The 72,089-nt window shown below is 40.7% G+C and overlaps 3 protein-coding genes across 3 annotated transcripts; 1 reads left to right on the top strand and 2 right to left on the bottom strand.

The window, feature by feature from the left end:
- Window positions 1–21,750: 21,750 nt before the first annotated feature.
- Window positions 21,751–38,772, bottom strand: LOC134744797 (DCN1-like protein 4). The gene is made up of 7 exons (XM_063678708.1): window positions 38,487–38,772; window positions 36,779–36,897; window positions 36,581–36,681; window positions 31,760–31,888; window positions 30,951–31,075; window positions 28,064–28,277; window positions 21,751–22,095 (listed from the first exon to the last, which is right to left on the bottom strand). Exons 2-7 carry the CDS (start codon window positions 36,883–36,885, stop codon window positions 22,025–22,027), a joined length of 747 nt encoding a protein of 248 aa, XP_063534778.1. The 5' UTR covers window positions 36,886–36,897; window positions 38,487–38,772; the 3' UTR covers window positions 21,751–22,024.
- A 2,369-nt stretch (window positions 38,773–41,141) lies between these two features.
- Window positions 41,142–43,425, bottom strand: LOC134744796 (protein FRG1 homolog). The gene is made up of 4 exons (XM_063678707.1): window positions 43,279–43,425; window positions 42,831–43,204; window positions 42,060–42,255; window positions 41,142–41,317 (listed from the first exon to the last, which is right to left on the bottom strand). Exons 1-4 carry the CDS (start codon window positions 43,338–43,340, stop codon window positions 41,170–41,172), a joined length of 780 nt encoding a protein of 259 aa, XP_063534777.1. The 5' UTR covers window positions 43,341–43,425; the 3' UTR covers window positions 41,142–41,169.
- Window positions 43,426–43,874: 449 nt separating this feature from the next.
- On the top strand, window positions 43,875–71,668 carry LOC134744960 (SR-related and CTD-associated factor 4). The gene is made up of 26 exons (XM_063678907.1): window positions 43,875–44,043; window positions 44,116–44,406; window positions 45,120–45,261; window positions 45,919–46,022; window positions 46,765–46,964; window positions 47,774–47,864; window positions 49,032–49,085; window positions 49,282–49,394; window positions 50,004–50,129; window positions 50,307–50,428; window positions 52,466–52,674; window positions 54,102–54,451; window positions 54,581–54,723; window positions 54,773–55,083; window positions 57,780–57,979; window positions 58,928–59,010; window positions 59,394–59,495; window positions 60,486–60,589; window positions 61,112–61,219; window positions 61,903–62,138; window positions 62,348–62,467; window positions 63,658–63,788; window positions 64,712–64,777; window positions 65,534–65,596; window positions 67,051–67,086; window positions 67,317–71,668. The coding sequence occupies exons 1-26, from the start codon at window positions 44,008–44,010 to the stop codon at window positions 68,735–68,737; spliced, it is 4,962 nt and encodes a 1,653-aa protein (XP_063534977.1). The 5' UTR covers window positions 43,875–44,007; the 3' UTR covers window positions 68,738–71,668.
- The last annotated feature ends 421 nt before the right edge of the window (window positions 71,669–72,089 follow it).

Raw genomic sequence — 72,089 nt, 5'->3', positions numbered from 1 at the left:
AGAACCATCGCAGCTGGTGTTATTAGATAGTCTAAGCTCCACTTGCACTATCCCACTAACCCGGGGTTAACCGGTTAAACCGGTAACCCAGTGTCAAATTGTACTGATACATATGGTAACTCTAGGTTTAACCGGTAAACCCCGGGTTAGTGGAATGGTGAGAGTGGCGCTAAATAAACAAGTGGAAAGATATTATTTTTACTATCGGCCCCACGTTGGGCGCCAATGTGAAAACTCTGTCAATGAAATCATACAATAATCCAGTAATTTTGTCGCCTTATGTCTTAGAGGCGTGTAAATATATTTTTGGAACGTTGGCATGTTTGCGAACTCGACTGTGCAGCACAAGTTGAGCAAATAGTAAATTTTTCGCTAGGACCAACTGACGCGAAAAATTGAACAAACGCCGTCGCCAGGCCGGACGCGAGTTTACTAAGTTTGTTTAAGTTTATTTGTTTTGGTTTGTGACTAAAATTCACAATGAACCTAGTGTTCTATTTTGCCTAAATAACCTTTATCCTCTAGCTGCCCAGAGGCCTATAAAAAGGTCTTCGATTCCATTGTATTTTGGATCTTAATTTTGACATGGAAGTGGCTGACTTGAACCGGGCGAAAATTGTACGCGCTCACAGGCTTCGGTCCGGTCACATTCCATTGAATATGTTTGCTCATCTGATGAGGAAAGCAGAGTCGCCCAACTGCGATATTTGCGACTCTGTCGAGGATGTACAGCACTTCCTAATGGAATGTGTTCGGACTCGAGACAAGAGGGCGCAACTATTTGAAGCTAGGGGTTATGCAGTAACTGACATTGGGGTTTTTCACACGATATTGGCGGAACCCCTGTCTAAAACTGCGAAATTCGTGTACAGTTTTTTTGATGTATACTAACACTTATTGAAACTGTAATGTAGAGGCCCAACGGAGCCGACATGTCTCACTGATAAAGGCTCCTTTTAAATATGTAGATTAAAAAAAAAAAAAAAAAAATTTTTGACATATCAAAAGTGCATTTCTCTTGGAAAGTTTTAATTGGTGGGAGGCTAGAGGGTAGGGTATGCGAGGCGTGTTCAAAGAATGTATTTGAAGTAGGAATTAAACGCTTTGATGATATTTTTGAAGTATGATATTTTTGAAGATGCGATACGCAGTGTTGCATCTCATTTAATGCAACACTGTAGTATAAAACAAAAATGGTTTTTTTTCGAGATGCAGAGAGAGATGCAGATAAGAAAAAGGTCCGCATAACTTTAGAGTTGAGGCACATAAAAAGGAAAAATCAATTACACCTATTTATGACCTTCCCACAGAATTTTCTATTTCCAATTTAGTTGTCTTGTCAAATTAGCCTTTTCTGACACGAAAGAAGCACGACTTACCTGTACCGTGAAATCACAGCCGAAATCACCTTAAATATCTTCATAACTTAGCTTGAAACCGTCACTCATAACGATGTAAAACAATCAATCAACACAAATTAAACGCGCCTTTCAATCCGAGCCACCATTTTGTTGTGGCCTTCACAAAATGGCCGACTCATTACGCGCCAAAGCGTTGATGAAATGACATTTATTATTGCCTCCATTCTCGCATAGTGTAAACAGGGGCGTCATTAATTTTTCTGAAGAAAACGCCATTATTGCGAATTTCCTCGTATTTTTCATTATTAATGAAAGCAGAACACCTGAATTGGAGACAGAATTCTCATTGTGCCGTTTCGATGGTATTCTAGATTTATATTTCGTTTATTTTTCTCCTTTGTTTGTTTTCTAAATAAGGAAATCCTCGTTTGAAGATGCCAGGCACGTTGGATAAATAATACTTTACGTTGTAACTACTTGTGACAGCTAAGGAGTAAACACAAAGACTTATGCGTAAGTACATATGTTAAAGGACCACGCCGGAACTAACTCGTATGCTTGCTTATATTGACGAACGTCAAATAATTTCGGGGCAGTTTCTATTAGGGGTTATCCATTAATTACATCACACGTTTAGGGGGGGTTTAGGGGGGGGGGTCAAGAAAATGTGACATGTTGTGAATGCGTATCGGTCCGGAAATACCGTGGGCGACATTTTCATTTCACAGTTTAGCGTGGTTTAGCTGATGTGCGAGGCAGTAAGTTTCTGGCGAAATCAACATTCATAGATTTACAATTAAAACACAACTATAAAACAACATTTAATCAGCAAATCATACTACGTATAGCATTCAATAATTCTTAATTGAGAAAAAGATTATTCAGTTGTAAACTTATTCGCTATAATTATTGTGAAAATGTTATTATTAAGATTTCAGTGGTTGAAATTTAAGAGAGACTTCTGCAATGTACTTAGTCGGTAATATAATCGACAGAACTCCCCAGTTTCTACAACTGCAATGTAAAGTGAACTTGACTTGCGAATTCGAGCAGCGAATGTGTTAAATAGTTACCTACAGTCAACAAATTCACCATAACATTTAAAACTTTCGCGTTTCGCGAATTTATTTTGTTACCTTTATTTCGCGATAGATCCGATTGTAAATGTGATTTAAAACACATTCAATATTCAGAAGGTAGGTACGTTTGACCGGATGTTTAGGTAGCTGAGCCCCCAGGCAATTCGATACCCACTGCCACTTACTTTCTCCACCCTTGTTTATTTAGCACAGAAACCTAAATAAGGTGAAGAGTATTTCTAGACTAATGAGGTGTCTGAAACTTAGGTAAGTACTTTATTAATAGAACTTGCCTATTTTGAACAAGTTATTTTAGGTATCCTATACAGGACCTAAAGTAGGTCAAGCATGTCAAATTGTCACAACATGTATTATACATAAGTTCTATAGTTAGACTTAAATAACAAGATTGATCTTATTTATTTATTTTTATTTTATTGGTATTAAGGATAACAACAGCCGTAAATATAACTAAGACATAACTATGTTTACATAAAACAAGTCCAATAACAGTCATCCATTGAGTTACATTATGTAACGATTAAAAAATAACAAAACACGAGAATGTACATTGTACATTACATAAACACAAATGCTCGCTGCCCTAGAAGTACTACATATTGGTTGTAAAATATTTAAGTAATATAGTTTTCCCCTCACTAGCTCGGAAAGTTGTCTTTTATCCTTTAAAACAAGCGGGGAAAAACGCATTTTATCCACTAGTGGGGAAAGTAATTTGACCTTGGATGGAGCGTGTTTAAGTAGCTTGACAGATAACAAAACGTAAAACGCTCATAATAATGATTCGTTTGATATTAATTATCATTAAACAAATGGTTTAAGAATCTAATAAAAAATACCAAATTTAGCTTTATTTAATGATTTTATGTCATAATTTCATAAACCTTAAAGTTCCATAAGAAACGTTTGTTTTTTAATAATGATGTTAAATATAATTCTGAACGCACAAGTTGAGTCGATGCAATTTCAAAACGCATCATTGACATTTCATACGTCAGAAATGTCAACATTGTCAACAAAATTTTTACTTAAAAACTTCTCACGTAAAAATACAGAATTTCCAGAGTTTTTTGTTATAATATCGTAAAAAATGAGTGATTTCAGTGATGAAGATGATATAACGCCTGTGGATGTTGCACTTTCCTCGCTATAGTGAGGTGAAAAGTTTTGTGTTACACACGGGTGCAAATGTATTTTACTTCTCGTGTGTTTAAACACTTGCTACGCTCAGGATTCTATTTTAGGGGAAAGTAATTTGACCTTGGATGGAGCGTGTTTAAGTAGCTTGACAGATAACAAAACGTAAAACGCTCATAATAATGATTCGTTTGATATTAATTATCATTAAACAAATGGTTTAAGAATCTAATAAAAAATACCAAATTTAGCTTTATTTAATGATTTTATGTCATAATTTCTTAAACCTTAAAGTTCCATAAGAAACGTTTGTTTTTTAATAATGATGTTAAATATAATTCTGAACGCACAAGTTGAGTCGGTGCAATTTCAAAACGCATCATTGACATTTCATACGTCAGAAATGTCAACATTGTCAACAAAATTTTTACTTAAAAACTTCTCACGTAAAAATACAGAATTTCCAGAGTTTTTTGTTATAATATCGTAAAAAATGAGTGATTTCAGTGATGAAGATGATATAACGCCTGTGGATGTTGCACTTTCCTCGCTATAGTGAGGTGAAAAGTTTTGTGTTACACACGGGTGCAAATGTATTTTACTTCTCGTGTGTTGAAACACTTGCCACGCTCAGGATTCTATTTTAGAACCACTCGCTTCGCTCGTGGTTCAACTATAGAATCCTTTCGCTTGCTCGTGTTTCAATTCCACACTCGCGGGTAAAATACAACTTTGCACCCTTGTATAACAAATAACTATTAATTAGTTAGTATTCTTGTTATAATATTGTTTCGAGCAGGTGATAGGAGTAGTACAGTGAAACACCTTAAGTGTGATTGTATAAGAACGTATATTCTCTAAATGCCTGCCTATATATGTACATGTTAGGTTGCGCTGATACAAGCAATATGCGTTTATGTCGCAGTAAACTAAATCGTTACTGCTAAACACGGAAAGTGGACATTTGTGTTAGGTTACCACCGGGTTGATGATGAAAACTAATACTTGTACCAATATTTTAACTTTATTCGTTCGTTACCAACATAATAACGACCAATTTACAATAAATATTCCAAGACGTCTACACTGTAACTCGTCTGTACACGAACTGCCCCTTGTCACAGTGTACCCGCCTTTTAATAACAATTCAAGATGGCGGGAACCAGTGACAAGTAAGGGTCAACTGATACTCTTTTTTAAGCTAATCGTAAAAGTAAAAATGATCAAAATATAAGCTATTAATAAATAATGATCCTTATAAACAGTGTTGCTCACATTTGCCACATTACAAGACTAAGAAAAGTGCAGAGATTTTGACAGCACACGCAGTGCCAGTGCACGTCATAATTTCATAAAAGTTTGACGTTTAAAATAAAAATAACAGCTGCACTGCGTGTGCTGTCAGAATCTGCAAACTTTTCTTGGTCTAACTCTAACACAGTATTTTAAATGAAGCTAGGACTTTTTTCCAACAGTTCTGAAAAGTTTAGTTTGGCCATTGGCTTTAGAAATTTCTTTATTTAATTTCTTTCGTTTTCTATACAAAACTTATTTGCCGAACAAGTGTAAATCAAATATTTGTGACCGTAATACTTCAAGTTCAAACGTGGCCGTTAAAACGTACGTCGCACACACAGAGTACAGTCCCCTGCAATAATATGTTTCACGAAGGCCGCAAAAATGTGACGTTCTCAATTAAAAGGAACGAAATTTGCTCGTATCTTAATACAAATAAACTGACAGCCCGTCCTTAATGGCAAGCGACAATGTGGTACCTTTTGCTTGAGAACGTCACAAATATCTGACACGGTCTTATTTGTAGAGCCATGAGCGTACATAACCATAACTAAAAACGTAGTATTAAATCACATTTACAATCGGGTCTATCCTCTAGCCGCCTAGAGGCCTATAAAAAGGTCTCCCGTTCCATTGTATTTTGAATCTTTAATTTGACAAATCAAAACTGCATTTGTCTTGGCAAGTTTTGATTCGTGGGCGGTTAGAGGCTATCGCGAATTTATTTTGTTACCTACCTTTATTTACCGACGTTTCGACACAGGTTTCACTGGTCGTGAATTCGCAAAAGACCCGATTGTAAATGTGATTTAATATGTGTTCAAAACGCGAAAGTTTTAATGTTATAAAACGTAGTAACGGTATACGGGTATTTTATATTTGTGTCGTTCACAAGGACGCTCTGACCCTAAAATTTCACCCTTATGGTAAGCGACAATGTGGTACCTGTTACTTGAGATCGACACATTTAAACTTTATATTTATAGGTACAATTTATAGTGTGGAAGAATTAAATTTATTCGCTCCTCCAGAGAAACTAACTTACATCGTTGAAATATGAATGGAGCTCAATTTGCTATAAGGAAACCTCACTTTAATTTTCCTACGAAAATTAACTGCATTTACAGATTTTCGACAAAAAAATACTTCATTACATCCATACTATATGCATGGCATTTTTTATTTGTGGCATCCCTTGCACCAGAAACTTGGTCTCTAAGATATATTTTTGATAATCTTCCTCGCGTTGTCCCGGCATTTTGCCACAGCTCATGGGAGCCTGGGGTCGGCTTGGCTACTAATCCTAAGAATGGGCGTAGGCACTAGTTTTTACGAAAGCGACTGCCATCTAAAGTTCCAACCCAGAGGGTACAAACTAATAGGCCTTATTAGTCCGGTTTCCTCAAAGTGTTTTCCTTCACCGAAAAGCGACTGGTAAATATCAAATGATATTTCGTACATGTTCCAAAAAGCGATGGATGGATTGTGTAAAAGAGGATATGAGAAAGAAAGGAGTGAGTGCTGAGGTGACGAAAGATAGAGGAGAATGGAAGAGAAAAACATGTTGTGCCGACCCCACATGACGTCGGATAAGGGTAGGAAGAAGAAGATTTCGTACATGTTCCAAAAACCTCATTGGTATACGAGCCGGGGTTTGAAGTTTGAACCCGCTATTTCCGGATTGCAAGTCACACGCTCTTACCGCTAGGCCACCAGTGCTTCCCCATCCCATCCAGAAATATGATGAAATAATTTTCGAAATTATTACCATACTATGTATGTATGTATGTATATACTTTATTGTACATAAAAATAACAACACGAAAACCACAGTCACAGAGTAAATACTCTTCCTTACCTACACATGAAACAATAGTATGAATAGTATCAGCATCATTAACCGCCTTCTTTTAAATTTAGAATGCCTTTTTACATGTAACAGCAATTCGCTATTCTCTTTTCAAATTGCGAATCCTATGTGCATATGCGTAACCAATCGGTCACAGTCTGGCAGCGCCATTATCTGCGGTCACGTTGCGTGAAGCCGAAAACCGAAATATCGTTACTGCGTCTCTATCTCATATGCAAGTGCGATAGAGAAGGATTGAGGGATTAAGCGAAATACCATATTTTGTCTGCGGCGATGTTGCGTGGAGGACCCTATATTAACGCCATCTATATTCTCGGCGCGGAACGTCATTTACTTTGCCCAAAAAATAAGACTTGGGGCGTATGTGCCTAACAGGGTCCTAGGGGTGACAATGTTTAGTGGAATATGGCCGAAAGTTGATAAGAATTACTTAAAGCTAAAAGAAGTTTTTCCCTAGTATTTATGATATTTTAAAAAGTTTAAAACATAATAAGTCTAAATAAAGCATTTGATAAGGATAAGGACTCTATAAGTACGATTTGACATCTGTAATTAGAGTTTTGAATGATTCAGGGTTAGTTTCACTAGACTTATATTGACCAGGATATAGACCGTGATTTCTTACCTTTTGTTGTTCTTTTTTTGACATCTGTAACTGACAAAACGAATTGTGTGAATCATAGCCAGGTTTTGTATGTAGGTACTTTTGCACATTGTAGTTTTTCCTCAGTCACCCGTTGACCACGAACGCTGTAAAGGGTTCGAAACGTCGGGATGTATTATAAATTATGTAATAATTGTAATATACGCGAATAATCAGATTTCAAATAACTATCGCGGGAACCGAAGACAATATTAAAACAGAAAGATTTTCTAAATTATCTTATATTTCTTTACTAGTCTGAAAATTCTGAAATGCTATCTGCTGGTTGTTAAGTTCATACCTATATTATGAATTTATTCAAGTTCAGTTCATAATAATAATAATATACCTAATAAATCATTTATTTCGAGTAACTTTTACAGACTCATAGCTTGTGTTAGTAAGTACTGCTTACATCTATCACTATATATACAGAATAATTATTATCACAAAATTAACATTACAATAAATAATAAAAAATAAAAATAAACAATATTGAAATGAACTTAGTTATGTTTCTAGAAGTACATACCCAAGTAGCTTATACATAATAAGTATTTCTAGAAACATGCATGTCCTCACAGTGCCTCATATTAGTACAGGTAAAATAAGACTAAATATGGCCATTTGGCGGCAAAATATGCACATCCATGAAACCTTGCTTCTTATCCCCATCCTGGAACCAGAAAGTTCAGTACTAATACTAAGTAATAACAAAAAACTGTTAATCCGGTTCGAAGGACCAAGTTGAAAGACATAGATACACTACACGTACACTTTTCTCGATACACATTTTTATCTATAAAAACTTATATGTATGTAGGTAGGTACCTTGCCTATAATATGACCTTATCAAGCAATTAATAGTACAATATAGGTACGTTTAATTTAAAACCTTTCGTTATCTTAACAGGGTGAGTTTGAGGTGAAGTTTAACGTCATATGCATTTATCACATATAGATAAAATTGTATACTGGGTTGTTAGTGTGTTATCAAGACGAAAAAATTACGTAGAACACACGAAATCATCAACACGTACACAAAAACAATGTGCTCAAAAAGGCATATACTTTACTTAGACTACCCATTACCCAATGTTCATTATTAATTAACTAATAAGAAGCCCATGCACTGACTCCCACTCTGACTCACGCAAAACCATGTGAATAGATCAATATATCGCACAATTTCACGGCCACCGGCATCGCAATGCCGGTGCAGTACCTAAATTAAAAAAAAAACTATTGCTCCTAAGAACAACGAATATATTTTAAACAATCAATAATTTTTTAGCACTTTAAACTATAATCTATCGCAATGCAGTAAAAACTTACGTAAGTTGACCAAATGCGGACGTCCAAAACTTAACACGAAAACAAATCCAATTACTATAAAACACGAAACACTGGCAACCAAGAAACAGAAACACTCACACAGAAAAAAAAAACCTTTGAAATTCGAACGTTTCAAAATATTGCACTTTCGGAAAAGATCGCGAGCGTTGCTTGGAACGGAGCGTACGGGCGTTCCGAGCGGGGGTGATTGCGAACTGAATGGATGTGCGAACCCCGTCAACCCCGCTAGGGTGCTGGGGTTAGCGGGGGTGTCTTGACACTCGAAAGCTCGAAAGGCTTGTTTCGCAATGTTTTACTAATTTCATTACACGTGAAATTGTTTTTTTGAATACGCCGGCTACATTTCTACTTTTAGCGGCTAAATAGGACAGAACTTTAGTCAGGAGTTGAATTAAAAGTGGTTACAAGCATGTTGCAAGTTAGTGGCGAACAAATTGGACTTTGGGTTACTTGCTGGGCGAGTCGTTTTAAACTTTAAACCTATCCGATAGTAAGGGACTTAGGTAATTTCTGGATGAGGTGACAATAGTTTTGTTTTATTAATAATGTAATAAATCTATAACGTAATAGGTCGGTGGTTTTATTATTATACGAGTAGGTACCTATAGGTACTTTGTTTATCTTTGAATATTTTAGGAGTCATGATGAAATTATTGTTGTATGTATGTGCGGAAATGTTTAAAATGTTTATTCTCATGTATAGGGTGACAGTTCAGTATAGTATGAAAAAATTAGTTCCAGTGAAATTCCGCAACATGGCGCGTGATCATAATATTACTGGTCAGGCTTTACTGTGTGTACCTGCCTCTTCTTTGTCGTTGTACTCTTTGCAGTGTAGTGGTCAACTGCTGACATCAGGCACGGATGTTGCTTGCCGTACGATTTCTCGCCATTTCCGCAGTTCGAGGTCATTCTGGCAAATGCGTTCAGGGGCCCTTCCGTGGCAGATTTGATTTGGTCAGTCCATCGCATAGGTGGCCTTTTACGCGCAGTGGCGTAACTAGGGGGGGCAAGTGCCCCGAGCGCCATCCAAGCATCTTAGCAAGCGCGTGCATGCGTCCGTTCCATAGCGGTGTGCGGCAATTACTATGGCAAAACCTCAAAATTGAGGCGGCCGCAGGTACTTGTAGCGACGCGACTCCGCGATTTCGTCGCGTGATGTGCGTCTGACAGTGACAGTATCTACACATCGATTCAGTTGTTTTATGCACCTACTTACTTATACGTCTGGCTATCGCCAAAAAAGATTTTAAATCCCTTTTCAGAAGCTTTGAGGTGTTAAGATTTAATTTCAAAGGTCTTTTCAAAGATATTTGTTAAGACGGATTGAAAGCGATTGAGTAGGTGCTTAATTTATTTAATTTGATTTACACTTTTATGCGGTATTTTTTTCTAAAATGAAATTAAACACAATAAACATCCAGTTCACTTATGAAATATTACTTTACTGGCTTGGAAAATTTGATATTTAATTTTTTTCAATAATATATCTCCAACCATGAGGTTTTAAATGCAGAGCTCGATTCTACTCGCTAAATCGAGCTACTTTTACTATGGGACCAATCCCGAATTTTTTTTTGGATTTTCCATAAAAAACAATAACATCTAACAGTAGCCTAATGCCATATCGTTAACGCTCCGTAGCGAACGAAAATGAGGGCTAACGTTTTTTTGCTCACCAGTTGGCGCCTCTGTTGATGGTGGTCCAAAAGACTAAAGAACAGCTGTCAGTCATTGAAGTGACAAGTGACATCTGAAAACATGGAGACTGTATAAAGGAGCCAAATCTCTATGTATGAAAAGTGTCCATCAAAAAACAGTAATTAGGCGGCGCCACCATACACCGAAATACTACCAAAAACAACCTACGTAATTTGGTCGGGTTATTTGTTGCCTTATAAGGTTCATGTTATATTTATTTATTTATTTATTTAAACTTTATTGCACAAGCAAGGAAAAATGTACAAATGGCGGACTTAATGCCAAAAGGCATTCTCTACCAGTCAACCATTAGGTCAAACAGAGACATAAATGTTGGTGCAGGATAGATTCATAAATTATAACGAGAAATAGAACCAAAAAAAAAATCAAATATTATGTATATATATATAAACATAATAACGTAAACTAACAAAATTATGATTAAATACTAATACTTATATGATATACTAAAGATAAACTAATACATATTAGTAAATACATAGAAAGGATCGCAATCTCTTATGGCAGAATTGATGTAAAAGTGACCGCGTTAAGCTTTAAATAATAGTTCCTAATCTCTCCGGTGGCGCTAGTTAGGCTCTGGGACATGAGTATAACATGAACCATATAATGAGGTCTCTGAGGCAGGACATGAAGACCATTGTACATTAGAATAACATCCCTGTAACTCATGACCAACAATAAATATTTTGATTGATTGATTGATTGATAAGGCAACAAATAACCCGACCAAATTACGTAGGTTTTTGGTAGTATTTCGGTGTATGGTGGCGCCGCCTAATTACTGTTTTTTGATGGACACTTTTCATACATAGAGATTTGGCTCCTTTATACAGTCTCCATGGTGATAGTGACAAAGCGTTTCGTTATCGTAGCGCAAACGATTCTCAATTTCTGACCTTGCACCCTGATCGTGATCATCCAAACTATAAGAAAAGCCAATATTTTTTTTCTCGATTTAGAGGTTGGTTCCATAATAAAAGTAGCTCAGTGTAGCTAGAAGAATCAAGCCCTATGATGGGAGAGACCCCGTATTAACTGTAATAGCCTCCTAAGCAGTGTTGGCCGTAACGTTAATGCAATTAACCATTAACCAGTACAAATTGAACCGTAAACTATAACCGTCCGTTACGTAATTGCAATTAACGTTCGGCCAACACTACTCCTAAGGCCCAGCCATACATATAAAAAATCGAAAATTTGCCACTGAAATTTGAAGCTATAGTGCAGGTAATAGAGTTGATTTTGCGTTGTTGGAAAATTGAATAGGCTTTAAATTTCATCGAACTGAAGAGGTACTATAGGTAGGACCTTGGCCTTAGGAGGATAAAGAGGTACTATAGATCGGACCTTGGCCTTAGGAGGATAAATCTAGCTTCTGCATTTCAAGGAATTCTTTCGATTATTATTAATTCTTTTTTACCTGTATTACATGAGGCTCGTGTGTCACCTGGCGCTCCGTTGGTCCGTTGAAGAATAGTCGCCCCCGGAACATTGGGTGTTTTTAAAAGATAACAAAATAAGGCACCACCAATTATTGAATTGCTTATTTATTTCTCCCTTTAACATTTGGTACAGTCGCCTAAACATTGTGAGTAATTTAGATACACCGTTGTTACAGAGAATCCGTTACATCGTAGAGAATTTGAATAACTAACTACATGTCTTATACAAAACCATATCTATATCTACATTGCGCGCGCCCGCCGCGCGTGAGTTTAACATACACAATATCATAAATATCATAATAAAGAAAATTTGAAAAAACCTTATAGATTAGGAATTTACAACCTCCCAAAGAAAGTCATTGTAATTTATCGTGCTGTCAATATAACCTTCATGCTTTTAAATAAGGTCTCGCTTAGAACCATGATTTTGGCGTGTGAGATATTTTTTGACAAAAAAATAATGTTACTGTTATATAGGTTACATGGGCAAAAAGGGAGTAAATACTGTAATTTGGTACTAAATAAAATAGAATTTTTTCAAGTTTTCTTTACACCGAATCCTATACATACAATACAAAATGGACCAAAATATATCTTTAATTAAAAACTACGTCCATTTAAAAAAATCATTATTGTACAAAATAATAATTCTCCTAAAACTTACTAATAACGCGACCATGCAAAACGGTTTATTTTATAGGAATACAATGGTTGCGTGTTTACCATATAACCAAATTTGATAAAAAAATTGTCTTTCCATAACATCATTAGTTAGAAAGAGACGAATACAATATAATCTTTATCACACGGCCATAATACATCTATCGTCTGACCATTTAGAGTCTGCCTAAGCTAATTCTGCACAGATTTTGCAGGACAAAGTGTGGGGGTGCCAGTAGCAATATCATATTTTTATAGAAGTGGCACATCCACACCTGTTTATAGTATGAATTTTCTCAGATGATTATTTCGGGCTCGGGCCCTAATCTGTTAAACAAAAGCCTTTGCTTTTTTTAGAGCGGTCTTCAGCACGTGCCAAAGCAGCCATGTCGTTTAAAAAGCAACTATTGTGATAGTATTAAGGTTCAAAATTTATGTGACAGCTCATTCAGAGAACAATCAGGGTGGGCTTTTCTTTGGAGATAACAAAACGTCTTATCTCCGAATATTTAACCATATAAATAGGATGGTAAATTTGATTTTTAAACGGACTTGTTCCCGTTACTTATGTCGGGGTTATTAGCAGTAAGCAGTGTAACCACTGGATAAAGGAAACAATACCTTTTGTTTAACAGATTAGGGCCCGCGTTCGAAAAAATCATCTGAGATGATTCATACTATACCAAGTCGATTCATTCAGTTACATTTTTTTCCATTCATTTCCTTCCAAGGTACAAACAGCAACACTCAACTGTACATCGGTCAACCTTATTACCAAAGGTTAAAGGACCACCAATGTACAGCTAACAGTGTGGGCGATGGTACATAATATGTACCATATACATCTTACATTTGATATAAAACTTCACAACCTTTAATACCTTTTGCCAACAATCTTAGACAATACCACAGGGCGGACACGCTAATACATCAAAAATCACTTGCGTTTCTATGTGAGAACGGCACGTCTGTACACGCGTCATGCGTCATAGTGTGAGTAAGTTGCTTAAAAATAGTACTGAGCGGCCGGCAAACGGCCGTCAATCTGCTGTCGCGGGGCGAGGTAATTCGAGTCGGGGCGGGGCGGTGCGTGGCCGTTCTGAATGATAATACTATCACTTATTCTGTGACAATACATTCTAGCTTATTAGACCATAAGCACATAAGGGTCCCCCATACCTATCGACGCGAAATCGGCAAATAACGGGCATTTCTATTGAAAGTTGTACCCAAAACTTTTGTGCTATAATTAGGTTTTTTTTATATTATGTCTAATTAGAATCACGTGCCCTTTCTATTTATGCCGAATAAAAAAACCGGACAAGTGCGAGTCGGACTCGAGGGTTCCGTACAATTTTTTTTTTTATTTGTTGTTATAGCGGCATTCAATACATCTGTGAAAATTTCAACTGTCTAGCTATCGCGGTTCATCAGATACAGCCTGGTTACTGACAGTCCCGTTTTTACCCTTTGGGTACGGAACCCTAAAAATGTCTTAATTTTTTTTGATCCATTTGGTTAAGTTTTCAATACAACCTTCTATGACCGTAACCAAAAGGAGAACCAAAAAAATATATGAAATTTTCGGGACACTTGTTTCCTCTGATTAGGATCGAAAGAGCTCGTGATTCTGAGTGGAAATAATATAAAAATTCAAAAATATAAAATGTACGTTGGGGGTACATTCAAGGGCATAAATATATATACATTCCTAAAGTTTCAAAAATATGTGTACGCTCTTACACCGTAGGCAATAAAGTCGTGTTCACATATTTTTGAACCATTTGTCTGGATCGATATTCGCCTTCGACTGTACAAATTTAAATAGAAATGCCCAAAAGCCGATAGAAAAAAACCGGTCAAGTGCGAGTCGGACTCACACACGAAGGGTTCCGTACCATTAACTATAAAAACGGTCACCCATCCAAGTACTGACCCCGCCCGACGTTGCTTAACTTCGGTCAAAAATCACGTTTGCTGTATGGGAGCCCCACTTAAATCTCTATTTTATTCTGTTTTTAGTATTTGTTATTATAGCGGCAACCGAAATAAATCATCTGTGAAAATTTCAGCTGTCTAGCTATCACAGATCACGAGATACAGCCTGGTGACAGACGGACAGCGGAGTCTTAGTAATAGGTTCTCGTTTTTACCCTTTGGGTACGGAACCCTAAAGTTATTTTACTTATCTTTTCGATCTTATTGCGTAGACATAAATCTTTTTTCTATCGCCTATTGCCGATTCCGCGTCAATAAGTGTTTGGAGACCCTTAATAACCTTTATTTCAAAGACTTAATTACCAATGGTCAAATGTGCCATTTTCAATCAGAAGGGTACTTATTGTCGGTTATCAATAAGGCGCTATTTCCATACAGCTTTAATTTGAAATCAACCTTACTGACAAGCGACAATGTGGTACCTTTTGGTTGAAAATGTCACAAATTATGTCAACACATTTACCAAGTTCTCTCACCGGCGGGCGCTTGACTAGGCACAGCTAGTCTATGGAACATTGGGATCCAGTCTGGTTATAGCTTGTATACTTACCGATTACATTATAAATAACAATCCATATTAACACAAGTTACTGTCAAAAATATGCACATTTACAGAAACCTATACCAAAAGTTCTCGAGGCCTGTTTAATGGGTCAATCAACTTTAAGAACACTTAAATTCTTGTCCCTATAGACTCCCTCGTAAAGAAAAATCGATTTTTCGATAACAATTTTGATTTTTTTGTTTACACGGGCATCATTAGATCCATAAGTAATTATTTAACACATTAAAATTAACAACTTGATCAGGTAATAGTTACACAAAAAAGTTTTCTCCCATACAAAAATCAGGGACACTACCATTTTTGTATTTTTCTGCTGCGTTACCGTACAAAATATAACTTTTATCTGATCAAGTTGTTAATTTTAATGTGTTAATTAAATACTTATGTATCTAATAATGCTCGTGTAAACAAAAATAAAAACCGGCCAATTGCGAATCGGACTCGCCCACTGAGGGTTCCGTACTTTTTAGTATTTGTTGTTTTAGCGGCAACAGAAATACATCATCTGTGAAAATTTCAAGTGTCTAGCTATCACGGTTCATGAGATACAGCCTGGTGACAGACGGACAGATGGACAGCGGAGTCTTAGTAATAGGGTCCCGTTTTTACCCTTTGGGTACGGAACCCTAAAAGTAAAAAAAAACAACATGGTTTTTGAAAAATCGTTTTTGCCAGGAAGTCTAAAACACGAAATCAGTGCTCTAAAAGTTTATTCACCCTAATGAGCCTAAACTCAGTGTTTGTGTTTTTAACCCCCGGCGCTAAAAGATGGGTGTTATATGTTTGACGCCAATGTCTGTCTGTATGTGGCAATGTAGCTCTCCAACGGATGGACCGATTTCGAAGCGGTTTGGTTTTACGCGAAAGAGAGTTTCCTTACGGTGGTTCTTGGCTAGATTTGATAGAATGGTCGGGTTATGGCAGCATAGGTAGGAGGCGATGGCGAAATACCGAAATTTATAAGAGTGAAAGAGAAAAAGGATTATGCTGCCATACATTAACCTGTCAATACATGAATATGTCTTTCTCTTACCCCTGCTCGCTCGGTTTCATGTATATAACTACTATACTATGTCTATGGTATAGTTAACGCTATCTCTACTGAGCTCGTTCACTTACCTGTACTAACAATGGCATTCTGTTAAACAAAAGCCATTATTTCTTCTGTGTGAGCGCGTGGCCTTTGTGCCTGAGCGCGTGGCCATTGTGTGTAAGCCTCAGGCACAAAGGCCACGCGCTCACACAAAAGAAATAATGGCTTTTGTTTAACAGAATGCCATTGTTAGTACAGGTAAGTGAACGAGCTCAGTAGATAGCGTTAACTATAATGCCCTATTGCAACTGTGACAACGTAACTAGCGACCTCTGCACTTTAAGGTAAACAACCTGCGGGCTTAGCACGGTAGCATTTTTATCGCCTGTCACCATGCCTGTCACGTTCTAATAAGTTAGTAAGTGCGAAAGTGACAGGCATAGTGACAGGTGATAAAAATGCTACCGTGCTAAGCCCGCTGGACCAGCCCTGAGGTAATTGTGATTGACATTTGTATATACAATTTATAGATTGTAATGTGATACGTCCCACAATAAAAAAGGAAAATATTAACATTTTATTGATTGTAGAGATGAAATTCTGAGAACAAATGTGCCATTTTCAACCAAAAGGGTACTTATTGTCGCTCAGTAAGGCGCTATTTCCATATAGCTTCAATTAGAAATTAACCTTATCGACAAGCGACAATGTGGTACCTTTTGATTTAAAACGTCACAAATCATGCCCCATATTTGACAGCTTAAGTAGATTGAGCTATTCTTTGGTGGTAACAGAGTTGGTAACAAAATGTTAACTTATGATAAGTTACCGCATAATGTACGGAGCAGTACAGCGCCACCTACATTAGCTGTCAAATTCGAAGCACGCATTTGTCTTAGACTATTCATATTGAATGAATCTTTGGTTATTTGGGTCAAAATTCTTTTCGTTGTCTTGTATTTTGTCCCCAAAAAATGTGAATGAGTGGTGCTTTTTGTATGAGGTGAAATTTAGTTTTTAATTTTTCTCAAGAGAATTATAATCTACAGCTAGAAAGACGTGCAATAGCACCCAACTTGTTTTATATATTTAAACTTGTTTTATTTAATAGAAACGTGACAGAGTGGTCAGAAACAGGACAACAATAGTTATTTGTGCAACAAGAGAGGAAAGTTGGTTTTTCTTGCGAGTGTTTATTTCGAGTCCCGAGAAAGCGAAAGATTCTAAGGTAGAATCGTGAGCGTAGCGAGGGACTCAAAAACACGAGATGTAAAATATTTTTGCTCTCGTGTTGCACACATAATTTTTCACCTCAGTAGTGAGAACATATTAAAGGTTAAAAAGTATTTCGAATTACACAGAATAAACAGAAAAAAAAGTATTATAATATGTACGATACGATAAGATACGATACGAGACCGGACCGGACCGGACCAGACCGAGTGAGGAAAGTCGCACTTTCCTCACTCCAGGGAGTGACGAAAGTAGGCTTGTTCGAGCTGCTGAGGTGAAAAAAGAATTTTGACCCATTTAATTTGAGAGATAAGTTTGAATTTATAGTATGAATCTTCTCAAATGATTCATACGCCTAAGACACCAATCTGTTAAACAAAAGCCATTGCTGCCATTTCTTTCCACTCGCTCAGACACAATGGCACACAATGGCCGACCGCTCGCAAAAGAAAGAAAAAAAAACAATGGCTTTTGTTTAACAAATTAGGTTCTTAGGTGTAAAAATCATTTGAGAAAATTCATACTATACCTATGTAATTTGATATTTTGAGATTCCGGTACCTATTTTAGCTGTTACACATATTTCGAGACAAAAGAAAGCGTACGTATTTTATTTTGAGCTGTGAGTGTGTTATAGGCAAAATGGTCTTTGACACTACATAGCAGTGTTAGAAAATTAATTCGACAAGAAAGCACGGGCAGAGAGAAAATATCTTTAAATACCTTAGGCCCACTTGCACCATCTTACCCAGGGTTAACCGGTTAAACCTGGAGTTACCATGGTTACCAGTACAATTTGACACTGGGTTAACGGTTTAACCGCTTAACCCCGGATTAGTAGGCCTTAGCATGACTTTCAAGTGGCATACGTCATTTTTGAGTTGAAGGAATTTCGACTTTATTTTAATTAACAAGTTTGGGAACAAATCAAATTATTTTATTAAATATTTTGATTTGCGTTTTTTAAGTAGTCACACTACTATATATAAATTAAAAACTGTAATAGATGTCATATATTAAAGAAAAAGTGACGAAGCCCTCCAGTGGTGAAGGCCGGATATATGACATCTATTACAGTTTTTAATTTATTTTAATTATTAATCAAAAATTCAAATTTAAATGACTTTAATTGTCCTGCCACTTCAAGGGGTATATCGCTCCAATTTCTTTGTCCAATGTGTATTCGCGTCTCACATTTGGACAGTTGGAATATCAACCTAATAACCACCGCTAGAAAATCTGTTTTCATATTTAAAAAAAAACGCATCCAAATCAGTTACCGTGCCACAGACAGACACATACACATAGCGGCAAGCCTTTCTTTCGGGTAAAAAACCAGGATTGGGTAGAGAATTGGCCAATCAAACAGTAATTTTAGTGTCTAGGATAAAAAAAACAGAGCTTAAGCATCTTCAAGATCCAGGGCAGTGTTACTTTTGTAAATATACATTGGCGCCCAAAAGGCAAGGAACATTCTAACAGTGTTTATCTATTGATGGCCAGAGCACACCGGCTGCGTGTCCGTAGCGTGCACGTGCACTAAAATGTTGGAGCCGTGCACGCGCACGACACGCAAGCGGTGTGCCGTCTCTCATAAGGGTCTGTAATTACAACGGGCACGTCTCACACGCATCCGGTGTGTGTGTTTACTAATTCGGTTGGCAACTGTCAAAGGTTTTATTTATAGATGGCGCCAGTATATGTTAGGTTTCCCCAGTTTCTAGTTTTGTTATATCCTCCTAAGGCCCAAGGTCCTACCTATAGTACTTAATCAGTTCGTTGAAATTTAAACCATATTCAATTTTAATAGTTGCAATGTTCAATTTTCAAACAAAATAATATCAACTCTATTCCCTGCATTATAGGTTCAAATTTCAGTGGCAAATTTTGGATCTTTCATTTGGATGGTTTGGCCTTAGGAGGATATGGGATTTGGCTTAAAGGGCTTCTACTTCTATCCAGATAATAAATAAAAAAAAACAGTATTGGTAGGATTGATAGGGAAACCTGCACTGGCGCCATTTGCAAAAAAAAATCGACCGGCTAACCCCGTAGGGAGTATTACTGCAATGTTCTGCCGCCAGAGTGCAGCACTAGCACAAAAGCGTAAATCATAGAGTAACTTATACTATGCCTTAAACAGTTTTTTGACAAGTTTTCACAGATTTATTTGTTACGAATAAATATATTTGATGAAGCAAGGCGGTTTGTTTACTGTTTGTGCTTGTGGCGCCCCCTACGCCAAGTTTTACGGAATATTCCCTATTGTCAGCTAACAGTTTGATGTGCAAACAGAAGATACAAACAAACAAACGGCTAAATTATAAATTCACTTTAATTAATTACAATCGATGGTCTCAGTAACGCGAAAAGGATCTACACCACTTTTATATTTTATAATTTTTATTTCAAAAGTAGAGAGGAGAGTTATAATGGAGTGTTTAAGAAAATATTCTGTCGTGAAAAGTTTTGCAAGGTGGCGTAATTAATATTACATTACGATACAAGAGCGAAAAATAGTAAATTCGCAACGAGTGGCGATAAATTAAAACACGACCGAAGGATGTTTTAAATCGACACGAATTACCTATTCGCACGTGTATCGTACAAGTTTTACAATACATATGGCCCTTTAAACTTTCGACATAGTTACATAATGTGCTAATTATCACACTAGTGCGGTAAAGTAGCACCATATGTACTGTAAAAATTATGATTATTGTTCTTTCTCGTTAAGAATGCTTACTAACATCATCTTTGTCTAATCAAATCGTTCCTAATTAGAAAGTCAAGTTCACAGACTACCCGTCCTTGTTTAATTAATACAGTTAGAAAAAGACGGGTAGCCTATCTCGCGGGCGGGATACTGTCGCGCCCCTCCTGTGCTAGGCCTACAGATGAAGACATGTTTTCTAATTAGGGTTCATTCATTAATTAAGACACGAATTTCTTGGTTTTTTGACCCCTCCCCCCTCCTTGTCACACTTGGTCACATTTGGCAAACCCCTGGTGTGACGTCACATTTTTTTAAACGAAAGAGAATATAGGTATTATTAATATTTTATCAAAATATTTTTGTCAGAAGGTATATCAGTAGTTTTATAACCCAAAACTGATTAGGAAAGAAAATTAGACGAATAAAAACCATTATAATTCTAAAAACTTGTAATTAAACTGTACAGCGAATCGAATAAGTTAAAGTGACTTCCCCCCTACCCTTGTCACATGTCACAACCCCCCCCCCCCCCCCTAAACGTGTGATGTAATTAATTTAATTACAAGCATCTTTAGGCCGGTGGACAATGATTTTACTGCATTCTTAACGCGAACGAACGTTAGTATGAGATTAAGAAAGTTATTGTAAAAAAAATGTACATTATTGTCGAGTATTAATTTTAAACGGCCGACCTTGAGACTCTTGAGAGATCTATCTACCCCATGATTGGCTTTTTCATGTCCCACCAATTTTTTAGCAGTCACTATACCGGGTGTTTCCTGTAACAGGAGCATTAAATTAAACTGGAGGCTATACACCTCAAACTAACCAACATTTGTTCAGCAACTTTTAAAAATAACTTGTGTTTTGATTTTTATTACACTTTAAAGATTATTTTAAGACGCAATGTATTGCAAAATTTGTTATGTTTAAAGGGTGACAAGCAACGTCAAACACACAGATGGCAGCGTACATTGAAAATAATATTTAATTAGTATGAAAAAGGTATAATCTAAAATTTTCATAATATTAAAAAGTCGCTGAACAAATGTTGGTCAGTTTGAAGAGTACAGCCTCCAGTTTAATTTAATGCTCCTGTTACAGGAAACACCCGGTATATTGTTGTTTTAAAATATCGTTGGGGGGCCAATTATTGAAGAGGGGCCGTATTAGTGGTACCCTATATTTGTAGTGTTTTTAACCAAAAGGGTACTTATTGTTATATAGGGTTGTATAGGGTTGTCAATAAGGCGCTTATGACATTAAACTTATCGACAACTGACAATGTGGTACCTTATAGTTGAAAATGTCACATTTGGTTAAATGCTATACCGGCTGTACACACTCGTCTAGAGACCCCGAGACAGGACGAGAAGAGAATGAGTGTGTTTAGTTTGCATCTTCTCAAATGATTTTTACGTCTAAGACCCTAATCTGTTAAACAAAAGCCATTGTTTCTTTTTTGTAAGCGGTCGGCCATTATGTGCCATTGTTAGACATAATGGCACGCGCCGTGGCACGCGCTCAGAGACAATGGCACACAATGGCCGACCGCTCGCAGAAAAGAAACAATGGCTTTTGTTTAACACATTGGGGTCTTAAGACGTAAAAATCATTTGAGAAGGTTTATACTACACATACTGCCCTTCTTGTCTCGTCCAGCCCTTCTCCGATAGGCTTTCGACGTGTGTGTACAGCCGGTATTATATAATAATACAAACATTCGTTTAGAGTTTAGTTACTTTATATTACTAAAAACATACACCTTAATTTTTTTCGACACAATATTCTCTCTAAATACTCAATTACAAGTATTACATCGCTCTCATCAGTAAACTTACAGTGCATGTGATCATTTTCACGAGTGCAGCAACGCTCGTGTGCGCTCAGCTGCCGCCAGCCCGCTCTGCCCGCTCTGCACGTAGCCACTCCACAAATTCGTCCAACATTACTGGCCCTGTAACAAAATTAAATACATAAGACATAATGTACTAAGATTGGGAAATAGGCAGTTGCCTGCTCACGCTGAGTGATATAGACGGACGAGATAGCGAAGCCGTTTAGATACACGAGGCTGGCAATACCATTTATTTAGAGTTAAGAGAAAAAGAGGAAAAATCTGCCTGGGACTGAATTAACTACATGATATTTATGCTTGTTTTATTTCTCGTGCTGACATTTTATTTCCTTGTAATTTTGACATTGATTTTCTAATAATTTATAAATTGTTACCAATTTATTTCTTGTTTAAAATTCAATGAATGTTTATAATATTGTCTTCGGTTACCGCGATAGTTACTCATGTAATAAAACTATGAAAACGGATTATATCGCGTATATTGAATTTTCTTTCCCGCCCGATCGATCGTATCGAACCCTTTACAGCGTTCGTGGTTAACGCCGTAAAGGGTTCGAAACGAGAAGATTTATACTATATTAAACTAATTAAATTAAATTAAATAATCATTTATTGCAGATCATAACAATCCATAGATTTTGTTAGTTTGTATATATAGACTGTTGATAAGGTCACGGTTGTCCTTTCAAAGAGCGATATAACGAAGTAAAGAAGGTAAAATGGTTTGTTGACATTATTAGCAAGTTGTATTGTCGACGACTACTCACATGCGCCGTCGGCGTCGTAGTGCTGCAGCTGGTTGTCGACGGTGCGGCTGAACTCGAGTATGTTGCACCACTGGTCGCGGTTGACGACGCGGTAGCGGCGCGCGCCCTCGCGCTGCAGGAAGTCGTTGAGCGCGGGCCGCAGCGCCCAGCGCGGGAGCAGCACGCCGAGCAGCGCGCGCGCCGTCGCCGTGTTAGAGACCCCGACTACTCACATGCACCGTCGGCGTCGTAGTGCTGCAGCTGGTTGTCGACGGTGCGGCTGAACTCGAGTATGTTGCACCACTGGTCGCGGTTGACGACGCGGTAGCGGCGCGCGCCCTCGCGCTGCAGGAAGTCGTTGAGCGCGGGCCGCAGCGCCCAGCGCGGGAGCAGCACGCCGAGCAGCGCGCGCGCCGTCGCCGTGTTAGAGACCCCGACTACTCACATGCACCGTCGGCGTCGTAGTGCTGCAGCTGGTTGTCGACGGTGCGGCTGAACTCGAGTATGTTGCACCACTGGTCGCGGTTGACGACGCGGTAGCGGCGCGCGCCCTCGCGCTGCAGGAAGTCGTTGAGCGCGGGCCGCAGCGCCCAGCGCGGGAGCAGCACGCCGAGCAGCGCGCGCGCCGTCGCCGTGTTAGAGACCCCGACTACTCACATGCACCGTCGGCGTCGTAGTGCTGCAGCTGGTTGTCGACGGTGCGGCTGAACTCGAGTATGTTGCACCACTGGTCGCGGTTGACGACGCGGTAGCGGCGCGCGCCCTCGCGCTGCAGGAAGTCGTTGAGCGCGGGCCGCAGCGCCCAGCGCGGGAGCAGCACGCCGAGCAGCGCGCGCGCCGTCGCCGTGTTAGAGACCCCGACTACTCACATGCACCGTCGGCGTCGTAGTGCTGCAGCTGGTTGTCGACGGTGCGGCTGAACTCGAGTATGTTGCACCACTGGTCGCGGTTGACGACGCGGTAGCGGCGCGCGCCCTCGCGCTGCAGGAAGTCGTTGAGCGCGGGCCGCAGCGCCCAGCGCGGGAGCAGCACGCCGAGCAGCGCGCGCGCCGTCGCCGTGTTAGAGACCCCGACTACTCACATGCACCGTCGGCGTCGTAGTGCTGCAGCTGGTTGTCGACGGTGCGGCTGAACTCGAGTATGTTGCACCACTGGTCGCGGTTGACGACGCGGTAGCGGCGCGCGCCCTCGCGCTGCAGGAAGTCGTTGAGCGCGGGCCGCAGCGCCCAGCGCGGGAGCAGCACGCCGAGCAGCGCGCGCGCCGTCGCCGTGTTAGAGACCCCGACTACTCACATGCACCGTCGGCGTCGTAGTGCTGCAGCTGGTTGTCGACGGTGCGGCTGAACTCGAGTATGTTGCACCACTGGTCGCGGTTGACGACGCGGTAGCGGCGCGCGCCCTCGCGCTGCAGGAAGTCGTTGAGCGCGGGCCGCAGCGCCCAGCGCGGGAGCAGCACGCCGAGCAGCGCGCGCGCCGTCGCCGTGTTAGAGACCCCGACTACTCACATGCACCGTCGGCGTCGTAGTGCTGCAGCTGGTTGTCGACGGTGCGGCTGAACTCGAGTATGTTGCACCACTGGTCGCGGTTGACGACGCGGTAGCGGCGCGCGCCCTCGCGCTGCAGGAAGTCGTTGAGCGCGGGCCGCAGCGCCCAGCGCGGGAGCAGCACGCCGAGCAGCGCGCGCGCCGTCGCCGTGTTAGAGACCCCGACTACTCACATGCACCGTCGGCGTCGTAGTGCTGCAGCTGGTTGTCGACGGTGCGGCTGAACTCGAGTATGTTGCACCACTGGTCGCGGTTGACGACGCGGTAGCGGCGCGCGCCCTCGCGCTGCAGGAAGTCGTTGAGCGCGGGCCGCAGCGCCCAGCGCGGGAGCAGCACGCCGAGCAGCGCGCGCGCCGTCGCCGTGTTAGAGACCCCGACTACTCACATGCACCGTCGGCGTCGTAGTGCTGCAGCTGGTTGTCGACGGTGCGGCTGAACTCGAGTATGTTGCACCACTGGTCGCGGTTGACGACGCGGTAGCGGCGCGCGCCCTCGCGCTGCAGGAAGTCGTTGAGCGCGGGCCGCAGCGCCCAGCGCGGGAGCAGCACGCCGAGCAGCGCGCGCGCCGTCGCCGTGTTAGAGACTCCGACTACTCACATGCACCGTCGGCGTCGTAGTGCTGCAGCTGGTTGTCGACGGTGCGGCTGAACTCGAGTATGTTGCACCACTGGTCGCGGTTGACGACGCGGTAGCGGCGCGCGCCCTCGCGCTGCAGGAAGTCGTTGATCGCGGGCCGCAGCGCCCAGCGCGGGAGCAGCACGCCGAGCAGCGCGCGCGCCGTCGCCGTGTTAGAGACCCCGACTACTCACATGCACCGTCGGCGTCGTAGTGCTGCAGCTGGTTGTCGACGGTGCGGCTGAACTCGAGTATGTTGCACCACTGGTCGCGGTTGACGACGCGGTAGCGGCGCGCGCCCTCGCGCTGCAGGAAGTCGTTGAGCGCGGGCCGCAGCGCCCAGCGCGGGAGCAGCACGCCGAGCAGCGCGCGCGCCGTCGCCGTGTTAGAGACCCCGACTACTCACATGCACCGTCGGCGTCGTAGTGCTGCAGCTGGTTGTCGACGGTGCGGCTGAACTCGAGTATGTTGCACCACTGGTCGCGGTTGACGACGCGGTAGCGGCGCGCGCCCTCGCGCTGCAGGAAGTCGTTGAGCGCGGGCCGCAGCGCCCAGCGCGGGAGCAGCACGCCGAGCAGCGCGCGCGCCGTCGCCGTGTTAGAGACCCCGACTACTCACATGCACCGTCGGCGTCGTAGTGCTGCAGCTGGTTGTCGACGGTGCGGCTGAACTCGAGTATGTTGCACCACTGGTCGCGGTTGACGACGCGGTAGCGGCGCGCGCCCTCGCGCTGCAGGAAGTCGTTGAGCGCGGGCCGCAGCGCCCAGCGCGGGAGCAGCACGCCGAGCAGCGCGCGCGCCGTCGCCGTGTTAGAGACCCCGACTACTCACATGCACCGTCGGCGTCGTAGTGCTGCAGCTGGTTGTCGACGGTGCGGCTGAACTCGAGTATGTTGCACCACTGGTCGCGGTTGACGACGCGGTAGCGGCGCGCGCCCTCGCGCTGCAGGAAGTCGTTGAGCGCGGGCCGCAGCGCCCAGCGCGGGAGCAGCACGCCGAGCAGCGCGCGCGCCGTCGCCGTGTTAGAGACCCCGACTACTCACATGCACCGTCGGCGTCGTAGTGCTGCAGCTGGTTGTCGACGGTGCGGCTGAACTCGAGTATGTTGCACCACTGGTCGCGGTTGACGACGCGGTAGCGGCGCGCGCCCTCGCGCTGCAGGAAGTCGTTGAGCGCGGGCCGCAGCGCCCAGCGCGGGAGCAGCACGCCGAGCAGCGCGCGCGCCGTCGCCGTGTTAGAGACCCCGACTACTCACATGCACCGTCGGCGTCGTAGTGCTGCAGCTGGTTGTCGACGGTGCGGCTGAACTCGAGTATGTTGCACCACTGGTCGCGGTTGACGACGCGGTAGCGGCGCGCGCCCTCGCGCTGCAGGAAGTCGTTGAGCGCGGGCCGCAGCGCCCAGCGCGGGAGCAGCACGCCGAGCAGCGCGCGCGCCGTCGCCGTGTTAGAGACCCCGACTACTCACATGCACCGTCGGCGTCGTAGTGCTGCAGCTGGTTGTCGACGGTGCGGCTGAACTCGAGTATGTTGCACCACTGGTCGCGGTTGACGACGCGGTAGCGGCGCGCGCCCTCTCGCTGCAGGAAGTCGTTGAGCGCGGGCCGCAGCGCCCAGCGCGGGAGCAGCACGCCGAGCAGCGCGCGCGCCGTCGCCGTGTTAGAGACCCCGACTACTCACATGCACCGTCGGCGTCGTAGTGCTGCAGCTGGTTGTCGACGGTGCGGCTGAACTCGAGTATGTTGCACCACTGGTCGCGGTTGACGACGCGGTAGCGGCGCGCGCCCTCGCGCTGCAGGAAGTCGTTGAGCGCGGGCCGCAGCGCCCAGCGCGGGAGCAGCACGCCGAGCAGCGCGCGCGCCGTCGCCGTGTTAGAGACCCCGACTACTCACATGCACCGTCGGCGTCGTAGTGCTGCAGCTGGTTGTCGACGGTGCGGCTGAACTCGAGTATGTTGCACCACTGGTCGCGGTTGACGACGCGGTAGCGGCGCGCGCCCTCGCGCTGCAGGAAGTCGTTGAGCGCGGGCCGCAGCGCCCAGCGCGGGAGCAGCACGCCGAGCAGCGCGCGCGCCGTCGCCGTGTTAGAGACCCCGACTACTCACATGCACCGTCGGCGTCGTAGTGCTGCAGCTGGTTGTCGACGGTGCGGCTGAACTCGAGTATGTTGCACCACTGGTCGCGGTTGACGACGCGGTAGCGGCGCGCGCCCTCGCGCTGCAGGAAGTCGTTGAGCGCGGGCCGCAGCGCCCAGCGCGGGAGCAGCACGCCGAGCAGCGCGCGCGCCGTCGCCGTGTTAGAGACCCCGACTACTCACATGCACCGTCGGCGTCGTAGTGCTGCAGCTGGTTGTCGACGGTGCGGCTGAACTCGAGTATGTTGCACCACTGGTCGCGGTTGACGACGCGGTAGCGGCGCGCGCCCTCGCGCTGCAGGAAGTCGTTGAGCGCGGGCCGCAGCGCCCAGCGCGGGAGCAGCACGCCGAGCAGCGCGCGCGCCGTCGCCGTGTTAGAGACCCCGACTACTCACATGCACCGTCGGCGTCGTAGTGCTGCAGCTGGTTGTCGACGGTGCGGCTGAACTCGAGTATGTTGCACCACTGGTCGCGGTTGACGACGCGGTAGCGGCGCGCGCCCTCGCGCTGCAGGAAGTCGTTGAGCGCGGGCCGCAGCGCCCAGCGCGGGAGCAGCACGCCGAGCAGCGCGCGCGCCGTCGCCGTGTTAGAGACCCCGACTACTCACATGCACCGCCGGCGTCGTAGTGCTGCAGCTGGTTGTCGACGGTGCGGCTGAACTCGAGTATGTTGCACCACTGGTCGCGGTTGACGACGCGGTAGCGGCGCGCGCCCTCGCGCTGCAGGAAGTCGTTGAGCGCGGGCCGCAGCGCCCAGCGCGGGAGCAGCACGCCGAGCAGCGCGCGCGCCGTCGCCGTGTTAGAGACCCCGACTACTCACATGCACCGTCGGCGTCGTAGTGCTGCAGCTGGTTGTCGACGGTGCGGCTGAACTCGAGTATGTTGCACCACTGGTCGCGGTTGACGACGCGGTAGCGGCGCGCGCCCTCGCGCTGCAGGAAGTCGTTGAGCGCGGGCCGCAGCGCCCAGCGCGGGAGCAGCACGCCGAGCAGCGCGCGCGCCGTCGCCGTGTTAGAGACCCCGACTACTCACATGCACCGTCGGCGTCGTAGTGCTGCAGCTGGTTGTCGACGGTGCGGCTGAACTCGAGTATGTTGCACCACTGGTCGCGGTTGACGACGCGGTAGCGGCGCGCGCCCTCGCGCTGCAGGAAGTCGTTGAGCGCGGGCCGCAGCGCCCAGCGCGGGAGCAGCACGCCGAGCAGCGCGCGCGCCGTCGCCGTGTCCAGTGAACGCTGCTCTTTATCCTTCAGGGAGAGTACGACCCGTTAGCGAAGTGTATTAATAGGCTTTAATTAGAAAATTTACTTTAATTCCACTTTTGTTTTGTTTACAATTTATCCATTTTAGTTTTATCCATTTTTGTTTTATTTTCCATTCTTGTTTTATTTTTGTTAAAATGAAAGAGTATTGTTGTAACATTGTTTTGACAACTTGGAATTTCTATTTCTAGTCTAATTTAGTATTTATATAAGTCACATGGTTTTCATACTATTTTTTAGGAAACTGTAGGTCTATAAGTCTATTACCCTATATTGTAACAACTTATTAATATAAGAGACTGTTTGTTTCTAAATAAATAAAATAAAATAAAATAAGTTAGCATTTTTTTCTACTAACCGGGTTCACACATAGCGAGCATACGCGCGAGGCAATTTCCTCGCGCACAAAACGGCCAGTGTAGACGTGCCTAGGCCGAGGCGGCGCGCGCGAGGCACGTCTACACTGGCCGTTTAGTGCGCGAGGGAATTGCCTCGCGCGTATGCTCGCTATGTGTGGACCCGGCTCGCATTTTTATTTGTCATATAAAGGGTCGTGTACACATTTTTAACACCCTACAGATTTACATATTTTTTTATTTTTTTTACAAATTATAGTTTTCAGATTTTTCCCTGTACTTGTAGTGTAAGACGATATTGCTTGCCAAATTTCACAGGTCAACGGGAAGTAGCCTATGAATTTTGATTCCCTTGAGTGTCGAAATATTCGTTTTTTGCGGCATAAGCGGCCGTCAGCTTCAAGGGACTGTAGAAGGCACAATAACGTACGGTATATTTAGTCCTGTAATCTATATATATAAACGTAAAAGTCCTGACTAACTAACTGACTGACTCACTTAAATCAACGCCCAGCCCAAACCGTTGGACCTAGAGAGCTGAATTTTTCACAATAGATAGCTTTTATGACGTTAGTATCCACTAAGAAGGGGTTTTTCAAAATTCATCCCCTAAGGTGGTGAAAAATGGGTTGAAAGTTTGTATGGAGACCATAAATTTTTTTGAGTGCGGGACTTAAAAGTTTGTATAAAGGCATATTATTAAAATACTAGAAAAGTAATTTCAGCGTTTTTGAAAATTCATCCCTTAAGGTGGTGAAAAAGGGGTAGAAAGTTTGTATGGAGGTCAAACATTTTTTTAAGTGCGCGACTTGAATCTTTGCATAAAGGCATGTTATTAGAATACAAGAAAAGTGATTTCAGCGTGTTTAAAAATTCATCCCCTAAAGTGGTTAAAAAGGGGTTGAAATTTTGTCGTGGTCCTAATTTTATTTTAAGCTAGGTACTTGAAACTTCATAGAAATATATATAATTAAAAGAGAAAAAAACTTATTTCAACATTATTAAAAAATTCATCCCCCAAGGTGGTAAAAATGGGGTTGAAAGTTTGTATGGAGATAAAATATTTTTTTGAGTGCGGGAATTGAATCTTTGTATAAAGGCATATATTATTAGAATACAAGAAAAGTAATTTAAGCGTTTTTAAATATTCATCCCCTAAAAGGGTTAAAAAGGGGTTCAAAGTGAATCTATTACAAATGATTTGAAACTTCTTAGAAAGGCATTGTATAAGATTCCAAAAAAGTTATTTCAACGTTCTTAAAAATTTAACCCCTAAAGGGGTTAAAAAGGGGATGTAAGTTTATATGTGGTACAAATTTTCTTTTAAGCTAGAAACTTGAAACTTGGTAAAAAGGGCATTATATTAAAATAGACGAAAATTGATTACTTACACCGTTTTTGAAAAGTTTGTATTAATAGTTTCGGGAGCGAATTTTTGTTTAAATAGTGGACTTGTAAATCTTCTTTCAGTTAGGGTCTTGAAACTTCGTAGTTTGTAAAAGACAAATTTCATGCGTTGTATAATTATTAACAAATGATTAACCGTCCCTACTGATATCTTTTGCTGCATAATGTTCTATATTATGCTCATGTGGAATATATGTATAACCACCAACATACAAATCCACGCGTACGAAGTCGCGGGCAACAGCTAGTTACTTTATATTGCTCCAGTTTATAAAACAAATGATATAGAGCAAAAACAAGTTTTGTATGAACTAACTACAGGCATAGATGTACCTTATCCTATTGTAAGTACAAAGAGCAATCTAGGGGGTCATCCATTAATTACATCACACGTTTAGAGGAATTGGGGGGGGGGGGGGTCAAGAAAATGTGACATGTTGTGACAAGGGGGAGGGGGGAGTCACATAACTTTGTGACATTTGTCACATTAACTTATTTAAATTAATTTATTCGCTGTACAGTTAAATAACAAGATTTTGGAACAATAATAGTTTTTAATCTTTTAATTTTCTTTCCTAATCAGTTTTGGATTATAAAATTACTAATACTTCTTTTATTAAAAATATTTTGATAAAATATTAATAATAGGTACTTAATTCAATTTGACAATTTCATTGAAAAAATTTGACGTCACACCAGGGGGGAGGGGTTTGCCAAATGTGACCAAGTGTGACAAGGAGGTGGGAGGGGTCAAAAAACCTCGAAATTCGTGTGACGTAATTAATGGACGAACCCTAGCTAGTTGTTTTAAAATAAGAGTGTAACTACGTTTGTATGGAGAACCGAACTTTTGGGGACTTTAAAAAATCTTTACAATGATTGTAACAGAACTTACCCTAGCAAAATCATAAGAATATCTGTATACAGCCTTAAATATGTAGGGGTCGTTAAGTAAGCTCTTGAGGTAGTCAAGTTTCATCTGAAGCTTGTGGACGCTGTCACACTGCAGCTCCGTTAAGCCTGCCGACAAGAAAACATCATGACAGACAAGTAACCGGACAGGTGCGAGTCGGACTCGCGCACGAAATGTTCCGTACAGGGCTTGGAACCGGTATTTTTTAAAAACCCCGAAATAGCCCAATATTTTTATTTTTTTATGCTCATTACGTAGGACTGAATCATGTATTTAGGAAACAATTTTGCATTATTAAAACGTCCCATTAAAAATGAAAATATAAACAAAAGAACGAAAAAGAACTTAATAATACCGGTATTTTTGTATGGCGCAAATACCGGTTTCCGACCCCTGGTTCCGTACCATTACGCAAAAAACGGCAAACCCTAAAAATTAGAACCTTAAATTAATTTAATCATTATTATTCACAACGGCGGGACTTAATCGCGTAAAATAAGTTTTAAATTTAGCTTCGACGTTTCGAGGACGGCGTTGTCCCCGTGGTCTCGGAGAAGACTGACTAAAGTTGACATCAGCATCTATCTAAACTAATTTTACGCGGTTAAGTCCCGCTGAACTGGAGCGAGGTCAAGAAGGTTGCAGAAAACAGAAAGGCGTGGCGGGATCTTGTGGAGGTCTTATGCACCTCCGGGGTGCCCTAGGACATACAACAACAAGTCCTGCCGTTGTGAATAATAATGTCTAAAAATCGTGAAAGTTTAAATTAAATTAATGTCAAATAAGCATACCTTTAAGCCACTCCTCTTGGGTGAAGTAACCCATTTGTTTGGCACCCATTTTGTAAGCGATGACCAGCATCACAACATTCTCCGGGTCCACTCCTATGTCTTCGCAGAATTTCTCCATTCCTTCAGGCCCTGCAGACATCAATTATTGCATGTGGTAAGCAAAAGACGAATAGCAATGGGGTTGGCAACTGTCAAAGGTTTGCAGAGATGGCGCCGTCATAGCTTGCCCTTTTTCTATGAGATTTGGCTTAAAGGGCTGGCATCCAGGGCATTATTGTGGAGACCGGTCTGTTTAAGTTTATATGGGCTTCATTTTACCTATGTAACTTTACTTTTGAGTGGCATTAACGTGAGGCACTTCATTCGGTTCTTGTCTGTTTGTCTGATTTAATATCTTGTCTTTTTATTAATTACTAGCTGTGCCCGCGGCTTCGCCTGCGTGGAATTCAGTCTGTGCCAGTAAGCGGCTAATTGACCCCTAATTTATCTCCCTGTCCCCTGGAGACAGAACTTAAAGTAAAGTTGACAGATGGATACGCTAGAGGACTGTAGTCCAGATAAAATATTTTACAATTAGGTACCTACCACCAAAGATAGATATAACTTCGTAATAGATGGATACAGTCTAAGGAAAAAACGTGCCTCGAAAATCACGAAAATTTGATTCTCGATCAGATGTTACTACTACCTTTTGCCTACTCTCGTATAGAGGGCGTTGACGGTTTCGTTTGTTATTATTAAACAATTTTAACGCATATCAGTGAAAGAACATGGGTCAAAATAATAAAAATAATTAATGCAAATAAAAAAGATCATTTATCCATTATTAAATACATTTTATCGTATTTTAATAAAATCTTCATTTTTAGTTTTAAAGTGTGTCGATAGATGGCAGTAAATTTACTGTGGTTACAAAATTTACTATGACAGTACCGCTCTAAAATATTATATCCTCTTTGCTACCACTAAATAAAATTTCACTCCAAAATGAATATTTTTTTTGCCCTTATTCAAATTTTTGACGTGATTTAAACGGCATAGAGTAGTAGGTGTATATCGAACGATACAGTACCATTTTTGTATTTTTACGTCCTTGACTGTACCTATGCAAATCGGGTACACTACATAATTCCGAAATTTTTTATTCCGAATTTTAGAATGTCGAATTTCATCATTCCGATTTTTAAATGCTCGGCCCATCAAAATTTCGACTGTCATAATACGAATGATGAAAATCACGAAGATTTATATTTCCGAAAACCCAAAAAGCCGAATATTGTAAATTCCGAACTACATAATTCCGACTATAACAATTCCGATGGTGGCAAACACCGAATTTAACATTTACGATTTTCAAAATCACGAATTCGGAATTGCCCTTATTCCGAATTAACGTGATTCCTATTTTAAATATCCCAATTTTTAAATTTCCACTTTTCTGGCAACAGTTCGTTTTCTTGGGGGTCGCAGTTCTAACCTAACCTAACCCACTTTTCTGGCAACAGTTTGTTTTCTTGGGGGTCGCAATTCTAACCTAACCTAACCCACTTCTGGCAACAGTTCGTTTTCTTGGGGGTCGCAGTTCTAACCTAACCTAACCCACTTCTAGCAACAGTTCGGGTTCGCAGGTTCGCAGTTCTGTCTAATTTCTTTATGACGAATTTTTATGCCAAAAATATTTTATGCCGAATTTAACATGATGCGGCACGACAGGTACCCGTAATAATTACTAAAACATGAGTCTTCATTTGAATATCACGGATTTAATTTTTCCGATCTTGTAAAAAACCGACTTTCTGAATACCGAATTATTTTATTTCCGATCGGACAATGATTTTTCGGAATTTAGGAATTCGGAAAAAAAAATATTTTCGGAAAAGTGTAAAATCGGAACTTTAAGCTTTCTGTCAAGTGAAAATCGGATTTAAAGTTTTCGGAAATAGCACATTCGTGATTTTATTCCATCGTGTTTTTAAAAATCGTAATTTTGATATTTCGGACTTATAAATAATCGGGACTATGAAAGTCGTGGTTATAAAATTCGGAAAAACGTATTTCGGAATATTTGGGTGTGCCCATCAAAATCATGTCATCCAAATCGGTCCTCCAGTCAAATCAGTCTAAGCATGACACCGGCGGCGGGCAACGTCATGCCCTTTTTTTTAGTTTTCGGAGTGGGAAATGCATCTGCCCCTACGACTTGTTGATGGTCATAGCGAAGCAGACGCTCACGGGGACCTGTAGGCGCTTGAAGCAGAACGGGAAGTTGCTCGGAATGAGGGGGATACGCGGGATAAACACGGCTTCTCCGGCGCCACACTCCGTCAGGATCTGCGCCTATTACATATGTATTACGTACGATGTATTTGGGATCACAATCGAACTCGCGCTGGCTTGCCGTTCCAGCCGAAAGCGAAGCGACCTGCCTGGTTAGAGCGCCACTGAGTCTCTCACCGTGGTTTTTCAGATTCCTGAGACCATGCCCCTTGTGGCCGCAATGCATTGCGAGACTTTCGCGAAAGATTCGATTTTTTTCGGGAAGGCATGGTAACGCGTTTAAGTCCCAAATCGTTTGACATTTACTGAAAAATGTTTTTTTTTTAAAGTACCCACCTTCGTGACCATTATTAAGAGGAAAGGGCACGGCCGCTTCTCCATGCAAACGCAGTCTCCATTTTTTTGGTTAAAAACTACCCTATGTTCTTCCACGGGACTCAAACTATCTCTATACCAAATTTTATCTAAATCTGTTTAGCGGTTTAAGCGTAAAGAGAAATTAAAAAAAGTTTTTTCATATTTTTTGTGTTTTCACTCGGGAATGGTGTCATTTTGATATCATAAATGAATTCGGCATACCCGATTTATACAAAAACGATACCTAACTTGGCCTAGTAGCTAAAATGATATAGTTATCAAGATAAAGTTTTTAACCTCTTTTTCACCACCATGGGGGATGAATTTTTAAAAACGCTGAAAGTAATTTTCTTGCTTTTTAATATAATAACGTTTTGCAAAGTTTTAAGTTCCTAGCTTAAAATAAAATTTGCACCCCAAGACAAACTTTCATCCCCTTTTCAACCCCCTGAGGGGTTAAATTTCCAAAAACGTCACAATTAGTTTTTCTGTAATCGTCTATCATACCTTTCTAAGAAGTTTCAAAGCATTTGTAATGGATTCAAACTTTCAACCCCCTTTTAACCCTGTTAGGGGACGAATTCTTGGAAACGCTTAAATCACTTTTCCTGTATTAGAATAATATGCCCATTATACAAAGTTTCAAGTAATGCACTCAAAAAAAAATTGATCTCCATACAAACTTTCAACCTCTATTTCACCTCCTTAGGGGATGAATTTTCAAAAACGCTGAAATTAGTTTTCTTGTATTTCAATAATATATCTTCTTACGAAGTTTCAAATTGCTAGCTTAAAATAAATCTTGAACCCCATACAAACTTTCATCCCCTTTTTAACCCCCTTAGGGGTAAAATTTCTCAATTTTTTATAGCCTATAACCTGGCCGTGGATTTTTTCGACAGATTAGTAAAGTTTGCATCAAAATCCGTTCAGCCGTTTTCATTAGTTGCGCGGTCAAATAAACAGACAAACAGATAAACAGACAAACAGATAAACAGATAAACAGATAAACAGACAAAAATTCTAAAAACTGTTGGAATGTGTTCTGTTATCGATTCTAAGTATCCCCAGCCAACTTTTTTTCGAATATCTTCCATGTACAGACTTTCGACCGTCTTCCGCTTTATTATATGTATAGATATAACAATTCAAGTCTTGGAGACCCTTTACATCTCTGGATAATTTGATGATCTTTTTTATTATTATATATATTTTATCTCTGACACCTAGAGACTTTTACATCTCTAAACAATTTTAGTACTTCTGTTATTTGTATAGTTTTTATTAGTTTTTTTTTGTAATTTTGGATTTTTTTTATTGTTTGTAAAAATTGACATGTAAAAGTGCCCCTGTGGCCAATTTGCTGAATAACTGTTTGATGTTGATTAAAAAAACAAAAATTTGACACAATTCTAGGGACTGACAGGGCAAGCTATGCTGGCGCCATCTGCTAATTATTTCGACCGGCCAACCCCATTAGCCATTTAATATAAGCGAAAATAACTGCCTGATACTTTTTCACCGCTAAAATACGGATCGAAATTCGACGTATAGAAAGCTTAAGCTCTGAATGGGGGTCCGCTTGCGTGCCATTGTAGTGGTAAAATCCGTCGCATACGTCCGCGTCAATAGGGTAGTTGACACATGTTGAATTGTATAACTAAATCTAGTTAAATAGAAAGAAAATGAGCAATTTATCACAATAAATTGGAAACTTAAAAAATATATAGAAATAATAAAAAATACAAGACCTCAAAGTCGAAAAAAGATTTTTTAACTTTTAAATAGGAAATAAATAACGGTACCATTCGATTCCTTACATTTTATTTAAAAGAATATTGTATAGCAACAATATCCATACATAAACGCAACATTTCACCTACAAAATCGCAATTTCCTTGTTTTTGTCCTTCTAAGCAAAGTGGCATAGTGACGTCACAATGTGTTGCCATTTGTGCCCTAACACAAAGCTCAGTAAAGTGGCGATGCCAGACTTTGACCATCATTTGTGACTTTTGTATTGCTTTAAGACAATGGGTCCCATACAAACATTTGATTCTCAAAACAAACCTGATCGACTGATATCATTAAAAAATAATTGTCAACTGTGTCCCTCACTCCGTGCAACTGCGTAGCTGGCGAACGCCCTAAAATCCAAAATACTGTAAATAATGTATAAGAACTGACCTAATACATCTGGCTCTGAGACTGTGGTGTACTCTTTGAACCATGCTAAACATTTCTTTGCACTAAAACTGGAGTCCTCTGCTTTGGAATGTCGTCGTGAACTGAAACAAATATTCAAAATGTTAGGATCTTGTTTTATTGAAGGGTAATAATGATGAAAAAACCGGCCAAGCGTGTGTTTCGTGGACGATGCGTTACCTGGTGTTGCGTGAGCGCTTATGTTGCTGGGCGTCGATCGCGGTGGCCCCGGGCACGCCCACGTCACCCGTCACCGCGCCGCGCGTCCGCTTGCTGCAGCGCGGCATCACTCTACCACCCTGTGTACAAGAATCCTTATAAGTTTCCACATTGTCCGTAATAGAGTGACCCTGCCTATCAGTAGTAAGGTGATCCTCGGATTCAAATCTCAGTAAAGGCATTCATTTGAACACAGATATTTTTTCCTGTATTAATATACTATGTATATTGTTGTTGTTGATGTTGATGAGCGCTGGTGACCTAAGAGCTTGTCGTTTGTCGTCAAGAGCTTCGCCCGACCTTTAAGTGTGAGGGGCGCCGCATGCGCCCTGCATGTAAGAGCGGGCGAAGCGCGCTCTGAATTTCGGCACTCCGCATAAAAATGTATATTAAAAGTAGTCCTTTTTGACAAACGACAATGTAGTATCTTTTGTCTTATAAATTCACGAATTATTTACAGTGTGCAGCCCGCTGCAATTTTGCTAACCGCTATGTGGCCCTTGGATGCTAAAAGGTTGCCGACCCCTGCCTTAGATCATAGACATTGTGTATTTTATGAAATAAAGTCTTGTAAGTATTTTTTTTTTGTATTAGGCAAATATTTCTTATTGTTTGTCTGGTTGCAACACTGTCAAATGTAAGCTCAGAAACATTTTAATTTACTCTTTGCCAGGTTATGGCTTCCCATTGTCATTAAAATGCAGGATAACACATTTGGAGCCCGTTTTGATTATTTGGCTAAGCTTTTGCCCTGTTTATTTATAAAAATAAGCGATTAATCTTTAGCTGCTAATTGAAACTTTTTCAAATGGTTTGGATCAAATGGAGAATGTTAAAGAAATATAGATGAACCAAATAGTTTGCTGGAATTTGCCAAATATTGATATTCAGCAAATTAACACCCCATGTCTAATTTTAAACAAGTCCAGTGTTTAACCTTTCGAGACCTGTCGGCTCCCTGGGGAGCCAGCTATAAGTACCCTATTATCGTCGCCATATTGTATGTCATTGTATGTTGCCATATTTGTCCGGGTCTCGAAAGGTTTACCTAGATCAACATAGGAATATCTGAAGGATGACTAAGAAATGAGAATATTATAATTTTATTAATGACTATCATTAATCATTTGGCAAACATTGTTGAAAAATATGTCATTTTAACCTACAAACACAATAATCAGTTTAAAAACGCCATTAATCTTATCATGAGGCAAGAACCTTAGTTATTTCATACATTCCAGCCATTCAAGAGTCAATACATATTTAACAATAGACTATTATTATTTTTTATACAGTAATTTTCAATAAAAAAATATGTGCATAGAGAATGAATATTAAAAGTATTAATTTACATAGCAAAACCCACTGCAACGGTCCTTTATTTATAAAACACGAGCATTGTTGTATCTGTCACAAATTCAGCTGATACTCATACTGCATTTATAGGTTATATTTGAATATGAGGTGGTCTCAATTGTTAAAACTATCAAATAAACCTATGATTCAACAATAATTCTTGCCGACTCAACCATTTTCAACGTTGTTTACATCATAAATACCTTCCAAGCAAAATGTAAAATGTATGCAAGAATTTATCCATCTTAAAACAACATTATAAGCAATTTGGCCTAATTAGAGTTACATATTATAATAAGATAAAATAACTTACTATTGGTGGCAGATTTGATATGAAATTTGAAAACTTAAAAGGGTTTTCGTCTCCTATTTTGCGAATTTTGCGTGCACAGCTTGACGAAAAATGTCTTCTTGACAGGTCGATAATAACCTGAAATAAAAAATCAATGTGGAGAAAAAAAGGAGGACAACGATCTCAATGAGCACGTCTTATAACTAGGTAATGAGATTACATTAATATAAAGAGTACAGGTACATCACGAACACTGAAATTTACACTGTCAGGTGATACGATTCTAAGAAAAACAACTATAATGGTTTCTCTGTAAAAAACCCTCACCTGAGCTATATGGTGAGAAACAGCGTGAAAGCAGAATGTACTTTTAATTTATTTTTTGATGTTTTTCAAATCGACAAGTTATTTAAAATATGTGTTAAATTCTAAAATCAAACAGCAGACACAGCGGAAGAAAAACTCAAACGGTGGCTATAAACGAACGTTTTGTTATTGCTTTGCTCTAAGTACAATGCAAACAAAACAAACAAGCGTTTTGTTCGTACTGTTCGTAGAAGGTAGGATCCTATAGAAGTGGCCTACCGCGAGTACCGCGTGCGCCCAAGAGGGACGGAATTATGATTGGTTTATATGGTTAAGCAATTATACTTACTTTACTCTTTGGTGTCGAACGTTGAACAAAATATGTCACCACAACGCTGCAACGCCATCTGGCGCGTTCGGTTCATTTTTTTAACGGTTACTGCAAAGGTTACTGGGGGCTGGGGGCATGCTTATACCAACTTATAGCCACTTATAGCTTACTTTACAGTCTGGCAAAAAAGAGTAGAAATTAACCTGTCGTCTACCCAAGACGGAGATCTCCGGCCAAAAAAAAGGCATACGCATTTGTCCAGGCTTTGAGAAAAAAGCACCCCTCTATCTACCCAGGCCGGAGATCTCCGGCAAGTATTTTGTACCCAATTTGTAACCCTTAATTTGTTACTGCCGGAGATCTCCTGTCTTGATACCTGCAGTCGAAAAGCAGCTTTATTTAAATAAAAATACGTATTATATTCCATTAGTCGTCATCCAATACAAACGCAATGAAATGAGCTATAGATTGGTGCTGAATATAACTTCACTTTACATACGATACGAAATACGAAAAGTTACAACTGTTACAAGCAGTCAAAGTTCCGCTGTTACGCGAGTCGGTGCGTCAAACGGTTTCCAATAGCGTTGAAAATCATAATCTTACAGGTATATCCTCAAGTAATATACATTTGTCGATAGCCTATATCTTTGAGAGCCAGAATATATAAAACAAGTTATAATTATAAATCACTATCATAATTTACGAGCATATTTATAGAGAATGTCAAATGCCATGGTTTCTGTAATGAAATAATATGTTAAGTATAGTATTTCCAATATAAACAAAATTAAGCCTGTTTCATGCTCTTCCAAAAAACATACGCATTGTTAAACAAAAGTATAACACTTATGAAATACGAGCGATAAAGTAGGGACAAGAGGTTTGCTCGCGTGCTCCGAAAAAACCGTGTCATATAAGGGGGCCCCGCGCGGTTGAGGCCTGGGTAGGGTAGATAGGGGTAATAAAAATTTTGCCGGAGATCTCTCCGGCCTGGGTAGATTTTTGACAGCGTGGTAGACGCAAGGTTAAAAAGTGGCAACACTGTAGTGTCGTCCCTTTCAAATCAATCTAATGGCCGTAACACACCATCGCACCGCACCAAAGTCATTGTGCGACGCACCTATAAGTAAGAGTGAGAAAGAGATATCGCTCTTCCTTATGGATGCGTCGCACAATGACCTTGGTGCGGTGCGACGGTGTGTTACAGCCTTAAGTTGGCCTTAAGAAAAACGGGACGACACTACAGTGTTGCCACTTTCATTGTTGCCTATTTTTTACCAGACTGTATTCTTTAAGGCATGCTATTGCTCTTGCATTTTCGAGCGAAAAGAAATACTCCTTAGGGATCGAAATTCTACCCCTTGGGTTCAAAAGTCTACCCCCTGAGCATCCTTGATCCTTCTTACTTCTTTTACTCTATTGGAGTGTGGCTGAGATGGAAATACTCAATTTAAATTAGTCCTATGCTGTGTAGGCCCTTGTTATGTTATGAATGAATGACTGCATTAGGATGGTAATACACCTATCCAATTTCTTTGTCCAATGTGTATTGGGTCTCACATTTTGCCTAATGAGAGAGTGAGACGCAATGACATTGAGAACAAATAAATTGGACAGGATGTGGAATACCACCAAAGAGTAGTATAATATATAGGAATGAATAATATTATACTACTCTTTGAATGAATACCACCCTTAGACATTAGAGTATTATATATACTAATTGAAAGCGAGATGGCGCTGTTCCCTGTAATAAAGATTTTTCATGTGACGCCCGGGTCACACCACTTTTGTTTAGTTTATTAATCACACGCTAAATGGCGCTGTTCCATGTTGTAAAAATTCTGAATCGCGCTATCAAGACTATCTTCGAGATAACGACCTCAAGCTTTTACATTGTTAAGTTTACAAGTCATAATTATGCTAGAATTGCTAGATTCTGCCAGTCCATGTAGCAATAATCCTGAGTTTTTTCTTGGGATAACGTTAGTAAGTGTGTAAAAATGGGTTAGGTTCACATTTAAAACAAACAAAAATGATTCTTAAACACCTATATTTATAAAGTTATTTACAATATCTATCCGCTTTCATCTTGCTCCGTCTGTCAAGCAGCGTCTCATGCAAAGTGCCCTCTGCCTTAGCTCTCTTCAGCTCAGAAACTGCCCCATCGTTTAGTTTGAGTTTTTTATCCTGGAATTTCTGGAATTTTCTCCTGAAATTAAACAGAATGGTTTATTTTCTAAGTGCATTTTGGGTCCGTAACTTGGTTGATCACAGAAAAAATACAAATGATGAACATCGCGGCAATACAGGTCAAGTTAATGTTTAAAAAAAAAAAAAAAAGAATAATAACAAAAACACTAAATTTTAAGACTAATTTTTAAGTAAAATATTTTTTTTACAAATTTCGATAAAAGGTGGATAGATAAACTTCCCTATTCTGTTCAATATAAGCGTCGCAATTTCACCTTATGTCCTAAAAATCTTACTAAGAGTTACGTAACTCCACCGTAAAGTATGATTTATGGTGGGCTACAAATCTATTCGACCAATCATATTGTCGCATTGCGTATGTTTAGTCCCTCGCGGGCGCACGCGGTAAGCCACTTATATAGGATCCGAATCCAACATTTCGAGAATCCAACATTATGAGAATTCAACATTATGTTCCTGAAGGCTACCTTTTATGGTCATTTCGTATTTATCTCACCCCAAATGAGGAGCTTTTCAAACCAACTAAATTTCAAACAAAGAAGATTCATTGTGTGCGGTTATAAGTTTAAATTTTGCTTGTAGGCGGCGAGTATAGGTATAATTTTATACCTAAATCTGACTTTTGTGAAGGAGTGAATTTTCTGTGTAGTACTATTAGTTATTCTGTGGGCCTACAGGAACAATTTCGAACAAATTAAAAGGCTACAGGAACAATATGATGTGAAAAGTTACAAACTCACACATAGTTAACTTCCACCTCATTAAGGTTCCCTTGCTCCTCGTCCGGCAGCACCACAGTGTTCACCTCCTTTGTTTTGTTGCTGCGTATGCTGCAGAACTCTGTATCTCCCGCTGCTGCATTCCGAGCTACAACGGAATCATCCTCCGGGCTCACACACATGAATTTGTTTAGGGCGCTGAGGATTGCTGTTTTGCCTATTAAATAATTGTGAAGAGATGGTAAGTAAAAAAAGTTGGACATAGATTAGGGAAAATCCTCAAGAATGAATGACTTATGTTTTAGACAGATTACAATTAAATTGTACCAAAAATTTTAACAATTTTGCTAACAGTTTCTTTGGGTACACTTTATACAAATATAAATAAAAAAAAAAAGTTCATGACAGTAAGACTAGAAGCTTTTATCAGAAAAAAAAATTAGCCGGGTTCACAGAGCGAGCATACTTGCGAGGCAATTTCCTCGTGCACAAAACAACCAGGGTAGTTTCCTCGCGCACAAAACAACCAGTGTAGACATGCTCCGCGCGCGCCGCCTCGGCCGAGGGCAGTTTGCTCGCTCTGTGTGGACCCAGGCTATTAGGGCACAATCTTATACAAATTCAACTTCTGAAGTAAAATTGGTAAAGCATGTTGAACTAGAGAATAATTTATATAATAGATAGTTACTTAAATTCCATAATTCAGGATTATCATCAACTAGGCTTACCATAGACATTGATAGGATGGGCATAGAAGATTAGTGAGTGTAAACTATAGAAATAATACTCGACCTTCTTGCCACACCGGCTCCCATTGCTCCATTGGCCCCACCGCGTCAGACCTCCCAATCACCACTCCCTCCTTCGACACTCCCAGATATTTCCCATAACCGGACTTAAGGGCAAACTTCGTTTCTCCAGCTGGGAAAGCGGTGAATATCTCCTCTGGCGCCGGCCCTTCGCCGTCCCCGTGAGGCGCTCCAACCGTGAACAGGCCATTATCAAGCGCCGAAATGTAAGCATTGTTCCCAAACTCGATTGAAATGGAACCGACTACATCTTCGATTTTCTCCACTTTCCACCATCCTCCGTGCTTAATAAAATCTTCGTCTACTTTAGAACTGTCCGATTTGTCTTTATTCTTCTTGTGTTTACGCTTTTTCGCTCTGAAACAAATTTATAGCAATGATTAGGTTAATTATGGAAACAACTGTAGATTCTTAAAGTTTATTAAACCTACTTTGGTTTGTCGCCTTTTAAAACAAGTTTTCCTCTTTTGACTGCAGCATATTCGTCAGCCATGCTAATACCTATTGGTGATAAACACTGATATTACTGTAAAAACGGTGTAAAAATAACAATACTCTTTTTGGCAAGCCAAGCAAAGCGAAATGTTCAATTGAAATTGACACTTGACAGTTGTCTTGACATGACATTGACTTTTTAAGTACTTTTTTATGCCTTTTGGTAGACTAAGCTTGTTGGTCATACTGCCGAACGGCAACCGTAAAATATAGTTGGTCAAACCAATTTGTCAGTCAGTTACAACCAGGAAAATTATACTCATCCCTTTCTTTTGGGCGCTAGTACTAGTGTAAGACAAAGATAGTATGATCCTCTCTGTCTATGTTTGAAATGAGACAGTCCTTTGACAAACTTGCAATGAAAATGATTGACTTATATGTTAAATTTGAGGCTCATTCAGCACATGATACAGTTATTAAAATTAAATAACAAAAATTATATTTTACAGGTTATTTTAAATCTATAAATGAAGTCAAGAATCATAGACAATCGTTGTCAAGTCTATGGAAGTTTGCTCAGTACTCAGTTTGCTTCTGCACGCCATTTTGTAATTTTGAGCATGTTGATTTGTTCACGAAAATGATTATCCTAACGCTAGTTTCTAATTCTAGGAGTATAATTGATTAAGTATAGTTTAATAAGACAAAAGAAACAATACAGCAAAATGGATATGCCAGAAGTGAAGGCGTTCAACGCGGAGGTATGTGCGGTGTTACATCGCGATATCGTAATGGTCCGTGGCATCTTTCTAACTTGTGTATTTTCCTTACAGTTATCCGGGTTGTACGACAACAAGCCTCCGATCTCGAAGGCAAAGATGAGTGCTATCACAAGGGGTGCTATTAAGGCTATAAAGTTCTACAAGCACGTCGTACATAGTGTAGAAAAGTTCATTCAAAAGTGCAAGCCAGAGTATAAAGTGCCTGGTTTATACGTGATAGATTCGATAGTACGGCAGTCGCGACACCAATTTGGGCAGGATAAAGATGTGTTCGCGCCGCGGTTCGCTAAGAACATGCAGCAGACCTTCGCGAACCTGTTCAGATGCCCTCCTGAAAATAAGGTAAGTGTCAAATATTGTAGGTTATGACTTATCACTCTTGACATTGTTGATTATGCTAAAAATCATAAAGTCAAAAGCTCCACTTAAAACTAAATAAATGCGAATGGGGTTGGATGGACATGAATACACACAGAATTTAATTTACAATTTTAATATATTAATGGGGATGTGGAGTATCAATTCCCATTAATGAGAATGCTACCGCCTACAAAATTATATAAAAGTGCAAAAAAGTAATACTATAATAGGGAATTAATGTAAAAACCTCTCATCTAAAGTATATTAATGTAAGTTTTATTAACTATTATGTAGTTATATTTTTTGTTTTGTGATTTGGATATTTATATATGTTTTCGGTAAATTGAATGTGTAGCTTCCTAGCAGCTTATAAAATGGCCTTCCTTTCCATTGTAATTTTAATCTTTAGTTAACCAATTCAAAATTTAATTTTTCTTGGCAAATTTTTGTTAGTGTGCATCACAAACTAGACCGTGCTCTCAGTGAAGTTCCATTTGCAAAAATAGCGCACCGCAGTTTGAGTTCTGATCCTTGTAGTGGGGTTCCTACGCTCCTAGAAACCTGATGTGGCCGGGCTGAAAAGTGGTGCTGTTACCTCCACTAGCCCTTTGAATATTCCCTTTACAATTCTCATACATTCGCTATTGATGACTTAACTGACAAAAATACTGATGCTCTTAATATATCAATTCCAGGGTAACATCATCCGAGTGCTAAACCTGTGGCAGAAGAACAATGTGTTTGGTCCGGAGGTGATCCAGCCGCTGATGGATATGGCGGATCCTAACCACCCGCTGCACCAGGAGATCCAGCAACAACAGAATAACACTGCTAATGGTGAGCATGAAAACACTGAAATAATTTTTTTATGGTTCTGGTTGAAAAAAAAAAAAAAATATATATATTTTAGGGTTCCGTTCCCAAAGGGTAAAACCCTAGGGGGACCCTATTACTAAGACTCCACTGTCTGTCTGTCACCAGGCTGTGTCATGAATCGTGATAGCTGCAGTTGAAATTTTAGTCTTTGATAATCATCGCGATAATTATCCGATAAATATGGATGGTGCTATATTTATTTTCTTTGAATTCTTTGATAGTCAAAAATAATGTTTTTTGCTATGTACAAAAAAACTGACCTAATATTGTTTTTTTTTTTTTATTAACCATTGAAATATAAGATAATCATCATGTAACAATCTAATTATATTTCGTAAATTTTATGTTATTATCAAATTGATAATTATCACATTATCGTCATGACAACTTTGCTATTTTGCAACTCAAATATCCACACAAAAATATCATATATTCCAGTCAAAATCTGCAGTAAATTGTGTTAATTGTGTTTGACTTTGATTTGCAATTACCAGCAAAATGAAAAACCGCTAATAGTTTTTGTGATTGATACCTGGCTCTCAAAGCGGTCTCATCAAGGGTTATATTGTGTTTATAACATCAACATTTAACAATAAGAAATATTATTTCCGTATCCAGGGAGCAGTCTAACACTGAACACCAGCCACAACTCGGACAAGAAGATATCCCCAGTACCGGCTCCGCTACACACTCCTCCGGACAACTCTCCTATGGGTGATTCTGTAAGTTTGCTTAGTATATACACTTAATCTCTGTTAGCTTATGATTATATTTGAAAATATGCATTTTCCTCTTTTTTTTGCCAATTTTTTTTATAAACAACTTGCAATTTCGATAACTGGGACTGAATAGGGAATATTACGCGAAACTCTGCGTAGAGTGCACCACTACCACATTCTGAGGGCCTATCGCGAAACTAGAAAATCGAAATTTCGTTATCTAACATCTCTGTCACTCTTGCATATTCGAGCGATAAAGAGGCAGATATGGAAATTTCGGATTTGCGTTTCCCGGTAGATCCTCTGTAAACAAACCGCCTTGATGCATCAATGTCATATTTTATTGTCTCTGAAAACTTGTCAAAAAACTGTTAAAGGCACAGTATGTATAAGATACTCTATGGTTTACTAAAAAGGCTAGTGCTGCACTCTGGTGGCAGAACATTGCAGTAATACCCCCTATTGCTGTTGAAATTTAATATATTTTTAACAGTACAGTGACAGTAGAAATTTGCTGTTTTCTTGAGTATTGAGCGTTTTCTAATTTTCTACATCACATTACGATTATTTATTGGTTTTAACCATTACCTTTACCCATTGACTTTAGTAGGGGAAGTTCTGGCCATTAGTAAGGGACTCCACCCTTCAGTGTTTGGTGTAGGGCACATAGCACACTATCTTCTTTATTTCTTCATGACTGATAGTCTCTATGAACATTCTCTATAAAAGAACATTCTCTTTTTAGTTCCAGGACCAACCGTCAGGCAACCAAGGCGTCAAGTTCAACCGCAAACTCCTTTCCAACGACTTTGAATACGAGAGTGATGACGACGGCGGACACGACACGCACACGTCGCACGCTACACACTCCACACACTCCACACATGCGTCGCATTCGACACATACCCAGCCGCAGCAGACCGCTGACACATTGCCATTGGGAAGGTATGTGCCACTCTCAACCAAAGGGGACTTATTGTCGGCTGTCAATAAGACTCTATTTCAATATAACTTCAATTTGAAATAAACCTTATCAACTAGCGACAATGTGGTACCTTTTGGTTGAAAACGTCACGTATAACCAGTTTTTATGAACTTTATTTAACCACTAAATTAAAAGTAATTTGGGACTTGGGTAGCTTATTTTTTATAAAAAGCGCTGGTGGCCTACCGGTAAGAGTATGCAACTTGCAATCCGGAGGTCGCGGGTTCATACCCCGGCTCGTACCGATGAGTTTTTCGGAACTTATGTACGAAATATCATTTGATATTTACCAGTCGCTTTACGGTGAAGGAAAACATCGTGAGGAAACCGGACTAAATCCCAATAAGGCCTAGTTTACCCTCTGGGTTGGAAGGTCAGATGGCAGTCGCTTTCGTAGAAACTAGTGCCTACTCCAATTCTTGGGATTAGTTGTCAAGCGGACCCCACCAGGCTCCCATGAGCCGTGGCAAAATGCCAGGACAACGCGAGGAAGATGATGGTAGCTTATTTTTTATCCAATCTGCTTTTTATCGATTTCCTATACAAACTTCCACCCCCGTATTCACGCCCTTAAAGGATGATTTCTGGGATAAAAAGTACCCTATGTCCTTCCCCGGGACTCAAACTATCTCTATACCAAATTTAATCTAAATCGGTTCAGCGGTTTAAGCGTGAAGAGGTAACAGACAGACAGACACACTTTCGCATTTATAATATTACTATGGAGTGTGCAGTTTTATCACTCTAATACACCATTGTTTTGTTGCAGTATACTGACGAATCCTGAGATAATGCGGCAGCTACAGAGCCTTCAGGCGCAAATGCAACTCATGACTGGAATGTCGGGAATGCAGATACCTGTAAGTAATTTTTACAAGCTTTTATTAGGGTTCCGTACCCAAAGGGTAAAAACGGGACCCTATTACTAAGACTCCGCTGTCCGTCTGTCTGTCACCAGGCTGCATGTATCTCATGAACCGTTATAGCTAGACAGTTGAAATTTTCACGGATCATGTATTTCTGTTGCCGCTATAACAACAAATACTAAAAATTACGGAACCCTCGGTGCGCGAGTCCGACTCGCACTTGGCCTGTTTTTAACCTGTCCTGTTAGTGTGTATGTATGTATGTTAGTTAGTGTTGGTCATATCTTGGGAACTAAATTTTACCCACTTCCCGATTTCCGATCGAGCTGAAATTTTGCATACGTATGTAAAGGGTCGGCAACGCGCATGTAATATCTCTGGTGTTGCAGGCGTCTATAGGCTACGGTGACAGCTTACCATCAGGCGGGCCGTATGCTTGTTTGCCACGGTCGTGGTATTAAAAAAAAATCGGATGAATATGCAATATTACGATGACAAGGAGCTCTGATCTGATGATGGAGACAGGAGGTGGCCATGGCTACTCTGTGATAAAACAACGCAAACTAATTGTGTTTGGGATTGTTAGAATTGTCTCCATGAGTATTGCCTGTGGAAAGAAAAGTATAGTCACCAATAATAGCGTCTACTAAAAACAGGCCAAGTGCGAGTCGGACTCGCGTACCGAGGGTTCCGTACTTTTTAGTATTTGTTGTTATAGCGGCAATAGAAATACATCATCTGTGAAAATTTCAACTCTCTAGCTATCACGGTTCATGAGATACAGCCTGGTGACAGACAGACAGTTTTTACCCTTTGGGTACGGTACGGAACCCTAAAAAGGAAGTTTTTCCCAAAAACTTATTTTACCTATCGCGAAAACAAAAAGATGTCTTATAATGAAATTTTAGCAGTCTGTGGCTTGAGTCTCACCTTTCATCAAAACTACTGAGTCGATATGGATGATAACTCGTCTTTATGGCCCAGGTGACATGCTAAATTTTTAACCAATACAAAAAAGAGGTTCTATTTTTAAAAAAACCTAGTAGTTTTAACTTGTGTAATTCAGCTCAATTTTTTTTGATTATTTTCATGTCAACTTTAAAGTTTAATCTCATGAAACGTAGTCCCTTCCTATGCTAACTTAATGTCTTATGTTTTTAGAATTTAATGCCAATGATGTCAGAACTACAGCAGAATCAAAACCAACCGTTTTTGGTGAGTATGTATATGCAATGTATACAAAAACTGAATACTTTTTTATAAAAACAAACTAGGTGCTTTCCGGCTAAAATTGGATTTCGCCGACCAGAGTGAAAAATTCTTCAAACCTACTAAAATTTATTAGAATCTGCCAAAAAAAAAACAAGTGTAAATTTCAATTAATCAAATAATAATTCTTTTTTTTTTTCAGAACAAAGAACAGCAGAAACAGAACGAGTCCAAAGATGACATGGTGGAATCTGACATCGAGTTTGTAGAGACAGGGCCGCAGGTTATTGAAATACCTGACGCTAATGACTCCAGGTCAGATTCACCTTTCATACGGTATCTGATAATTAATCGACAATACTCATTTATATCTATGAGTACCAAGCGCCACTTACACCATCCCACTAACCCGGGGTTAAGAAGTTAAACTGTTAACCTAGTGTTAAATTGTAGTGGTAACCATGGTAACCCAAGTGGCGCTAAGTCGCTCAGCTGCAGAGTATGTTCCCCAGCAGAGCCACTTTCAAGGCCCATTATTTTATTCCCTATTACAGATACAGCCATAAACATTCAGCAGTCCACAGATGGAGTCGTCAAGTCAATACTAAATTCAAAGAAACTTAGGCGTCTTAGTCATTTATAAAGTTTGAAGTGTGATAATGTAAGCGCATTAGCGCACATGGTAAATTGTACCCTAATTTTAGTGCCGGATTACTGGGTATACCGGACCATCGGAAGTGCCGGATTATCAAGATTTTACTGTAACTGATTTTCATTATAGTGGCGCCGCGGAAGGGCAGCACACGTTCAAACCCGCGTAGAGGTCTGATCTTCCGTCGCATGTTTCGCGCGGGGTGCCTTATCTTTTGTTCCCTTCTAATTTGCTGGGTTTACGCCCCTTGTTAATGTAATATGCTGTCGCAGGAGTCCGTCTCCGCGGAGGAGGCATCGCTCTCGCTCACGCTCGCGCGGCGGCCGGCGCCGGCGCACTCGCTCTCGCTCTCGCTCCAGTCGCTCGCCGCGGCGGAGGCGAGACAAGGAACGGGACAGGTGAGACAAGGATAGAAATAACAGCTCGCGGCAAATCCTCCAATGTGCATGGTATAACCGGATTACCGAATATATATATATATATATTTATTTATTTTAATTTTTGTTTCTGCACTTGAACTTCTAAATTGTCGCTGCTAAGAACAAATTGGATAAGAATAATATACTTATTTTCAGAGAACGGGATCGTGATAGAACTAAGGATAATAAGAGTCACAAAGAGAGGGAAGCTGACAAAGAGAAGCAAAGGGAACGGGAGAAGAAAGGGTTACCACCAATAAAGAAGGAGAATTTAAGTGGTAAGTTATCTTATTTAATATCTTTTTAACTTTTTTTTGTATTTGGGCATTTTCACTTAAAGTGTACTATTTACTTTTTATCGAAAATCCATCAACTTTTGGATTATTTTTACTCGGAATCACGAGAACTATTGATTTAAAATGAAAAAAAAAAGTCCCTAAAAAATTTTCCCAAGAGTTAATGGTTGTAGGAAAAAAAAAGTAATTGCTACCATTCTTTCTGAAAATCCCCATTTATGTATTGGATTTTTAGGATTTTTAATATCGTTTAAATTCCGGCCACGATTAATAAGGAATTTTATTATTCGAAACCGATGCATCTATCTTACAATAATTTTGATGTAGATCCAAATTTTAGGTTCTCCATGTTGTAACCGACTGTGTGTCAAATTTTATTGTTTGCTAAAAGTTTGCGTCAATGTGCAATGTTCGTTCATTTGAGAGCGATTCTCGAGTAGGCGAGCCACCTCGCGAAGAATTTTCCTCGCGAAGCAGATCTGCCTCGCGCGACTCACTATGACGCGCCACGCATAATAGGCGTTGCCTTAATTAAAATATTGGTGGCAAACAAGCACACCGCCCGCCCGATGGTAAGCGGTAAGCGTAGCCCATGGAGGCCTGTGATGTTAGGAACAGTAATGACGACAATTGTCGCACATGTCACCGTGGTGAAATAGGGGCCTGGACATCAAACAACAAACATTTATTCAGCAAATAGGCCACAGGGGCACTTTAACATGTCAATTTTTACAAACAATAAAATTAACCCAAAATTACAAAAAAGTAATTACATAAATATAAATGTTAAATTACACAAGAAAAAAAACTAATAAAAACTATACAAATAACAGAAGTACTAAAATTGTTTAGAGATGTAAAAGTCTCTAGGTGTCAGAGATAAAATGTATATAATAATAAAAAAGATCATCAAATTATCCAGAGATGTAAAGGGTCTCCAAGACTTGAATTGTTATATAATTAATAAAAAGACAAGATATTAAATCAGACAAACAGACAAGAACCGAATGAAGTGCCTCACGTTAATGCCACTCAAAAGTAAAGTTACATAGGTAAAATGAAGCCCGTGTAAACTTAAACAGACCGGTCTCCACAAACAGCACCCGTTCACGAGTATGACGCGTATCTCAACCATCGTCTCCCTCAACCTTCATTCGGGAAAGTGGCGACCCGATCAACGACGCCACCGTAAGCAAAGACTTTTTTCTACTCGTCGAGTATAATCTGTGTATTACGACTTCACATGCAACACTACAACCTTACTCTTTTCAACGTTGGATAGTCTATGGCACTTCCGACTCAAGCATAAGAATTTTATCGATACGGTTTAGTCAATTATAAAAATTTTGAAAATAGAACTTCATACATTTCAGTAAAATATTTCTTGTTTAAGGAGACTCGATTCAATGCAAATTAGTCTACTTAAACACGCTGCTGCGTCGTATCTGCTTTGTGATTGGTTGGCCAACAATTGCTTCATAAGTCATAAACGCGCATGTGACACCCTTCATATAGCAACATCCATATCCTACGAAAACCGCTTAGCGTTGCTTGTTAGTCTCCATAGGCTACGGTGGCCAAAATCGAGAAAAAAACTGTCTTAAAATTGAATTTAGCGCGGAGCAGGTACCAGGGTCTCATGAGTTACGAGGAGGTGTCGTTGACCAACCCCGGGCCCGGCGCCCCCGGCGGCCGGTGCGCATACGAGTATGAAGGTATCGCGGGCAGCGGCAGCTCGCGTATCTTAGCTGTATACTTTTGGTTTGTTTACTTAAGTATATGATTCTACTAGTTGAAAGTATTTTTTTTTGTCTCGTAGAAAAAGTATTGTATACAATAGTGATATAATCAAGCTTTTCAATCTCGTACCTTAACTTAAGCAACTCAGCAAGCTTCGTTGCTTAAACACGGAACTCGACTGAAAAGCTCTCTATTATATCACGATTGTATAAAATACTAATTAAGCGAGCATGACATGTTCAAGTTGGGACGCACACTAAAATGAAATGATCCTTTCAGTATGCAGCACAACACTGTGGGTAGGCCACTTGTCGAAGCTGGCCACTCAGGAGGAGCTGTCGGACCTGTTCGGCGCCGTGGGCGGCGTGACCTCCATCGACGTGGTGGCGCCCCGCGGCTGCGCCTTCGTGGTCATGGAGCGCCGCCGCGACGCGCACAAGGCCCTCACTACGCTCAACAAACATAAGCTGCACTCTAAAGAAATTGCCGTGAGTTATATTTTATAACTTATTTTTATTTATGAAATAAAACTATGAAAACGGATTATATCGCGTATATTGAATTTATAATACATCCCGACGTTTCGAACTCTTTACAGCGTTCGTGGTCAACGGGTCACCCGTCCGTTCCAATCCGTTTTCATAGTTTTATTTCATGAGTAACCATCGCGGTAACCGAAGCCAATATTATTTTTATTTTATTTTATTTATTTGGAGATCCAACAGCTGTGACATTAACATAAAAATTATAGTTGATACAGGAAGCCAATTATAGGAACTCACAGGTAGTGACATGATACAAACTAATAGGTACGTTATACTAAGGTTGCGCACTATCGCAGCCACATATGTAAAGAGAGCGTATAAGTTATTTTAGAATCAAATCTTCAAATTACCTCTATTCTATTCCACGGCTTCGTCTTTCAAATAGGTTAGATGACAAATTTGGTATCAATCGATCAGGTTTGTTTTTGGTATCAAATGTCTATGGGTATCCATTGCATTAGACCAATACAAAAGTGAGAAATGATAGTCAAAGTCCGACAGTGGTCCTTCATACGCGAAACGCTCCTAACGAACGATAAGAGAACGAGAGCCCATCTTGAAGTATGGACAAAATAATTTCGTTTTTGTTGGTCTAATATTGCGTTGCTATACAATCTTTTTTTGGATAAAATGTAGTCTTACTTTTTTCTTTTTTGGAAGTTAAAAAAAAACTTAAATTTTGAAACTTTCAGGTCCTGTATTTTTGTATTATTTCCATATTTTACTTGGGGCATTTTCTATGAAAAGGGACCTTATTGTCAATGGCGCTCACGCCGCACAGCGTCGCGCGGCATTGTATTTATATCAGAGCATCGTTAATAATGGCGTGAGCGCCATCGACAATAAGGTCCCTTTTTATAAAACCAAATTTGATTATCCACATAATTGTGATAAATTGCTCATTTGCTATCTATTTTACTAGATTTTGTTATAAAATCCAACACGTGTCATCGTCCCTATTATGACAAGTAAGTATTTACATAGAGTAACTTATACTAGAGCGGTACTGTCATAGTAAATTTTGTAACCCCAGTAAATTCACTGCCATCTGTCGACACACTTTAAAACTAAAAATTAAGATTTATAAAAATACGATAAAATGTATTTAAATATAGATAAATGTTTTTTTTTAATTGCATTAATTATTTTTATGATTTTGACCCATGTTCTTTCACTGATATGCGTTAAAATTGTTAAATAACAAACGAAACAGTCAACGCCATCTATACGACAGTGGGCCAAAACTAGTGGCGCCCTCTGAACGAGAATAAAATTTTCTTGATTTTCGAGGCACGTTTTTTACTTAGACTGTAAACATCTATTACGGAGTTATATCTATCTTTGGTATTTATCATCCGTCGTGTAACCAGGTGGCGTGGGCGCCCGGCAAAGGCGTGAAGGGGCGCGAGTGGAAGGACTACTGGGAGGCGGAGCTGGGCGTGTCGTACCTGCCGTGGGGCGCGCTGCAGCAGCGCTGGGCGCTCGGGGCGCTGTCGCTGGACGCGCTGGAGGACGGCGGCGCCGTGGACGAAGAGACGCTGCCGCCGTGGCTGCCTCCCAGGGTAAGTGGAAGGACTACTGGGAGGCGGAGCTGGGCGTGTCGTACCTGCCGTGGGGCGCGCTGCAGCAGCGCTGGGCGCTCGGGGCGCTGTCGCTGGACGCGCTGGAGGACGGCGGCGCCGTGGACGAAGAGACGCTGCCGCCGTGGCTGCCTCCCAGGGTAAGTGGAAGGACTACTGGGAGGCGGAGCTGGGCGTGTCGTACCTGCCGTGGGGCGCGCTGCAGCAGCGCTGGGCGCTCGGGGCGCTGTCGCTGGACGCGCTGGAGGACGGCGGCGCCGTGGACGAAGAGACGCTGCCGCCGTGGCTGCCTCCCAGGGTAAGTGGAAGGACTACTGGGAGGCGGAGCTGGGCGTGTCGTACCTGCCGTGGGGCGCGCTGCAGCAGCGCTGGGCGCTCGGGGCGCTGTCGCTGGACGCGCTGGAGGACGGCGGCGCCGTGGACGAAGAGACGCTGCCGCCGTGGCTGCCTCCCAGGGTAAGTGGAAGGACTACTGGGAGGCGGAGCTGGGCGTGTCGTACCTGCCGTGGGGCGCGCTGCAGCAGCGCTGGGCGCTCGGGGCGCTGTCGCTGGACGCGCTGGAGGACGGCGGCGCCGTGGACGAAGAGACGCTGCCGCCGTGGCTGCCTCCCAGGGTAAGTGGAAGGACTACTGGGAGGCGGAGCTGGGCGTGTCGTACCTGCCGTGGGGCGCGCTGCAGCAGCGCTGGGCGCTCGGGGCGCTGTCGCTGGACGCGCTGGAGGACGGCGGCGCCGTGGACGAAGAGACGCTGCCGCCGTGGCTGCCTCCCAGGGTAAGCCTGCACATTACAGTGGCAGGGTCGCCATGTAACGTGTATGTGTAAACAATCAAAAGCGTCACCTCAACCCTGGTACCGATGCCTATAGCTTCCTCCTTCCCACATCTACACAAGCAGGGTCGCCATGTAACGTATCTGTGTTCTACTGCTATGCGGCGCCATATCATTTCTAACCAACATGGTTTTCTCAGCGGTCGTAGTGTCGAAACTAATCTTCTATCATATACAGAAGTCATATTAACTGCATTAGATAACAACTGTCAAGTGGACGCTGTGTATACCGATTTTGCCAAGGCTTTCGACAAGGTCTGTCATGAGCGCTTACTTTTGAAACTGTGGCATTTTGGTATACGCGGGGATCTTTACCGTTGGATAAAATCTTATGTAGAAAATCGCTCGCAGGCTGTAGCTGTTAGAGGCCATATTTCTCATTACAGGTCTATCAGTTCTGGTGTACCGCAGGGTTCCCATTTGGGGCCTTTACTATTTGTCCTGTACCTGAATGATATCACTGAATGTATCAAGAACTCAAACATGCTTTTATACGCCGACGACACGAAAATTTTTAGAGTCATACGAAATCCAGACGATTGTATGTTACTGCAAAATGATCTACATGATTTCCAGACTTTTTGTAACGCAAATAATCTTTTCTTAAACCCAGCAAAATGTTTTGTTATTAGCTTTAGTAGAAAAAGGACAACTATTAATTTCAAGTATGATCTTTGCGATAAAGAGTTAACCCGTGTGAACCAGATCCGTGACCTCGGCGTAATCATGGACTCAAAGCTTACCTTTGTGCCCCACATTGACAATATCTTAAAAAAATCTTTTAAGCAGTTAGGTTTCATATTGCGTGTAGGTAAGGATTTCAGGAGACCCTCGACGTATAAGATATTATTTAATAGTTATGTCCGTAGTCGATTAGAATTTGCTAGCGCAGTGTGGAACCCGCTATATAAAATTCATAGCGATAGAATAGAGAAAGTGCAAAAAAAGTTTCTAAAAGCAATTGATTATCGCACTGGTAATAAATACATAGATTACACTACCGCTATGAAAAGACATAATATTTCTCCCTTGAGCTTGCGTCGCGAACGCACTGATGTTATAATTCTGTATAAAGTCATTAACAACATTATCGACGCCCCTGAGTTATTAAAATCTATTTCCTTTAGAGTACCCCGTCGTTGTGAGCGAGCATGTAGAAAGAAGAACCTCTTTTATATTCCTCGTAGTCGAACTTCATACGCGAGAAACGGTTTCATTAGAAGAGCATGCAGGATGTATGATGAAAAATTTCAAAATTTAGATATTTTCAATAACAAGTTTTGTACCTTCAAACGCCTGACCTTGAAGTGTATTAATAGGCTTTAACAGGCTTTAATTAGAAAATTTAACAACAATTGCACTTTTGTCTGTGTTACAATTTATCCATTTTTGTGTTATTCTTCCATTCTTGTTTTATTTTTATTTTTAGTTTTATTTTTATTTTTATTTTATTATTGTTAAAATGAAAGTTTTTTTTCTTTTTTGTAACATTGTTTTTGACAACTTAGAAGTTCTATTTCTAGTTTAATTTAGTATTTATATAAGTCACATGGTTTTCATACTATTTTTTAGGAAACTGTAGGTCTATGAGTCTATTACCCTATATTGTAACAACTTATTAATATAAGAGACTGTTTGTTTCTAAATAAAGAAAATAAAAAAAAATAAAGAAAATTAACAATCAAAGGCGTCACCTCAACTCTAGTACCTATACCTATAGCTTCCTCCTTCCCACAACTACACTGGCAGGGTCGCCATGTGACGTAGCAAAACTATTAAACATCTTTTTTTGCAAGGAACTTCCGCTTGTTTTACAAGTTACGAGCTTTTGGGAAACTGGCCAATGGTTTATATTCAGTCCGGCACGACCAATAGAGAACGTCCATAAACTTTAAAGCACATTACAGAAGTCCCCATTTTATTGGCGCGAAATATAAATGTCAAGGTTAGGTATAGAGAATGCAATAACCGGCCAAACTTCATAACCGGTTTCGGTTACGGTTATGCCCGAAAAATAACCGATAATCGGTTTTAATCGGTTACAGTTATTTTCGACAAAAAATGATAAATTTACAATAAAGTAAATAAAAAAATTACGAAAATAAAAGTACAGTATTAAATAATGTGTGTCTTCGTTAAAAAAAAAACACAAAATACAGTAAAAGGTAAAATATGACCTTAGACATGATAAAAATATTTCATAAATATGGAAAGTAAATTTGATCCGTTTTTGAATGTAAATGACAAAAATGACAGTCACAGGCGTCACAAACAAAAAAGGCAGGATTTCGTAGTCATTAGCAGATCAATCTATAATAGAAATTCAGTCATAAATAAATAACCAAAAATAACCGTCTCCGGTTATTCGACTTTCCAATAAACGGTTATGGAATTTTGTCAAAATAATCGGTTATAACTGATTATGTCGGTTACGGTTATAACCGATTTGCATTCCCTAGTGAGGTATTGATTTAGCCCACGATATACCTGACCCTACGAGGGAGCCTGCATGAATTTTACGAGCACCTCCTGCTTATAATCATAAAGACAGTAATGTTTAACTTTTAGATTTAGCTAGATCACAGAACCTCCAACACGCAGGCAACGAACTCTACGTTAATATTGTATTTCGTCCACAGATCCTACCCAAGACCCTAATGGACGGCATGGTCGGCATGATGCCCATGGGCATGCCCGGCCCGGCCGGCATGCCCCCCATGCCCAATGCCATGCCCAACCCGTTGCAGAACGCAATGCCCAACGCGATGCAGAATGCCATGCCCAATGCAATGCCTGGACCAATGCCAGGCATGCCTGCGTTGCAGTTACCACCACCTGGGTATGTTTTAAATTTGTATCCTAAATTAAAGTGGCCGGAGAAAGCACAACAGCGGAAGTTGTGGAGATCAAGGGGTGAGGCCTTTGCCCAGCAGTGGGACACTTTAACGGGCTATTAATTAATTTAGATTAAAGTGAAGTGATGTTTTTAGTTTTAGCCTTTTAGTTTATTGTCGTAAGAACAGTCACCCAAGAGCGCATCAGCGACGCATTCAACAGTAGAACGCAGTCGCTGTGTGTGGAAAACAGCTAGGAGACGATGACGATGATGATGGTGTTAGTTTATATCTATGCCTGAAATAAATGATAATATATAATTCTATCCCTGAAAAAATAACTGTGATATCACATGATAATGTATTTTATAGTAAATTGAAGGAATGGCTAATTGACAACGCCTTTTATGACATACAAGAAATATTGGAAATGTAGAATATAATATAATATGATAGTATTTAATTTTGTAATTATATATTTTTGAACATCTGTAAATAATTTTACTATTATTGTTTAGATGTTGAAATAAATTGAATTTTTATTGTTATTCCACTAATTGTAATTGTATTTTGTATTTTGACGTGTAATGTATGTGTATATTATTAATAAATATGAATATGAATATATTATGATTTGATAATTTTGATTAAAGTAGTGCAAAATATTATGGACGCATTTTTGAGAATAGAGGTAGATAACGCCGCGGTGCCATACTTTTTGTAATGATCAAACGTTAGAGCTAGACAACCTATTTATTGCATTTATTTATTGATCTCGGGAGTCCCAGGGGTCTAAAATTATTGGACAAAAGCAACCTTGAGTTTTTAAATTTAGGATTGAATATTCATTGTCATTTTGCAAAATTGCGTTTGTGGAACTCAAGGAGTTAAGTCAACTAAATACAAATTGGTTACATGTTATAATAGGACCTGATTATTGTTTTGGTTCGCAGCATGGGTCCGGGTCTGCCCCCCGGCATGCCGCCGGGCATGCCCCCCGGCTTGCGGCCGCCGAACATGCCGCAACAAGTTCCTGGTAACTAGATATTTAACACTACTGATATTACGAATCTCAATGTTTGTTCCTGCATTACACTAAAACACCTGAACGGACTAATGAAAATTGGATACCCTGAAAAAACACAGGAATCTTTTTATCATGGAATTTATCCATTTCTTAACTTAACAGTAACTTATTAACTTTTTGAATTCTTTATGTCATAAACAAAAATGACACTCACACGCCAAGGTCCTGGGCGCAAGCGAGCTAATGTAAACCTTACTTGAAAGTGTGAAGGTTACTTTGACAACGTCCGCCATAACACTTAGTTGTCCGTAATGCTGTGGGCACGACTAGTGACGACAACTTTAGGGTTATGTTGGCGTTCAAAAGGTTAAAGCTGAGTATATATTTGGCAGGTATGCAACCTGAAGCGGGTATGCCGCCGACCAGCGCACTCTTGAGATTCCCGGGAATGCCACCACAGCCGATACAGTCCATGCAATCTATGCCACAACCGGGTTAGTATTCATTTCATAAATGTTTGTTTGTGTTGAAGATTCATTAGGTGACAACTAAAACTCGTTAATTACTATTTACTACCATAAACCAAACCGAACCATAATGGCAACACTATTAGGTTTTTGTTTAATTATGTTTTTGCAATACGCGAAACCCTGCGTAGGACCACTACCGACGTAACCACTACCACAATCTGAGGGTCTATCGTGAAACAAGAAAATTTATTTATCTCACATCTCTGTCACGCATATTCGAGCGATAAAGAGGCAGATAGCGAATTTTCGGATTCGCGTTTCCCGGTAGGTCCTCTGTAAGCAAACCGCCTTGATGCATCAATGTCATATTTTATTATCTCTGAAAACTTGTCAAAAACCTGTTAAAGGTACAGTATGTATAAGTTACTCTACGGTTTACTAAAAAGGCTAGTCCTGCACTCTGGTGGCAGAACATTGCAGTAATATCCCCTATTAGTGACATTTGGTTGTCACCTGACATTAATAAAGGGGTCTGGTTACCACTCAGATACTCCGGCGGTCATCGATATCGTATGTAAATATTAATATGTGCCATTCTCAATTAAAAGGGTACTTATTGTTCGGCTGTCAATAAGGCGCTATATAACTTCAATTTGAAATAAACCTTATCGACTAGCGACAATGTGGTACCTTTTAGTTGAAAAAGTCACATATAGTTTTTAATTAAGCTAAGAAACAAATTTAAAGTGGAAAAATTCACTGTCTCGGTTAGTTAGCTGTGTCGGTAGATGTCGCTAGAGCTTTCCTAAGGCAAATATTGTGGAAATATTCGCTGTATTGTTTAAGGTCTTGGGAGCTCAGATGGAAGAGCACCGAGCTAGCGATCCGGTGGTCCTGGGTTCAACTCCCACCCGAGACACCGAATTTTTCCACTTTAAATTTGTTTCTAATTTTAATATCATCGTTCGCAGCCTTTTCTGCTAGATACAATATGAACGTCATGTCGTGTTGCAGGCATGGCGGCGCTGCCGGGCTTCCTGGGCGGGCTGCTGGCCGTGGGCGGGCTGGTGGGGGGGGTGCCGCTGCATCATGCACCGCCACAGCATCAACAGATGCAGGTTAGTACGACTACAAACATCTCATAGTTATGCTATCACTCAATATATAATTTTGTGACACATACTGTTTTTCACAAATTGAAATTTGAAATTGTTATGTTCCAAAATATTATTTAACCTAAAAATATTGTATACAAAAAAAAAAAACATGTCCTAGAACAGAAAAGTGCTACTTTGACCCCCCCCCTAGCAGGGAAGAAAAGTGCCATTTTGATCCCTCCTAGCGGGGAAGAAAAAGCCCTTTTTCGAATAGGTGATGTGAAAATATATTTAATAGGATAGTTTTTATGTCGGAAGTCATCCCTAAAGAGGTTGAAAAGGGGGGTGGAAATGGGAAAATTAATGAATTGCCTTTTAATTGGTGTAAGCAATTAAACATATTATGCTCAACCCTATTGCCATTAGATTTTATCCAGGCGCTATACTTACTCGAACTGCTGGAACTAATTCCACGCAGACGAAGTCGCGGGCAAAAGCTAGTTTGTAATAAACTTACTAATCATATAATTTATCCATGTGCAGCAAAGGGTGTCGGAGGTGACGAGAACCGACGACGCGATGGACCTGGATACAGAGGATACTCATAACGAGGAAGTGTCCAGTGAACAACCCCCCCCGCTATCAGACCAGGTGAGTCCAAGTCATTACAGGTGTGTCTAAAATATTCGAAAACTTACCCCGAACGCGGAAGTGTCCAGTGAACAACCCCCACCGATATCAGACAGGTGAGTCCAAGTCATTACAGGTGTGTCTAAAATATTCGAAAACTTGCCTCGAACGCGGAAGTGTCCAGTGAACAACCCCCACCGCTATCAGACCAGGTGAGTCCAAGTCATTACAGGTGTGTCTAAAATATTCGAAAAGTTCCCTCGATTTATTTATTTAGGTTTGCCAACAGGTACAATACAAAAAATACTTATAAATGACAAGTTATAAAATAAGATTGTTTGAGTACAGGCAAACACGGCATGCATGTAACAGAAATTTTGCTTACATATGTTTTTATTTATTTATCCTAAGTACTAAATATAAATCAAAGTAATGCTGATATTAGGTAGGGGAATACAGAAAATAACTAAGCATAGATTTCTATAAGATCCTGTCATCAGATCTTCACCCGATGACAATTGGGTCAGTATTGGTTCATGTGTCTTTGACACATCAGGGAACATACATTTTAATTTAATTCAAACTAAACAAAAGAAAAATCCAACACGCTCAGTGAATTTGTACTAATTTATACCGAATTGCGTTTACCATTTAGTAAATTGAAATCATATAATTTACTAATAAAATATTATTTTGTCCTTTAGCTCCAAGCTCTACTCTCAAAACCACCGCCCGGCTTCAATTCCTCTGAACCTCCCCCCCCATTCAACCTATCCGAGCCTCCCCCCACAGCGCCAAACACAGAAGACAAACAAGACGACAAGCGGGACCGGGACCGCCGGGACCGCGACCGGGATCGCCGGGACCGAGGCGACCGGGATAGAAGAGACCGGGAACGGGGCAATAGGGACAGGGAAAGAGGCGGGCGGGATCGTGATCGGTAAGTTAATATTGGTGACCGCTTGTTTGCGTGACAATTTTTTTATTTAATTATATTCGACCTCTCTGTAATAATCTATTGTCTCAGTATTATATGGCGTAATGTAAAGTAGAATGAAATGTTTTAAAGTCCATCGGTGAGCCAAGGGATACTCCATAAATATAAGAAAAAAGAAATACCGGAATATTAATATTCAACCATGTCAACAGGGACAGAGGCGATCGTGACCGCGAACGTGACCGTGACCGCGGCGGGCGGGACCGGCGCGACCGGGACCGGGACCGCGACAACCGGGACCGGTTTAATGCGCCGAGGGATAACAATAATAGGTGAGTTGCTAGTGACATTCTCTCCACAGAATTGTGACAAGCTGATATAGGAAATGTGGTTAAATGTGCCATTTTCAATCAAAAGGGTACTTATTGTCGGTTTTCAATAAGGCGCTATTTCCATACAGCTTCAATTTGAAATCAACCTTATTGACAAGCGACAATGTGGTACCTTTTGGTTGAAAATGTCACAAATATTTGCTGTCATTATTGGCTACATCACTGAATTAAAAAGCTCTCAACATTAAAAACTAGTGAGTGAGGCAAAGCACACTAAAAGAGAAGACAAAACTTTTCTAAACTATCAATATTAGCTTACCATAAGAGTAGTTAAGTGTAGTATATTTCTGTTATACATGTTTTAGTGAGAACTGTTAAGGAAATAAGTGAATGTCCTATAATAAGTGTATTTGTATACTTCACTAGACTTATATTGACCGGGATATAGACCGTGATCACCCGTGAACATGATGCATGTAACTGCGTCGAAATATCGGGAGCTCACAAATAATACAAAAGGTAATCACGGTCCCGGTCAATATAAGTCTAGTGAAACTAACCGTGAATCATTCAAAACTCTATTTGTATACTTATCTCCTGCTCACTTATTTCTGTTTCCTTTTCAAGAATAAAACATCTCAAAGAAAGTTCACAGCCCTTTGATTCATTTAGATATCAACGTCATATTGAGATTCAAATTGGGACTTACAGAGGGTTTATACTAGTGCCACGCGAGAATAATTGAGTGAAATATGTATTTAAGCATTTGTCTTTATCTATTACGTATATCACAAGCCTTATTGAACTCACTGTGGTACTAGATCGATTTGTGTAAGATTGCCCCATAATATTTTATACACGGTGGCTAAAAAATAAGTGCATTCCCGTTGCCAGGGAGGTTTTTGGATTATACTGAGCAACTTTTACTATGGGACCAACCACCAAATCGCAAAAAAAATTAAGCTGTTTCGTACAATTTTGGCTGGTCCATTTTATATGGGAGGGTAATTTTTTTTTTCGCGATTTCGTGCTTGGTCCCATAGTAAAAGTTGCTCAGTATTCCCAAAACCTCCCTGGAAACGGGAATGCACTTAATTTTTTAGCCACTGTGTATATTTTAATAGCTGCCCTAGCCTCGACTTAGCCTATGATTGATCATGATCAATGAATGAATATTATTTATGACGCAGAGAACAGAGCCGGTCCAAGTCCCCGCGCGAGGGAGGGGCGGGGGGTGAAAAGTCGTTGCAGGAACGATTATGGGAGATGGCCAATGGCAAACGTGACGAGTTCCCGCAGCCGCAACAACAAGATAACATAGGTAACCATTTTTTACTTATTTTAGAATATAATAGAATAAGATTTTATTCGTAAGCACAAACAAGACATTACATAATATAAATGAAATGGCCACGAAATGGCCTCATCTCAGCATGTTGCTGGTGGCTTCCAGCGCTGATCTTCCGATGAGACCATCAGGTGACAAGAATCACGGAAGGTAACAGACGAAAAGAAAAAAACACATAAAACATAAAATAACATACAATGAATAAATAGCTTCTTAGATTTCTTACTAGCTTTTGCCCGCGACTTTGACTGCGTGGAATTAGGCAATTTGGGTAGCTTATTTTTTATCTAATCTGCTTTTTATTGATTTCCGATACAAACTTCCCTTTTGTCCCTCAAATAAGGACAAGTATAACGCCTAGATAAAGTGTAGGTAATGGCAGTTATTCATTTTGAGCATATGCTTTATTAATTATCAGGCGATACATCAATTATCTCAATTCTACCCCGATTTAACCCTCTTAAGGGATGATTTTCGGGATAAAAACTATTCTATGCCCTTCCTCGCGATTCAAACTATCTCTTTACCAAAATTCAACGAAATCCATTCAGTGGTTAAATCGGCAAGAGGTAACAGACAGACATTCACACTTTCGCATTTATATTATGGATTTTAGAGTCCCACTAACTGGGAAAATACCTCTTCTCTTTTACTTCACTGGGCCCTGTCCATTGCGTTTTACCACCATTAGTATCATAGTAGCAGTACTATCATATGAAATGTGACGTTTTCAACCAAAAGGTACCATATTGTTGCTTGTCGATAATGTTGATTTCAAATTGAAGCTATATGGAAATAGCGCCTTATTGACCACCGACAATGAGAATGGCACAAATAAAAATTTAGTTGCTGTAAACCTGTATGTGTCTTTGTGAATCATGTATTTTTTTGTGCAGGTCCTGAAGAGAACAGGGTTGACCGGCCGCCTCTGGATCGAATGCCACGACCAGGAATGGACGGTGGTGAGTTTTGATTTGTTTTTGTATCGTACAAACAGTAACACTCCTAGCTGTACATCGGTGAACCTTATTACTAAAAGGGTCGTCCAGAAATCATGTGACCGTTTAAGGGCGGGGGGGGGGGGGGGGTCAGAGAAGATATCACGTGTAATTTTTTTTTCAAAGCGGGAAAAATAGGACTGTCACAATCTGCGGAAGCTATGAGAAGTTTTTCCTCAATCATCCGCCATAGCTATCAAAAACGAATGAATACATATGAAAGTATACATGTATGTATATAAGCGATAAGCGGATTTACGATGCCTGTTTCTGAGAGATAGCATCTCGAACGTAATTATACGCAATACAGTAGAACTGAATACTTGCTTAGCGTCTAAAGGTAAATATTCGCATCATTATTATCACGTGATCTTGTGGACGACCCCAAAGGCATAAGGTCCACCGATGTACAGTTAACAGTGTCGGCGATGGTACATACATTTTTACGGTGGTACAGTGAGTTGCAAAATTCATAGTCTCCATATACTTTTGCAGCTGGGGGTACACTTGATACTGATTAGATTTTACGGTTGATGTAATGTTCAATTGATTTATGTATTTACATACGATTAAACATCGAATTATAGGCCTCGCATTTTTAAAAGAGGCAAATACATCAAATGGTAGTAAACTAAACGTTCAAATTTGTTTGACCCTTGAGACGCGTTCCAACCAACATTTTGATGTGAGTTGTACATAACACGAATATCGTGTGCGCAGAGGGCGACGCGGCCGACGACTGGCGCCGCGTCGAGGGACCGCACGCGCCGCCCTTCAGGCCCGGTAAACACACACACACACACTAATTCAGCACGAGACAACACATTTTTTTCTTAGAAACTTCCAGCTGGCGTATAATGGGCGTTTTTATCCACGTGATGGAGATATAGTCACTTATTAACGTCGCGATGACTAGAGATAGGCAATGTCATTATAACTCTGTCACGACAATAATCACGACCCTTATATCCGCCTCAGTTGATTTTCAGCATTGTTTCGAGTTTCCAACTAAACAAATGATCTTACGTGTTTTTTTAATTTTATCAACTATACGAGACTATCACTTAGAGAATTTTGGGGTGAGTGAATTGATCATACATTCGATTTAAATGAGTTCTGAGAGGGAGGTGTTACATTTTGGTGCCGCGACCAGGATTTTCCCGTAGCCTCTCTAACTCTCTTAAATGATTAAACATTCTCTCATTTGGCCGCGATTCCAGACCGATGGAATGCGCAAAAACAAACAAAAGGTCCTATTTAATCCGAAAATTGATAGGATTAGAAAGAAATCCTTTTATTTATTAGACATATCTCCGAGAGCGCCCTAGCTTGTTGTTTCTAAGAACAAAATTTACTACTAGTTACTTTCTGCACCATTTGTTTTAATCAACTTCTATACCTTACTGGCACATATTTGCCCACACAAAATAGAACAGGTTGATTTACGAAAGCTGCACGAATGGAATGAACGAGACTTTCATTGTATGAGTGACACCTGTATCGGTATACAGTCAGGTCAGAGCCACCATTTTATTACTTAATGGTACACACATAGATATTTTCATTTACTTATTCATGCCATTCGTGCTAGCTCTTGTGAAGTCACCTGTACGTAACGTACATAAGACAAATATGGAACTTGGGCGAAGACACGTGTGACACGTCACTAATGCACACTAACAAGACGCACTTTAAACCTTCATTTTCGTGATAGACAAAATATTCATACACATACAAGACTACATCATATTTTCTCTTATGAATTATAATTGAAAATTACTTACTACAGAAGATGCTTTAGGAAAAGAACAAATTATTGACTGAATTACAGTTTAATAGACCCTAATTTATGACTGTTTTGATGCCAAGTTAATGAAGTTAACTTATCTTCTTTACTTTGCCGTGCTAAACATATGTACAGTACGTAACTAAATCCGAAAGTTAGACCCGGTCGTTAGTTTCTCACATTTATCAGTGCATTGTTATATGCTTAAATTGAAGAATAAAGACTTACACTTTCAGAATTACTCAGATATCCGGAAGTGAACTAGTTTTGAAATTTATTTAATCTCAAGTCTCAGGGGAGTTCCTGAAAAAGCTTATCATTGAATGCATTTTCGCTACAAATTTAGTTACTATTGATACGTCTAGCGCAGACCTGTTGGTGGCTGGTTCTATATACCTCTCTCTTGCACATTTAATAGAGTCGAGCCTAATAGTTGCTCAATGTTTTTCAGATCCGAGAATGCGAGGACCCCGACCGCCTGTAAGAGGTATGATACTGCTTTATTAATATACTGTATTTACGTCTGATACCTCCCTAAGAACCTTTAACCTGACCTACGATTGGAAATTTTACGAATACAATAACTGATAAGATAAGACACGGTGGCGTCAGGAGTCGATTGGGTAAATGTTACTTTGTGATTTTTTTGTACCGGTCAATAAACCTTACGGCTTTACAAGCTTGCCGTCTCCCTCACATCCGCATTTAACTTTTCAGGGCCATGGATGGAGCAAGGTCCGGGCGGGCCTGGAGGCCCCGGGGGTCAGGGTCCGCCGTTCGGTGCGCGGTTCAACGGGCTCGGCCCCCCGCCCGGCTTCCCCGGCCCCGGCCCCGGCCCCGGCCCGCGCTTCGAGCGCCCGCCCTTCGCGCGCATGCCGTTCGACGGCCCCGCCCGGCCCCCGTTCGACGGCGGCCGGCCTCCGTTCGACGGCCCCAGGCCTCCATTCGATGGTCCGCGCCCGCCGTTTGACGGCCCGAGGTTCGACGGCCCCCGAGCGCCGTTTGACGGTCCGCGCCCGCCCTTCGACGGTAACAGGCCTCCTTTCGACGGCCCGCGACCACCATTCGACGGCCCGCGACCACCTTTCGACGGCCCGCGACCACCTTTCGACGGCCCGCGCCCGTTTGACGGACCGTTCGACGGTGAACGTCCGTTCGACGGTCCACCGGAGTTCTTTAACAACAGACGCTTCGAGGACCGAGAGTTCAACGACCGGGGCTGGAACGGGGACCGCGAGCGCGGCGACCGCGACTGGAACGATCGCAGGACCGACTGGGACGACCGCCGGAGGGACAGGTTCCGGGACAAGGACAACGAGGACAGGTCAGGACAGGACAGGTTCGACAGGAACAGGAACGACAGGAGGAGGAACTTTGACGATAGGAACGATCGGGACCGGGACCGTAGTGACCGTGACCGCAGTGACCGTGACAAGAGTGATCGCGACAAGAGTGACCGCGACCGTCCTAAGAGGGAGGAGCGCTCGCGTGCCGATCGGCAGAAAGATAGGAAATCTAGATGGGGCGCAGCGGAAGAATTAAAGGAGGGTGAGACTTCTACAGAGGCCGCGGAGGCTCCTAAAGAGAGCACTGAAGCGCCTAAAGAGGTTAGCACGGAGCAACCTGAACAAATGGATATTCGGTCTAATCAGGAACAAAACGTGGAAACTAAAGAACCAGCAAGGAATCAAAGAGTGGAATCTAAAGAACAAGCGAGTGAGTGTGCGCCGATGGAAACTGAGAGTACAATAGATACGCATCAGGAAAGAGAACCAGTAGAAATAGAGACAAAGCAATATGAAGAAGCTCCTGAGTCGCAGAGCTTTGATGATAGTCAGCAAGCGGAAGAACCTGCAAACAGGGAAGAGACTCGAGAAAGTTATGAGGAAAGGGTAGAGGTTCCAATGGACGAACCGAGAGAAGAAACGAGAACGTTTGAAGCTGCACCAGTGAGTGAAGTCACTGAAACGCCAGATTTATATGACGCAAATGACGCAGTAGACACCAGCTTCTCAATAGCACCGGAAAAGAACGAAACAGAGGACAGAATAGAATCTACAGAGACAGAGAATAGAATAGTGTCTACAGAAGAGTCCAAAAGTGAGGACATTTTCGAGCCATCTAAAGGAGAGCCTTGACAGCGCCGAAGATGGAAATCGGGCTATTTCCAGTGGAACTGATTCGGGGGACGTGGCGGATTGTCCGACTATGGTGTAACCGTCTTATTTGGTAAGAATTTCTAAACTTACTGTGACTTGTAGATTTTGAAATTTGATTTCGGAATGGTGATATTTTTTTGACAGATATTTTAGTTTGAACTGTAACTATTCGCGTCGTTTATGTTATAAAATAACGGTAAATGTTTAGCCATATTAGAAATATCTGAATAGATATCTTGAAAGTGTTGAGGTTAGAATTTTTTTATCAAATAAGACGTAAATTCAAAGACAATTTAATTTTTAATTTTATTGAATGTTGACAAATAGACTGATTAATGAAATTCCTCTCTCGTGAACGTTAAATGCGAGACGAGTACAAATTATTTATTTTAAAATCGAATCTGTGGCGCTAGAAGCGGAAATTGACAGCTAAATAACATATTGGTGGCGCTCTTGAGCAAAAGGTACCGTTTTTTATCGGTTTTCAGTTACGACAATGTATTTTATGGAATTATAAACTGATAAAATGGTACATTTTGCCTGAATACACGTTTCTGTATACCATAGTCGGAAAGCGCTTACAGTGAAATCAAAGGCATACTAGAGTCGCGAATCGCAAAGAGGCAAGATAAAGCATCAGCTTCAAGTAGCTTCAAAGACGGATGGATGTTTTATCTTGGTTTTGTGCGAACACGTGCCGATAGAAACCGTATGACGCCAAAGATTTTAATTTTATATTTACACCTTGTTGAAATATACGTGCCTTATTGGTGACTTGGTGTTTGCTTTCCACGGCGGCGGAGCGGCGCGCACCCGGCCGCTCAAGTAGAGCGCCCGGGACAGGTAATACGCACCGAGCACCTATGTGAACACACCCGCACCGCACATATACATATACACTTTGTCAATATTGCAACATGACTGTATATTTTAACTATTAAACTCCCGTGAGACTCAAACATTAAATTATTTTAAAGCGGGTAAATAATAGCTCGACATGTTTCGATCCAATTTACGAGGACCGTCTTCACGGAGCAACGACACGTCTTCACTGGTCGAGGGCGCGCCGGAAACATGTCGAACTATTCGACTTAATAATACGTGAGTGACCCGCATTAAAATAATTTAATATGACTTTGTATACACGGTGGCTAAAAAATAAGTGCATTCCCGTTGCCAGGGAGATTTTGGGATTATACTGAGCAACTTTTACTATGGGACCTAGCACGAAATCGCGAAGAAAAATTTGGCTGTTTCATAAATTTTGGCCGGTCCATTTTCTATGGGAGGGTTATTTTTTTTGCGATTTTGTGGTTGGTCCCATAGTAAAAGTTACTCAGTATAATCCCAAAACCTCCCTGGCAACGGGATAGCACTTATTTTTTAGCCATCCTGTATAATTTTACGGTTTCACTCATAAAGTTGAAAGATAGACATAGCCGGCCGCTCAGACAAAAAAATGACTTCATAGCCGGCCGATTTCGAACGCACACATACTCAGTTATGGGGTCAGTCTTCAGAAATAATTTCTACTGCCTTTTATTATTGAACCTACTGACTCATGAGTCATAATATCGTTAGTTATATGAACTAAATTTGTTGTACGATGTTTAAAATAAAGTTTATAGAATCATTTTGTGTATGTGACTTGTTTTTGGTAGAATAGTGTAGTCACAAAGTGAAATGTCAATTGAGTATAGGTAACTAATTTAGATTCTAAAATTAACTTCATTCATACTTGTACAAAATACCTGTCATGTTGCAATGTTTCTTGTATTACGAAACTCGCGAATCTTGAAATTTAATCACTAACACATTCGTACTCGGTGAGCGTTATTTTTATCACTATGTATTTATGCTGAAATGGAATATAACTGACACTAAAAATCTAATCTCACCAAAATTTAAAATATAATCTAAAAATTAACTTTTTTCATAATTAAAAATTCCATTACGGTATAACAAGTTTGATATCGCTAGCAATGTGTGCAAAATGCCTCCGAAGCGCCACGTCACCCGAATCAGCCACGGATAATGAAGATTGAAGATCGACATTTACACGGATGTCGTACGACAGTCGTCAGCGGGTCGTCGGTCGGTCACTTGACTCGTCGGTTGTCTTTGCGACGTTTGAACGATACCGTTTTATATTAATGATTTGTAATCTAGGATGATACTTAACGTTTTTTCAGATGCAGACCTTTTAACACAGTCAATGTTGAAACGCGTCTTTTCATTGTTATTCAATTGTGAAACTATTGTATTCTAAAAAATGTCTTGGGCGTTGCATAACAAACGACCTTCGTATTTTTGTTTTGTTGTTAATTTCATTCTTATATATTTGTGGTGGATTGTAATATTAATGAAATTATATGAATCGATTGGGACGCGAATAGATATAAAATTCGTTAAAACACTTGTAATCAGTGCGTAAGTTGCTGGTACTTAATTTAAACATTTCAAGTTATAGGAGACGAGTCTTCTCAAAATGTTGGTGAAGGAATAGTAGACTATATGGAATCAAAAATGCATTTTTATAACAAATTTTATTACGATTCAAATACATATATATGATACGATAGTTATATCTATACTGACAGATTTGTAAATTGGAAATTAACGATATCCATCACTATATTAGCGTAGGGGTAGATTAGAATTTGACATTTAAAAATATTGGGCACCTTGTGCTGTACGTTTAATTTTTATTGTCTATATGTATCATATTTATTTTATAATTTCAGGGGCGTTGTCTTATGTACGTTTGTTATTTTACTTCGTTTCTTTCATGATTATTCATAATACATTAGGTATGTTATAATTTTAAGCCCTCTTATGTAGATAAGCATTAAATTAAATACATGCTTCAATGTTTGTCATCTTGTGCTTCAATAAAAACTTATAAAATGTATTGGATAGTTTTTTTTGAGGGCGATGTAGGTTATTAGGGTTCCTTATGCAGGTGTTATAGCGAGTGAGGATCTTTTTGCACACATTGCTTGCCTGTGCGTTTTATTGTATGTATTTCAGCTTCAACGCGCACTGGCTAGCACGGTGTGAGAAGTTCTACAGGAAAACACAGCCTTTTTAGTAGTGGGACCGAATTTGCAAGGCTACTTCTTTAGACATCGGAATAAGAAAAAGCAATTGTCCCAGCAGCACGCCTTTAGCCATATCTAGGAAACATTTTGAACTCTATTGTAATATGTCTAAGTGCATTTCGCACTGCACGCTGACGTTGTTTTGAGCTGCAAAATGTACCGGCTATGGATGGTGTAGAAAGGATGCCAATCTCTTATGGCAGAATTGTTGCAAGAGTGACCGCTTTCAG

The sequence above is a fragment of the Cydia strobilella genome, chromosome 10 (genome assembly GCF_947568885.1).
Source record: "Cydia strobilella chromosome 10, ilCydStro3.1, whole genome shotgun sequence".
Lineage (NCBI taxonomy): Eukaryota > Metazoa > Arthropoda > Insecta > Lepidoptera > Tortricidae > Cydia > Cydia strobilella.
The sequence above is the reverse complement of the archived record's forward strand: the minus strand, read 5'-3'. Positions and strand labels throughout refer to the sequence as shown.

What these genes read in the sequence shown, in the direction of transcription:
- LOC134744797 (XM_063678708.1), bottom strand. Translation starts at nt 36,885, where the DNA reads ATGCCGCGCTGCAGCAAGCGGACGCGCGGCGCGGTGACGGGTGACGTG. An exon ending in CTCAGAGCCAGATGTATTAG is followed by an intron (nt 31,889 to 36,580) that starts GTCAGTTCTTAT and finishes TGATGTCTGCAG; the next exon opens with GGCCTGAAGGAATGGAGAAA. An exon ending in ATTCTTATGATTTTGCTAGG is followed by an intron (nt 28,278 to 30,950) that starts GTAAGTTCTGTT and finishes CTCTCCCTGAAG; the next exon opens with GATAAAGAGCAGCGTTCACT.
- LOC134744796 (XM_063678707.1), bottom strand. Translation starts at nt 43,340, where the DNA reads ATGGCTGACGAATATGCTGCAGTCAAAAGAGGAAAACTTGTTTTAAAA. An exon ending in TTAAAAGGCGACAAACCAAA is followed by an intron (nt 43,205 to 43,278) that starts GTAGGTTTAATA and finishes AATTTGTTTCAG; the next exon opens with AGCGAAAAAGCGTAAACACA. An exon ending in GGAGCCGGTGTGGCAAGAAG is followed by an intron (nt 42,256 to 42,830) that starts GTCGAGTATTAT and finishes ATTATTTAATAG; the next exon opens with GCAAAACAGCAATCCTCAGC.
- LOC134744960 (XM_063678907.1), top strand. Translation starts at nt 44,008, where the DNA reads ATGGATATGCCAGAAGTGAAGGCGTTCAACGCGGAG. An exon ending in ACAGAATAACACTGCTAATG is followed by an intron (nt 45,262 to 45,918) that starts GTGAGCATGAAA and finishes TTCCGTATCCAG; the next exon opens with GGAGCAGTCTAACACTGAAC. An exon ending in CCCCCCCGCTATCAGACCAG is followed by an intron (nt 61,220 to 61,902) that starts GTGAGTCCAAGT and finishes TTTGTCCTTTAG; the next exon opens with CTCCAAGCTCTACTCTCAAA.